The sequence below is a fragment of the Podarcis erhardii genome, assembly GCF_964252035.2.
Source record: "Podarcis erhardii genome assembly, chromosome: 8".
Classification (NCBI taxonomy): Eukaryota; Metazoa; Chordata; class Lepidosauria; order Squamata; family Lacertidae; genus Podarcis; species Podarcis erhardii.
In genome coordinates this window covers 35,558,857-35,610,146 of record NC_138499.1, presented here as the reverse complement: position 1 = coordinate 35,610,146, position 51,290 = coordinate 35,558,857, and the positions used below count along the sequence as shown (strand labels likewise).

The 51,290-nt window shown below is 41.5% G+C and overlaps 2 protein-coding genes across 5 annotated transcripts; one reads left to right on the top strand and one right to left on the bottom strand.

Annotated features, from left to right (window-relative positions):
* Positions 1-856: 856 nt before the first annotated feature.
* Positions 857-45,693, top strand: TRIM55 (tripartite motif containing 55). Of its 4 annotated transcripts, XM_081874369.1 has the most exons (12): positions 859-1,176; positions 1,770-1,942; positions 6,633-6,798; positions 8,736-8,831; positions 16,603-16,836; positions 18,226-18,248; positions 18,365-18,489; positions 20,010-20,230; positions 21,934-22,221; positions 26,118-26,208; positions 27,876-27,956; positions 44,960-45,179. In XM_081874369.1, exons 1-11 carry the CDS (start codon positions 1,009-1,011, stop codon positions 27,914-27,916), a joined length of 1,626 nt encoding a protein of 541 aa, XP_081730495.1. In that variant the 5' UTR covers positions 859-1,008; the 3' UTR covers positions 27,917-27,956; positions 44,960-45,179. The 4 variants fall into 4 exon arrangements, with proteins under 4 accessions (XP_081730498.1, XP_081730495.1, XP_081730497.1 ...); XM_081874371.1 differs by lacking the exon at positions 27,876-27,956 and having other exon boundaries at positions 44,960-45,693; XM_081874370.1 differs by lacking the exons at positions 26,118-26,208; positions 27,876-27,956 and having other exon boundaries at positions 861-1,176; positions 44,960-45,693.
* A 2,142-nt stretch (positions 45,694-47,835) lies between these two features.
* Positions 47,836-49,939, bottom strand: CRH (corticotropin releasing hormone). Its single transcript, XM_081873213.1, has 2 exons — positions 49,649-49,939; positions 47,836-48,969 (listed from the first exon to the last, which is right to left on the bottom strand). The coding sequence occupies exon 2, from the start codon at positions 48,951-48,953 to the stop codon at positions 48,411-48,413; it is 543 nt and encodes a 180-aa protein (XP_081729339.1). The 5' UTR covers positions 48,954-48,969; positions 49,649-49,939; the 3' UTR covers positions 47,836-48,410.
* Between the last annotated feature and the right edge of the window lie 1,351 nt (positions 49,940-51,290).

The window sequence follows — 51,290 nt, the reverse complement described above, 5'->3', positions numbered from 1 at the left end:
TTGTTTTTGTTAATGATGGATCATTTTGTTAGGTATCTTAATTTATAAGAAACAATGAGAAAAGAATAAGAAGGTGATGGCAAATTCAATCTGCGAGACAGCTAAATACTGTTTTAGGCCCAAAATGGTGGGAGGGAGTTGATCTGGGTCAAATGTAGACCTGATGATGATGGTACAGCTGTATTACCTGAGTACTCTGGCTTTCTTTTAGTTCACTTGACAGGACAGACTTTATTGGCTGTGTGCCCACGGAATAACTAAGAAACCCACTGAAGCCCTTTTTATTTGAAAATCCAGGAATCCTAGTTATGCCTTCATTTTCTCTTGAAATGTGCTCACAGCACTTTATAATAACTGCACATTGTTTATGAGTTGCTTCCATTGCCTGGGTCTCTTTCTTGGATGTTGCGTTTCTGTTGTTGTAGAGATGGCCATCTCCATATGTATAAACATACACACACATATTATTTATTGTGCTAATGCCACTTGATTGAGGATTTTGAGGATATTATCCTATGCATCAAAAGTGTGATGGTGGCAATTCTTTTTACCACGCCAAAAGTTTCCTATCACTTTCTTTTCTTCTGTCACCTTGCTTTCCGCTGCTGCAGTGAGGCCTTGAAGAACCAGGCTGCATTCTCCAGTCAGCTTAACATTTTAGTTTTTTCCAGAAGGATAAGTGCTGCATGTGTTGGTGGCAACTGTCTGTTTCTCCCCCTTCCTTCTTAAACGCAAGAATGTTGATCTCTCACCCCTGTGAGCCGTCACCTGTCTAAATCTGTCCTTGTGTCAGATGCATATATGGAGAAACTGAGTATGGCAACCAATGACGTTCTGCTTCTAAAATAGACCCAGCTCTCTTCACTCAGTTAAAACAATGTCCTCCAGGGAAAGATCCTCAAAGGACATTTGATCTCACAAGCTTTGGAATTCTTTTAAGGGACCTAACCCGGAAACCGCTCGGCAGCACCCTAACTCTGAGCCTATGCTCCTTGGAATCGCTAGGAGATGAGCACCTCTCTTAATTACAAGTCTTTTTCCAAAGAGCAGCAAACTATGGATAACTTGGAGAAGCAGCTGATTTGTCCCATATGTTTAGAGATGTTTACTAAGCCAGTGGTTATCCTCCCCTGTCAGCACAACCTCTGCAGAAAATGTGCCAACGATATCTTCCAGGTAGATCTATTAAACTTTTAAAAATTCCAATAAATGTTTATAATACTTTCATGTTACAAAGGGGGGAGGGGTATCATTTAATAAACAGGATTCTCTTTAAAAGCAAAAAAAGAGAGAGAGAATTAATTAGGTACATGGGTTCTTTGTTATTTATCTTAAGTGTGATTTTGAATCTGTTACATTTGTAAATGTCCCTTTTATTTATATAGGCTGAAATGTTATTTCAAGTATTTAGAGATATTAACACACATACCCATTCCTGTTGTTCCACAACACCTCTAAAAATGGCAAATTTCTCTCTAGCATAAGTTGTCATTATATTATTAGCTTCCAGGCTTGAGCAACATTATATTTGCAGCTATTTCTCTTTCTGTGTACTTTTTGGGCAGTATTTTTCCTGGTAGTTTGGCTTTGATGACCTGATCCAGGTCCCCTGAAGTCATCGGAGTGACTGCATCCAGGTATTAGATCATATCTTAAGCAGATAGTGTGAGATGGACCTTGTGATGTGGAAGTGAGAGCAGCTGTCAGAAATAACTGTGAAATATTGCATGCTTAGCTTTACAACTTTGTTTATTGTTTGGCAAGAACAGGCCTCGAACCCTTACCTGCCAACCAGAGGAGGCACAACTGTGGCATCAGGAGGTCGATTCCGCTGTCCATCTTGTAGACATGAAGTAGTTCTGGACAGGCATGGAGTGTATGGTCTTCAAAGGAACCTGTTGGTGGAAAATATAATTGATATTTACAAGCAGGAATCTACCAGGTAATGGACCGATTTTTGTCCTTGAAGGATTGCCTATGGATGCAGGTTCCTGACTTGGTTGTGTTTGCCACAGAAACGCATGGATTGGATTCCCCAAACCCCAAATCGAGACTTCTATTATAAAACTGAGCTATTGCTGCCAATTCCCTGTTAGAACTTCTTTCCTCTACCCCATTCTTATTTTAATTCCTCAGGTCAACCTGGAGCCTTTATCTCCAGATAGCTATAGAAAGAGAAAGCAATAGCAATGAGCAGTGCTTTTTTTCAGGGGGGTACTCAAAGGTATGCAGTAAGGCACTTTTTTTGTTGTTGTTATTAAAAAGTGTGGCACTTACTGTAACAACTTCATGGTAAAAAGGTAAAGGGATCCCTGACCATTAGGTCCAGTCGCGGACGACTCTGGGGTTGCGGTGCTCATCTTGCTTTATTGGCCGATGGAGGCGGCGTACAGCCTCCGGGTCATGTGGCCAGCATGACTAAGCTGCTTCTGGCAAACCAGAGCAGTGCACAGAAATGCCGTTTACCTTCCTGCTGGAGTGGTACCTATTTATCTACTTGCACTGTGTGCTTTTGAACTGCTAGGTTGGCAGGAGCAGGGACTGATCAACGGGAGCTCACCCTGTCTGGGGATTTGAACCACCGACCTTCTGATCGGCAAGTTCAGTGGTTTAGACCACAGCACCACCCATGTTTAGAAAAACAAGCACTGGCAATGAGCAGCATCTGCTAAAGGTAGTGAGGCCCCTACATCTCTGGTGGTTGCTCAGCTGCTCATACTGGTTAGGATTTGCTTTGTATAAGGAGAAAGGTTTGCTCACTTTACCCTTTGATTGGGAGCTTCATTTTACAGTATTGGATGCCACACAAGCATCTATTCTTATTGTATAATGCTAGCAGCTCTAATCTGTTGCTTTATGGGATTTCTTGCCATGAAGCAATATGTAGAAAGGTGTTTACTCCTTGCATCTGAGAAATGAGCCTACAAATAATTCATCATGTCAGCAGTCTTTGCTCATGTACACACTCAAGAAAGTCTGTCGGTGTGTAGCCACAGAACCAAACGATGATGCATGCTATGGATCACCCTTGCAAATCCCACCAAATTCCTGCGTCCATTTCAGTTTATTCCATATATCCACCATACGTTACAACATTCCAGCACTTTTAAAAATAAAACATCAAAATCTACTGCAATGAATTGCTGAATAAAATCCTTAAATATTTCCCCCAGTTATGTGTATTTTTCCACATGACTACCTAGTTGCCAGAGTCCTTCTGTAGACTGGCCCAGAGAGCAGCTCAGCTGCTTCTCCTCTCCAGGTGAAAAAGAGGTGAAATGCCCTTTTATACTGAAGGCATTTGAACAAGTGCCGCTTGCTTGACAAGCTATACTTGCTGATTTTGCTCTTCTACTTATGTAGCCACTGAAAGTGTGGAAGCTCTGCCCTGTTTTTTCACCAGGCCACCTTAGATGCAGGGGAGAGAAGAGCTTAGCAGCTCCTCTCTGGGTCAGTCTACAGGAGCTCTGAAAGGACTTGGGCAATCAAGTAGTCATCATAGTGGGATGCATAAATGCACCCATAGCTGGAAGAAATGGTTTGTTTGTTTATTTAGCTTTTTTAAAAAAAGACCATTCAACATGAAAAGAGCAAAGCTGAGTAGAGAAATAGAAAAGAAAAACACACCATATAAAAGCAATGTAATATCATTATCATCAAAACCAATATAAAACAAGATGTGTGACCTCATTGTTTCCCACACAGCCATACTAACACTAACCTGGGAATGCCTGTTTGAAGAGAGTTTTTTTCAGCATATGCAGAAAGACCAAAATCTGGCTTCAAATCACTGCCCATACATGCACTGAAACCAACAGTTTTCTGTTGATGATTTACTGCAAGGACACACTCAAATCACTTAAACCACTTGTCCACCTGCTTCCACAGCATCTTTCTCTAAGCTCTAGATCATGAGTAGGCAAACTAAGGCCTGGGGGCCAAATCCGGCCCAATTGCCTTCTAAATCCGGCCCGTGGACGGTCCGGAAATCAGTGTGTTTTTTAATCAGTAGAATGTGTCCTTTTATTTAAAATGCATCTCTGGGTTATTTGTGGGGCATAGGAATTCGTTCTTCTTCTTTTTTTCAAAATATGGTCTGGCCCCCCACAAAGTCTGAGGGGCAGTGGACCAGCCCCTGCTGAAAATGTTTGCTGACCCCTGCTCTAGATACTGGCCTTGCCAAATCCTATTTCTCTCTCTCTCTCTCTCTCTCTCTCTCTCTCTCTTTCTTTCATTGACATATTATGTGCATATTATGCCAATACCAAAACGATGTCAAACCAAATCTAGCAGCACAATTTTATACATGTCTACTTGGAAGTAAGCTAGTCCCTGCTAACTGTGCACAGGACTGTAGCTTTAATGACGCGGATATTTTCTGGCTGCCTCTTCATGGAGCGTTGCAGAAGAAGGGATGCTGTTTTGAAGAATAGAGAGCATCTCTTCAGCGACGTTTCTCTGGCTCTGTAGCACTGTAATTGAAATCTGAATAGGTTCCCAGATATTATTGTGCAAAAGTCTTCCCTTGGGAAAAGGCTGTATGCCAGAAACTGAAGAGCTATGTTATTTCATATAATTGAGCCCGTTCCTTCTAGGATGGCAAGATGAGAGAGAGAGAGAGAGAGAGAGAGAGAGAGAGAGAGAGAGAGAGAGAGAGAGATGGAGAGAGAACAGGTTTCTTGAACCTTTAACAGTTGTGTAGAAAAGGAAATTTCTGTCTTCTACAAAACTATTAAAAGTGCAGGAAGGAACTTTTTCTTTTCCCCCTTCGTTTGGTCTTCCTGGTTCCTTTTCCATCTTGGCAGCTGGGCTATTATAATCTAAGAGAGTCCATAAGTTCAATACTCTTCAATACTGATGTTTGGCTTGGAAGCCATGGAAAGGGTTAAGCACCTATCGGCTCCCTCTGCCATTTCTCTGCTCTGCATCTCCCCCTCCCCCTTGCAACACACCCTGCTATTTTGCTTGGTAATTTAGAACAATTATCAAGTTTACGTTTAGAACTCTTAAATTGCCCCCTTAAATTTTTCATACCTAATTTGATTACAGTACATATATGGAGCATATCTTACTGTGCAGGTCTCATTCATTTCCTTCAGTTCCATTTCACCTTTAAGTGCTAGAAACCAGAACATGGGAACTTCTCTCTCTGAGTGCAGGATCAGTGTAGTCTAGGGGGAACCTATTATTGTGTACATGTGTTGAAGACCAATATAGAGTAAAAATGGGCATATTGTGAGAGGATTATACATACTGGATCTCTGAAAAACAGCCTCTGTAAACTTGTGCAAGGACTAAGTTTTAATTTATATATTTTTTAACTGTTGCTATATCTGTATTGTCCCTGTTATACCTAATTGCAAATTCAAATGTATCCCTATCGTGTTTTATGACTTCCTTGATATTGTATGTGGGCTGGAACTGGTCTGTGACTGAAATAATAAATTCATCATCACTTGTGCAAGGAAACAGACAGGAATTCTTTGGGGGTGTTTATATTGCCATCTGAGAGTGCAAGGAAGGTTTTTTTGTGTGTGCATTTCACAGCTCCTTCCCCCCACCCAGCTGTTCACATCTGTATGGCTTCACCAATGTCAGATTGCATCCCTTCCAACATGAAGCTGCCCAAAACTGGGACACAGATTGCAGCCTCTCAAAAGTGCCTTTTTGGGACATGGCACCCCAAAATGCTTATTTTTAAGTAGCATGCCCCCAAAAAGTACAGCCTGAAATTACGCAAGATTCCAGCAGCCATTTTTTCGGGGCAGTTGACAGGCATGAGATTAGTGCAACACCAAGGGGCACTGGCGGGGTAGAGATGTTTCTGCCCTGTGCAAAGGTATTCCTCTTCCATGGATATGGTCTTAGTGGTGTGTCCATAGGCCAATTCTGGCTCCACATGTCCTTCCACAGTGAGGACATAGGTTTCTAGGCAGGAGTTGATCATGGTTAGGGTTTGCCAAATGTGCCTTCCTCTTAGCTCGTTTCTCCCTTTCGTCCTGAGTTCGAGTGTCTTCAAAGTCCATGACACCTTTGGTAAAGGCTGTTCTCCAACTGGAGCGCTCACAGGCCAGTGTTTCCCAATTGTCAATGTTAATACTACATTTTTAAAGATTTGCCTTGAGAGAGTTTTGTTGACCAGCAGCATTATGCTGATGTTCATACCTTGGCTAGATATGAATTAGGAATAACTCCAAGAAAGTTCAGGAATTTTAGATATGAATTTTGAATAATGTTGTGTAAACATGGGTTACAAACCCAGCACTGGAAAAACAGTAAGTGCCCAGCACTGGAAAAACAGTAAGTGCACAGTAAATGGAAGTGTGAACCCAGCATGTTTTCAGATTTCCCTTCTCTGTTCCCCGTGTCACTCTTTTGTATCGTATTCTTCTGTTGGGGAAAGACCATAGTTTGTAGTAAAGTGTATTACTTGCATACAGAAAGTCCCAGATTCAGTACTTGGCATCATGACCAGGATCAGGTATCAGGGAAAGCTACCATAAGTCAGAGGAGACAGTATCAGGCTAGATGAAATGGCATTTTGCCTATTTTATTTAATCATTTAACTTTTTAAAAAGTGATGCAGATTGGGATTTGGTTTTCTTATTCTTCTTGGTGAATTCCATTCACAGGCCTGAAAGAAAAACTGAACAGCCAATGTGTGAGGAACATGAAGATGAGAAAATTAATATTTATTGCCTGAATTGTGAAGTGCCGACATGCTCAATGTGCAAAGTTTTTGGTGCTCATAAAGATTGTGAGGTTGCTCCCCTCACAAATGTTTACCAAAGACAGAAGGTAATTTATTTATTTTTAAAAAGGCTTCCTCTTAATGCATTTTCATCAGTAGAATTCTAGTAGTTTTTGAAAACAAATAACCATAATAAAATTCTCTCCCTGGTGAGGTCCTCCACCAATGTTGCGGGATTGCAGTTTGATTGTCCCAGTTGAAAAACCCAGTCAGAACTGTATACTATTGATTATGTGTGATGTGAAACTCAAAATGGAAGGGCCCTACCAAGGTCATCTTGTTGAAGTCCTGTGCCCTGATAGGGTCTTTTTGACTTTTCTAAATCTATCCAGCCTTTTGTTAATACTGGTACATGCATTACAACCAACATGTTGATTAGCCTGTAACATGGAAACCTTCCTTACCAATGCAAATTGATAACACAACCAGGAATGTGAGGCGCTGACCAGTCCAAATGGTGACTTGGGCCGCTTTCATACACTATGGCCATGTGGCTATGTGGAAGAATTTATCAGCTTTCCCCCCAGAGCTGCCACAGTGTATGAAATAAACATGCCTTCTTTCTTTTTCTCATTTGTTCTGCCAAACAAAACTCCTTATTTTCAGACCTAGCTGTAGGCTTTAGGGGTTTCCCCGCAAAATGTACTTTTCTAAGACCCCTTCTACCTCTGAGCACCCTTTTCTTGGTGACATAGGCTTTTATTCATGGTCATGGCAGATAGCAGTGTTCCAATGAAACTGCCATTTTAATTTCCCACAATGCCCCTGAATGTAGCATTGCTCTGGTGCATTGGAGGAAATTTAACTGATCGATTCCAGATTCCCACTGTGGAAAGTGACCATTTTATATGCCCTGGAACAAAAAAGTGGTGTCTTAGTACCTTAGCAGCAGCCTGACGAAGTTGTGTGCTAACACCAGTCCCAATTATTAGCTTTATGATTATTGTTGTTGTTCTCCTCTCAAACCTTACCAGTTTGTCATTTTCTTTAAAATATAGTGACCAAATGTGCACAATATTTGACCAAAGACACATATCCTAGAGTCGAGAAAGAGAACATACTACTTTTTATGAATCAGTATATTTATGCATACTTTTCAATTAATAAGGAAATGTTTTGTTTTGCAAGTAATTTCTTGAGTATGGAACAGAAAGGCTGGGCTATGCTCCTAGAATCCTTTGCTGCCATCTGTACAATATCTCTTTATTTTTAACCCAGCATTCACTAAACAGCTGTTTATTTGGACTATCCTCTGGAGAAATGCAGCTCAATTTCTTGAGAGTCCTAGTGTGGCTGCCACTAGACAGAGCCAGTTTACAAGTACAGCCTTTGAATGGAACCCATAATTATATTTATTTGTGAACACTATGGCTGGGTAGATGCATTTGGGGGTGGGGACATCCAGTTGAATACACTGGAAGCTGTCCATGGCTTCCTCCTTTCTGAGATAATTAGAAAGAAATGATGTTTAACAAAGATATCTGTGAAATCCATGAATATGCATATCAATGATTATATATCTGCTAGAGATAATGTAAAACCTATATATGCGTCTCCTCCCAAATTGCAAAATTTAGGCGGTGGTTCAAATACTTTGTATTCAAAGCAAAAGTCCCTGCAAAACCAAGCAATTCAGATAGGCTGGAATAACCTTTCAAGAAGCAGTCTAGAAATAATTTCAGAAGGATAAAATAAAATCCTGCCAATCAAATTTTAATCCTATTCCTATAGGAACAAGATCCTTTAATGAAATAAGTTGTGGTGCAGATTAGCTTCATCTACTGCAAAAGTATATTTTGGAGTATTTTCATGTCTTTGGGGTTTTCAAAAGTAGAATTTATTGTATGTTCCTATAGTAAAGTATGTACATTTCCCAAAAAAAATATTTAAGTGGGAGGGAGGGGCAGATGTCGTTCCAAAAATGCAAGCAATAAGGCCACAGAGTTTTATGCTCTCCTTAAGTTATGTTTATTTTACATTATAGTCTGAACTCAGCGATGGCATTGCTGTATTAGTGGGAAGTAATGACAGGGTGCAAGGAATTGTAACTCAGTTGGAAGAAGCCTGCAGGACAGTTGAGGTAAGAAACACAATTTACCGGTAGATTCTACCAAACTAAATTCTGCTTTAGAATTCTAATTATTGCATACTTACATAGTCTGTGGTAAGAGCAAACAACTTCGATGATGGTGCAGTTTTAAATGTCTCATTTGAGACTTTTAATCTAATTTACTCTAAGAGGTGTGACTGGAGACACACTCAGTTTTCAAGATGCACAGAGCTCAAAAGCATGGTATGTTATACACTAGCACAATCTATACCATAAAGAGCACCGTCTTAACCATTTTTAAATGGATCATGTCTTCCCTTGGGGCCAACATGGTGAATGCTTCGTCCAGATTATGCTACCAGCAGAAGCCAGGAATAACAAAGGTGTCCCATGACAGAAGAGCCTGTCAACCTTACAGCGTAGGCAATGGATATGTTTAGTAAACAAACCCAGATGACTCAAGCAAGTGCACTGGGCCACACCCACTGTGAAGGGAATGAATAGTGCAGTCGCCAGCTAATGCACTGAAAGTTTCAATTCACTCACTTATTAAATTTCTAGCCCACAGTAAGGTTGCAGGGCAGGTTGCAACAATTTAAAATTCAAGTTTAAAACAAATGGTTGGCACCTGTCTGTCTCAAGAGACAATGGAATGTGCCTCTGGGGATGAAGTCAAACCATTGCGTTAGCAGCACTGAAGAGACCTCCCTGGGGTGCAGGTCTGAGCAGTGTGTATGGAAGTCCTGGGCTGCCCAGACGACAAGACCCACCTCCCTCAGCTTCGTTGACGTGGTGCAAAGGAAAGCAGAGCAATATGTTTGGCACCAGCTTGGCTGCAGGAATTGCTGGTGTCATCAGACTGTCTTAGGGACTCCATTCCAGATTTGTGTAGGGTTTACTCCTTGGTCTTTTCTTTTCCCAAACAGATCCCGCAAGGCAGTGGAGGTTTAGGTTCAGAGTTTTCCTTCTCCCAGATGGGCTGCATTCCCAGGTTGATGGGCCCCATCTGCTCCTCAGTTCCCTCTACAGCACGTGCAGAAACCACCTTCATAACTGTTGGACCCACTATGGGTCTTGTCTAGTCAATCCATTGGAGCCTGTCCTCACATGGAGGGGAAGTCCCTAATTCACCAAGGGTTTGAGACCCACTGGCTACCCTCATCTGGTTTAGCCAGCCAGCTGAGGCCATTTCCTATGCTGTAGCCATTGTTGCTTGCAGACAGCTTTTAGGAGCCACACGTAAGAGCTGAGTGCAGGGTGGGGACCAACGGTGGACAAGCTACCCAGAATAAACATGACGTGTCCACCACCAAAGTTACTACCCCTTCCCTAACACCCCATGTGCCCCTTCAAGCAAATTACAGCCACAGAAATAGGGTGGGTCATGGGAATATACATTTCAGATGTGAAAGGCCAGGGTAAAGAGCCAATTCATAGTAACTGATAGCTTTCTACAAGTAAAAAAGTTAAAGGGTCAGCTCCCCCTGTCAACAGTTGACATCCACTGGGAGAGAATGTGTTGACCGGGTAGGAAAGACTTACATCACCATTCTCACCCATGTGGTAACAATATTTACATGGAAGTAGTTTTCACGCAAAGGCCTACCTAGCCCTTATGGTGGATGAGGTGAGCAACAGTAACCTTGCACTCAGTCCCAGGTGGTTTGGAGCTACCAACTGTATTTCCAACAATGCTGCTAATGTAGTGTCTGTCTGGGACATTGTGAGAAATTATAAGGGTGGCCCCAGTGAGGGCTGACTCCAGGTTTGAAGGAGCAATAATCAATGCACTCAAGGCTAGCCTAATGCATTTTGTCACTTGAGGCAAAACAGAAAATGGGGCTCCCTGCCGCCACCTAAGGTGACCAGAGGCAGCTGAGGGAAGCCCTGGCACATGGAAGGTGACAGAGGAGAAGAAAGGAGGCGACAGAGGAGCAAGTGGCAGCAGCAGCAGCCCCATTCTTCCCAGGGCCAGGCAGTGGCTACAGGTGAGAAGTGCAGGAGGAGGTGAGTGGCACACTCCTCGGGGGCCTGGTTCTGCCACCCACCCAGCTGTCCCCTGCCTGCCACCTGAGGAGACTGTGTCGTTGAGGGCAGACAGGCCTCAGTTCACTAGTGGTTTTGCCAAGGGTGCTAAGGCTGCAGAGGTTTACTAGAGATGGCTGAGTGCTTGCTAAAAATAAACTAACAGGCAAACAAAAGCAAATTCTCAAGTCCAATTTCCAATTTGAAATTGGACGACAGAATGAAAACGTGTGTATGCTTTCCCATTGCAGAATGAAGCCTTTCTCAAAGGGTTACTTTCCTGCTGTTGCCAGACCTACATGACCTTGGTTAATGACCTGCCGCTTGCCGCCATTTTACTTCAGGATCCTTAACTCCCATGAGGGTCAATTAGAGAGTGTCAGTGCATAATTGGAACACCACGTGGTTCGCTGACTCTGCATACTTATTCCGGATAGGTCAGAAAGGGCATCTGAAACCTGCCACTCCTCTCATGACATTTTTCAGACACAAGAAGAGGCATTTATCTTTCAAGATACAATCTTAAGATCAAATGTAGGCCCTCCCCTCCCCATTTTCTTCCCCACCCAGTAAAGAAATGGTACAGGCTGCAGTCTCCAGCAGGAGATTGGAAAGAGGGAGGGTGCTTTTTAACTTCTTTTTTCTCCTTTGGCATCCCACCTCTAAATCAGCTATCCTCCAGATGATTATTGTCTTATGTGAGCAAAGCACCAAAAGTTACCGTACTTGGGGGACAAATTTGTAGGGAGAAGATTGGGGAGGAGACTGAAGTTGCTCCTTTCCCTGCCCCCATCAGTCCATCATGTGTCATATAAACCTCAGAAAGCAATGCTGACCATGTTCTAGACCAGAGCTTTCCAAACTATGTGTTGTGACACGTTAGTGTGTCGGCTGCAGTGTACAGGTGTGTTGTGCAATATGTGTCTGTATCTCTTATAAGGGGTTATTTGAGCTCCAGTTTGCTAGCAAAACTGAATTACTGGGTCAAAAAATGATGCATGTCTAAAAATTGTGTCACCAACATGAAAATTTTGGAAAGCTCTGTTATAGACCATGATACTTCTGCCTGTGAAAGTAGGCTGGACCGGCAAGTCCTGCTATCTTTAGCTATAAGGAGTTGACTTGTGACAAGTATAGAAAGCTAAAGATAGCAGGAATGCAAGGAATGGATACTGATAGTTAAGAGTGTGAAGCATGTAGACCAGGGATGGGGAACCGTAGCCCAGGTGTGAAAAGTGCCCCCCAGGCCTATTATCTGGTCTTCAGGACCTTCTGCAGGCCATGCCCCCTCTGGAGACCCCTCCATGCCATCCTCAAGTGCCTTTGCCTGACTGAAATGTGTTTTTGAATTGTCATAATGCCTCTTGCTTGCCTGGAGGGAGAGAAGAGTGTGTGTGTAGAAACCTCTGCTTTTCCATGTAGCCTACTATATAAAGCTAAGATTCACAGTTGTTACTTGTTACCCATTTGTCTTGCCTCTGGCCCCACCATCAGCTGGTGCCCATTGGGGCTGGTGGGATGGAAGGCAGGGAGCCAAAGCCAATAACAAGTAGAGCCAACTAATTTTGTCCCCATCCTTCTCCCTGCTGAGGACAACAGTGAAACTAGAGTAAAAGAAGCTGACAGTCAAGAGCCATTCTCCTGGACTGGATATAAGTTGGGGGGGGTTAAGTCCCACACAGACTGTGTATTGTCTATACTAGGGTGTGTGTGTGTGTAGGATTACATTTTCTCATGGACAACCCCAGTGGAGGTTGGCTAATTAGGGCCTATGTGGCACTGCCCCACCAGTCTGCCCTCAGCTTGCCTCCATGTAGGCTCACAAGATCATCATCATTTTCATTCATTTATTTTTCTGCCATTTGTTATGTGCCCAGAATGGCTCACAACAAATCAAATGAATAAATAAATATAATTTCTTTAAAAATGTTCCTGGATGTGCCTCTGGGAAAGTGCACAGACAGGGACTGAAGGCAACCAACCTCTTGTATTGTTGTACCCTGCACCTGAAATTCAGAAAGATTCTTCCTTTGAGCATAGTATTTCTGTATATCTAATATGATTAAATAAAACCACAGGAGAAATGGGCAGGAGAAACTGCAGCTGTCTCAGGGAAGAGAAAGATAGAGAACAGTTCTCTGGGTTGTAGCCCAGCAACTCTTTCCACAGGAAGCATTAGACAGGAGTTGTAGGACTTATGCCACAAATAATGCTGTGAATTTGTCTTGAAACCACAAGCGCCTTTCATGAAGTTCTTGCAAAATATTTGCATCATTAATGTTAACAAACCAACAAATAAAAACAAATGATGGGCAACTGGAGCTTGCAGAGAAACCCATCTTAGACTGAGGTCCAAACTAGGTGTGATGCAGAACATCTCAGAACATAATCTGCTTCATTAAAAAAAATGAAGGCCGCATGAGGCCTGAATGGGATCAGGACCATAGCATTGAGAGAGGAGGTAAATCCTTTCCTCCCATACTCTCTTTCCTTTAAAATTCCCTTCCCAAAGCTGCCATCTGTCCCTCAATTGGAAACGTATGATTATACTAAAGAAAATCTGATGATCTCCATATACCGTGGACACTCGGGTTGCGAACGTGATCTGTGCGGGATGTACGTTCGCAACCCACAGCTGCGAGTCTGCGCACATGCGGGTTGCAATTTAGCACTTCTGCGCATGCGCCACCGCTGAAACCCGGAAGTAACTCGTTCCTGTACTTCCGGGTTTTGGCGGTCCGTAACCCGAAAAAGCAACCTGAAGCGCCTGTAATCCGAGGTATGACTGTAGTGTTCAGGAGGACTCATCTTATTCTGCACTCCTCCTGAAAGCTATCCCGTCCCTACCATCTAGGACAGGAAAGGCAGAGGGACATGATACAGGAGTGGAGGAACAATCCAATTCAGTTCACATTTAAAGGTGAACCTCCCTGTTTTGTACTTTCCAAAACAAGAAGCAAGTCCACACACAGCCATCCTTCAAAATTTGCATTTCTCTGAATTTTGCAGTGCACTCATCAAGCCAAGTCGTGTATACATTAATGCATATACTAGTGGAAAGTGTGCACATAAATGCATACACTACTGAAAATAACACAGAGAATGCATTATATCACGGGAAATTGCTTGCAGAGTGGATCTCTCTCTCTATGCTATATTTGCGCCAGTTTGTCATTGCGGTGTTATCATTTGCTGATTTCCAAGATTCTAAAGGCAGGAATGGGGGGGGGGGGAGGAGGATAGGCAGGAAGGATAATAAATTAGTTGGCTGGTTGGGGAATTTAAGGGAAGGCCTTGGTTGGCAAAACAAGGGTTGTTATCTGTGCGACAGTTTTAGTTCTCTGATGATTGAGGGGGTGGGGATAAAGTACCGGTAAGAATTGAAGAAGGGGTTGGTGGACTTGGGTGGGGTTAAGGTGGCATGTGGAGGAATGAGGGAAATAGGTAAGTGTGTGAAACAGTTTTAGGGTTCTGGTGACAGGTGAATAAAGTTGGAGAGGAGGAGTAATTGGGGAAGAGACAGATGGAAGTGGATGGGGTGAATTGGGACATTTGCTGTAGAGCCGCCCTTTCCCATTAATCAAAACGACATACAAAAATGTGTTTCTTCAGAGCAATTCGCACTGAAATGTTCGTGAATTTTCATAAGGATTAGTTTAATTTAAATTCGCAAAGTGCTCCGGAAATGTGGAGAACTGAATTTAAGCATGGAAAATGAGAAACTGAGATGACCAACACTGACAGATTTGTCCATCCTTAACACAATATGAAACTGAATACTAGATGTCTCCCCAAGTTTCTTCCACCTGTTTCTTTGGGGAATTTTAATAAGGAAAGGAAAGTCAGAGGAAGGGAAGGGTTAAGCCTCCCTGCACTGTGGTCCTCAACCAATTTTAGAATGCTCTGTAGTACCTCGGGTTACAAACACTTCGGGTTACAAACACTTCGGGTTACAGACTCCGCTAACCCAGAAGTAGTACCTCAGGTTAAGAACTTTACTTCAGGATGAGAACGGAAATCATGCTGCGGAGGTGCCGCAGCAGTGGGAGGCCCCATTAGCTAAAGTGGTACCTCAGGTTAAGATTAAGTTCATAACCAGAGGTACCACTGTATTACTATTTCTTTTATGCAGGAGATCTTGATCACATTATCTTCCATGTCACATCTAGCTCTGCCCTCACTATGTCTTGTCAAAAGAACCCCAATCTCTCACGCATATACACCAAAAGACGAAATGATTGAACCTCCATCACCAAGTGAAAGGTTGTAAATAAAAAATACACAGGGCAATAATGTTTAAATTCAAGATACTGTGGCTCTAATTAGCAGGAAAATCCATTGTAGTTCTTTATGTAACCAAAGCAAAGGAGAAGAAATAATATACCAAAGGTGGTTCAAAGTCTCTAAAAACCCCAAGCCAAGGAAGGAAGGAAAGAAAAATATAAGCAGTTAAGTTAAAACTTTGTTGTCAGGAAGGCTTTGCACTGCAAGGATGAAATTGGTTGCTATCAGGGATTTGCAGACTGAAACAAGCCTTTCAAGTAAGTTAACTGTAGAAATTAGAATCACACCAAAGCAGAGGCTCCTTAACACTGATGTTTTAGCAAACTTAAACAAAAACCAAGACCTCAAAGGTTTATAGAGAACGATACATTTAAGAAACAGAAGCAATCTCCAAGACCAATGCTGTATCTTTCCAGCAATGACTCACTCACATGCAATGCTCTCTTTTTTCAACTATTTTCCAAACTGGAGAGATTGTGATACTCGTACAGCCTTTCACCTTCATAATGTTTATGAAGGCTTTGCATCCATAAATAATAATAAAATAAGCTGTTAAGATGTTTTCTATGAGGAGTGATTCCATAACCCAATGGTTCTTCCTCATTTCACATCATCTTCCTCTCTGATGGGCATCAGTTTGACCTTGAAATTTGTCAAGCTAAGAAAATCGCCTAGAGCTAAGAGACACAAACACTCACCTTCCTGTTCTGGTTTAAAATGTGGATTCCAATACATTGCACAGCTGGAATCAAATGATTTAAGCAACCTGGAAATGGGGTTCCTGATTCTTTATTACGATAAAATCTTTTATGACCTCTGCTTAAATTAGTTCACTGAAAGCTTTGAATAAGGCTAGGCTTCTAAAATAGAATGTCTGATTATTTACTTTTTGTTTCAAATGCAAAGTCAGATCCTGCTGAGCTACATTTAGCTTTTGTAATCTGCCAAAAGTTTTTGAGTATTCAAGTTATGTTAAGGAAAAACATGTTTCAGACTATTTTAAATAATTTTGATGTGTTTGAGAGTAATAATGTGTATAAAAGTCTACCTACTGGGAGAAAATACTTTAAAAGCTGATAAGTTTTTATATACCATAATTTTATATACCATAATTACGGTATATAGAATCTTTTTATTTCCTAGTCTTGTCTTTTAAAAATATTTGCCATATTCAACATAATCTGCATAGTTTTGATGTCTTTAGGATTAGTGCACATTATGAAGAAATTCCATGCCTCCCTCACTATTTTGGAATACTAAAAACTAGAGATTCTCCCTTCAGTTGTCTAATGTGGTACATTTTTGTTCAGACAGATTTTATTCAAAGAATCAGAGAAGCCCCTTGGCCCTTAATAGCCATTGTTCAGGATTATTTATTTTCACAAAAATACTTTGTTCAGAAATATTTATTTGAGAAAGCGATTTCCAGAATAGTAATGCAATAAAATGCAGGTGACATAACACTTTTTAACGTGAAGCCAATTATTCACAGGATTGCTGCAAAAGGCAGAAGGAGCAGCTATGTGAAAAATTTGATTATTTGTACTCAATACTGGAAGAAAGAAAAAGTGAGATGACACAAATAATCACGAGGAGCCAAGAAGAGAAACTGGAACATGTCCGGTCTCTGATAAAAAAGTATGCCGACCATTTGGAGACAGTGTCAAAACTAGTGGAATCAGGCATCCAGTTTATGGAAGAGCCAGAAATGGCCGTTTTCTTACAGGTATGGAGCTTCGAAAAAACCAGGAGGATGTAGGGTCTTGCTAACCTTTCCTGTGTTGTTATTTGTGCAATTCTAGTGACTGTTCATACACATAGGGCCCTCATCTTACCATTGACACGAAACAGTTGTTTTAGTATCTCTGGCACACAATGCATGCAGGAAAACAAGCTATTATGAAATGTAACGTAAGGCAGGGTATAGGGAATAATCTTGATAAAGTCTCCAGAAAGCAGCAACATGTTTTGGGCACTGTGACATCACAGTGAGTCTATGTAATTTGCACCTTTAAAAATATTTTGATAGCCCCACATATTATTAATGGAAGTCCTGGCCTAAAGCACAGGGTGAGGTCCAATGGACACTCCCCCCTTTTTTTAAAGAGAAAAATCACGGCTCCTACATCAGAAGATAATAATGACTGCCTTATTTCAGAAGATGACAGCTCTGCAAAGAGATGCAAGTACACTGTTTCATATGTTTGCGGTTTTGAGCTGGGAACTTCCACCTACACTATTCTATTCATAGATCTCATAGATGAAGTCAGGGCTGGGTTAGCCGTTATGTTAAGTTCCGCTTAAAGCTCAGAGCCCCGGGTAAATTGAGTCAGTTTATGTGGTATAATTATCTTGGAGTTCCCCAGTGTGAAAAGTGTACCTGTCCTGTTCCTTTATAATATCCCCCTTATCAGCTTATAACTGATGATTATCTCACTCATTACTTGACAGTGAAGCAGTGGCAATATTCACAGCTGCAGGGAAATTGAGAACATTAGTAGTCTGCTGCTGCTTAGCCTGAGGAACAGAATGACGATGCTTTCTGTATTGAGGAAAATGTTCAGTATGGCATGTAGCAGACAGATACAGCAGCCCATTGCCTCCATGTGTCTGCCTGTGTAAGTGCATGCATAGATATCTGCCTGTGCGCAAGTAGTTGTAAAGATGTGCCTTATGGGTCAAAACATGGGGGGTGGGAAACTCATCTTTTGTCAAGGCCCATGTGAAATTCCTAATCATGGTGAAAAGTCCGACTCCTGCATTTGTTAAGCATACATTCTAGAACTCCCTATAAAAATGAACTTGTAATGTGTATGGTACAACTCTGTTGCTCTTTGGTGGTCATGTTGAAGATGGGAGGGGGTGGTTTAGTGGCAGCTTTTAAAAGATTTTGCGAATTTAGTGCATGGCAGTTTTAAGCTATTGATCCTCACCGTTTGTTTCCTATGAAATTCAGATTGCATTTCAAATTCCTTTATTTTTCCTTGTTATATTCGCCTTGAGGCCGTTTTGGCCTAAGGCAATTAATAAATAAAGATATAATAAAAAATGTATCTTAAAGTAAGAAAAAATTAAGAAGTAACTCATTCCATTGGTTTTATCTTGTTTTTCACAGAATGCCAAAGCATTGCTACAAAAGTAAGTTCTTCCCTTTTGAACAAATCTGTGTATTTTTCACAAATATCACAAGACACCAATTTTAAAAATGTTCGTTTGCAATCTCTAATGCAAATGACACAATATTTCTGTTTTAGAATTACTGAAGCTTCTAGAGCATTTCAGATGGAAAAAATAGAGAATGGCTATGAAATTATGAGCCAATTCACTGTCAATCTCAACAGAGAAGAAAAGATAATAAGAGAAATTGACTTTTACAGAGGTATGTGCTTTCTTTTCTTTTCTTTGAACCCATTTGCTTTGTTTTTAAGCATGAAGGTGCACAATTTTTGTGAGGACATGCTGTCAGGAATATGGCAGTGAGGCCTGTTTGACATTTCACAAATGTAACAAGGCCATTTTCCATGCCTCATAATCGAAAGTAAACTCTCATGGAGACTAACACAGCATACTGAAAATATAATTTTTCTTTAATAGAATCTGGGGCTTTGGTCCTTCGTGATGTACATAACCATTTTTTTTTTGAGAGTCAAACATCCTCTCTGCCACTAATGTTATTAACCTCTCTCTGGCCTGTTTATATGACTAGACAGAACCACAGCTTACCAAATAGTGATGCACGGGAGAACATTTCCTTGAATACCAGTGCTCATATAACGTGACAAGAGAATGGGGGCTTACTGGTATGTACGTTCACATGCCAGAAGGACTTAATTGTCCACAGTGTTATTCTGCCAGTAATAGTAACTCACCAAGGTAATTGTGTAAATGCAAGAAAAATTAATGTGTGTTTCCATGACTGTTGCCAAGGAAATATACCAGTACTTATGGTATGCGTTTGTATACCGAAGGCTGGAAGATCCTATTATACACCTCTTGCCACTTCAATCAATATTTGCTGTTGTTGTTGCTTTCAGTCTGCCAATGATACATAATTGATTATGTCCTGTCCCCCTCCCCATTTGTATTGTGTTTCCTTTGCATCAAGATGAATGGGGTGGAATAATAGAATGTTGAAGCAATTTATGCTATTAATTACATATAGTGCGTATGTTATGTAACTTTGCCAAGGTGGACATTGAGATGCATAATGTAGTATTTGGTACAGCAGAATGGAAGCAGCCTTGCATGCGACAAACGCCAAGATGGTAAAACACCAAGATGGTAAAATGCCAAGATGGTTAACACTGCCTTCTTACATCCCTGGAATCCATAGCTTCGTTGTTCTCATCTTGAAATGTTTCTAGCATCATACATTTCCTTAGGTAGTTCTTTATAAACTGTGATCTTGAATTAAACATTCAGCAGCTTTTGCGCTTTTACTGGGATGATTACCAGAAATATGAAGTTGAATGCTATATCTGTGTTTGGATGATGAGTTAAGCCAGAAAATATACAATGAATGAGCAATGTGATAGTACAACACTGCTCTGACTGCACTCCTCCCCTACTGCAACCAACAGACTGGGAACCTTGGTTTACTGTGGTGGCCAAACCATTGTTCATGGATTGTTTTTCTGTAAACAAACCACAATTTGGAATCAAGCTTTCAACCAGGCTTCATAATCATAGTTTGCTTGAGAGCTGCTGCTGTTAGGATGTTAGCTGTTCTTCCCAGGTCCCGTATCAAACAGGAGTTGTACCAGTGTCACAGATAGTTCATGAAGGGTATCTTTTATATCAGACCTTATGCTATTTGCACTGATGCCATGATACAGAAAATAAATCATGTAACAAGTCCAGACTACCACCCATTGTTACATCCTCTTTGTGCTACATTAGAGGAGGAGGAGGACAATGAGGAGGAAGATGTGGCTGAAGCGGAAGAATTGGATGAAGTCCAAACAGAATCCTCTAGTGAGGAAGAAGCATCTGAGCAGGTATCTCAGCAACCTCAGCAGGCCACTGAGATGCCAAAGGATACACTCGCTGTCTCTCAGACTAATGCAGCACCATCATTAACACCTCCACCATCAGTTACTGCTGCCCCTCCTGTTAATCAGGTAACTATTTGGAGGAGTTATTGTCCTATCTACTGTGTGTTAGATGTTTTCTCCCTATTCTAGTCCCAGCCTGCTACTGATCAAAGTGTGAAGAAGTCGTTGGGATGTTTCCAATGGTGGCTTTGTGGTTTTCACTAGTAGAAAGAACTTCCTCTAGCACTCAGTTTTTGCCAATCTGCCCCATTCATTGCAATCTCCCGTGCCCCATGAAAATCTGTTCCTGAGTCCCGAGGGACGCCAGGAACAGAATGTGATATGGCACAGAGGTGTGCAGTAGGTTGTGGGGAGGGAATCAGCAAAGATTGGATGCTTCACCTTGTGTAAGCGGAATTGCTTTCTCCTAGCACAGAGCTGCCATTGAGTGCAACCTGTAGTTTCTTAGTTGCAGACTAAATATCAATTGTCATAAATAAATGAAAAGCAATAGTAAAGCCAATAATAATAATAATAATAATAATAATAATAATAATAATATGGCCCACTTTCCCCCTGCCAGTTCTGATGCTGAAAGCAAGCATAGCTAGGAGGAACTGTTGGGGGCGGGGATGTGGCAGGTGGAAAAGGGTTCTGACCCCCTCCCCATGTGCCCCTACAAATAAGCAAATGCAATTTAGTCAGATTTAGAAGCGATGGAGATTAGTGCTCTTTAAACTATATGTGTAGCACTTCCTTCCCCAACATGGTGCCCTCCAGATGTTCATCCAGATGTTCTGGATTACAATTTCCATCAGCCCCAGCCTGCATGGCCGATGGTCAAGGATGCTGGGAGTTGAAGTCCAAAACATTTAAAGGGCACCAGGTTGGAGAAGGCTGGTGCAGCAGAACAAACTCTTGAAACTAGTATTGGCAGCAAATATGCAATTTAAATGAATGAAAATTGCACCTACCTGAATATGTTTTGCAATACGCATTAATGTCTTATATAGGACATATAGAATATATAGGATGACCAATCCTAACACAAACCTAATGTATAGCCATGCAACCTTAAGATTGCAAGTCATAGAAAGACATCTCCAGATATCCCACGTACATACCTATACGATCACCTTCTTCTGGGCATTCCACATAGTTATTTCTGCACAGATATGGTTCTGTGGTTTTCAGTTTTATAAAGCTATCAGCACAAATCAAGACGATTGTTGGCATACTCCTGACAGTGTGATGTGGGTGCAATTAGCTAAGTGCTCAAATTACAGAGGGCTGAAAGAGTCAGGCCCCATTACCTTTGCTGACAGCTCCTGTATTTAGAAGACTATGGGGGCATGATTTCACTATAGTCGGGAGAAGTCAGGGAGAGGGGGGTTGTGGGTTTTATTAAGAGTCCTGCCCCAAGCTTTCCCTCCACAATTCAAGTACTGGATGAATGCAACCACTTAATCAGGTCATCGGAAGTACGTTCAAATATAGTTTCATATGGAAAGGAATGGCATCACTTGTTGCTCACGTTACCACTTTTTATGGGGATGAAATTAGAAAGGGTTGCTTGACTGCAACTGGCAAGCCTAAAATTTAATCACAAATGCAACAAATCGAAAGACTTATTTTAATGCCATTCTGAGGAAAGCTTGATGAGGCAAGCAGCACCCATTTCTGAGTGAGTGAGTGAGTGAGTGAGTGAGTGAGTGAGTGAGTGAAAGAGAGATTATGTAAAGTTCTGTTCTTTATTTTAACTTTATTTTCTTTAAATCTGCCTTGCTAAGGGTGGCGTTGTGCTGACAACTACCCAACAGTCCGGAGAACTAATAGAAGCTGAACCACAATCAAGTGGAGAGCCAACTGATCCCTTGTTTTATCCTAGCTGGTATAAAACTCAGCCACGGCAAACAACCAATTCAAATGCAGTCCCAGTGACTGAAATTAGGCAGGTAGGGCCTTCAGTTCCCGCAGAGGTGAATGTGAAGAAGGCAGAAGCTCCAGAACTAGCTATGGCAAATGGAAGTTCTGCTGCAAGTAGTAAGGAAGCTAACACACCCACTGATACTTCACAGGTTAGTATATAGTCTCAGAAAATGTTGCATTAGGATTTTACATGCAACATAATACGCAGGAGATGGGGGAATTCGTAGGAAAGTAGATTTCTCAATAAATCACTTTGCTAAATGAAACCCACAGTTAGGCACAAGTAGTATTGTAAATTAGTGCATCCTATATTCGGTGGGGGGAGAGTGGAAATGACTCAGAATACAATGTTTATTTTGTGCACTGTGTACTGGCTTTGAGACCTGGTTTAGTGGTAGCCAACACAGTGTCCTTCCAATATTGTTGGACAACTCCCAATGCTGGATGGAGCTGATGAGAGTTAGAGTCCAATGATGTCTGGAAGACACCTGGTTGCCTGCCCCTGACCTAATCAGTCACAATGGAATGGTTTGATGCATGTTAGTTTCCTCCCCCAAGATACACCTTCAGCAGACAAGTTGTAATTTTCTTCTGAATTTTGCTCTCACAAGGTGATTCACATCACAGAAACATAAATATAAACACCCACCAAACACCTGTCTAACAATCTGCTCCAGATTTTGGGAGGCTCTTGGCAGTATCTATCCTGTGTTTGCCTTCTTGCTGCTATCATGACTGCCCATGTGTGTGCCCTCCCTATGGGCCTAAGCTGCCCAGAAGTTAAGAGCAAACCCAACGGAGGCTGCTACTCTCGGTTCTTGTCACTGCTTGCATACTTGTAGAGGACATGTGAGCAAGCAGCAGCAAGAAGGAGCAAGGCCAAAGGCCTTTGGCTCAGCAATGTGCCTCCCGCTGGGTTGTTGGCCTTGGCAGATGCCCGATGGTGCTGCACCCTGAAACTGGCCCTGCTAGTTGCAGCCAACTTGAAACAGGTGTGCATATAATTACTCGAAAGTGACCTTGGAAGAGATGTTAGCACGTGGATATTAAGATACATGACTGCAATCCAAAGAATGTGCAAGTAGTTCTATGTGCTCAACAGGGCTCTGGACTTGGATTTCTTTAACATCAACGTCTCAGCCAGCCCTCTCCCTGTAAAAGGGGGGAAAATGCTGCACAGAAAATAAGTTTGAAAATGCAGAAGAATTTCAAAAGCAGTTTGGGATAAGACATGGGGTGCACTGCACACAACCTCATGTCAACAAAAACTAGTTTTGGAAACAGTTCTTAGTTGGTCATGTACAAGGTCAATTAAGAACTGAAAGCATTTAATTGACCAGAATTTCATGCATGCAAATTCCAAAATAGCAACAGACAACTCTGTTGGTCTTTGTCCCTCTGTGTACACATCAGGCTGATAATGTAATTTTGCAGCTGCTGAATATACAGCATTTGCTTCTAATTACAACCACATCAATCACACATCTGGAATATATTGTCATAGCTTAACCTCTTCTGTATGTACACTGTTTGATCTGCAACCACATCAGGTATCTTTTTTATCACTGTCATGAAAAGCATGGCGTGTTTAAAATTAATTTTGCATCGTCAATAACTTCTCCCGTGTATTTTTCCTATTGTGTCTGTGCTATGGTCAGAACACAGTGCAGAACAATACAATAAAGTTACTTCCATAGAGGCTGCAATCCTATATACATGCCTACCTGGGAGTAAGTCACATTGAACTCAGCATGGCTTGCACCTGATAGACTTTAATAGGATTGCCCTGTAAATCACCACTGTTTCAGTAAAATTTCAGTAAAATTGCAGGGTTGATGTCTGATATCTTTTACACTTATGATGTATTGAAATCCTTGTATATTAAAATAATTGGAAATTATGCTACAAAATCAAGATTTCATCCATTGTTGTGTTAAGATCTCCCCCACCCCCTCAAATTTGCTTGTGAAAATCTATCATGTTCTTCAATGAAAGGCTCAAGAAAATGGTATGAATGCACCACACACAAACAGTATGCCTAATGTATATGAACTCAACCTTGCATGTGTGAATGTCTTGAAACCTACAGTTTTAAAATATCCACTAACTTTTAACATGAGCATTTCAGAATACCTTTTGTCATTTTATCCATTATAAACACATTACAGAAAAGTACATAATATTCCTTTCTCTGAATCCCATGCATTTGTGTGTTGTGGATTGTGTTATGACTGAGCTGTGTAAGCAGCTGTCAGAGGTGAGCCAGGAGCTGAGAACCAGGAGTTGAGTCAGGTGTTTAGAGCTGAGGACCACCCAAAAACATGGCAGAGCCAGCTCAAACAGGAAGGTTTTTATTCTCCTTCCTGTCCAGTATGACCAATGACCAACTTGAGTGGGTGGGTTCAGCGCAGAGCCTAAAAACGTGCCTATGCACTGGGTATATTCTGGGGAATAGTCACACTTTAACTCATCTTTTGCAGGATATCGTCCTGTGGTCATGAAATAAACAATTTCTCCCCCAACTCCCTTTTCTCAGAAGATTCTGCTGTTTTTAATTCAGTGTCATACTTGTACAATCTCCCCTATCCCTCTGCTATTCTGACTGGTCATGGGCTGTATACATATTTTCTAGACTCTACTCATTGCATTCTCTATGGCTAGACTTATCTAGGAATTGATAACATTTCAACCCTTTCCTTTCCAGATAGTTTTGCCTTTATAGCCTTTTATCTTCTTCCCCTGCCCCTCCAAACTGCAGCAGGCAAGGGGTTCATGAAGTAAAGCGGGAGAGAGTATTTAACCCACTTAGCTACAGGGTGTTAGAAGCCGGATTGCTATTTCACTTCCCACTTAAAGCAGAGCAGCAATGATTGGGTGCTGCTAAATTGTCCACACTTTGAGGCACTGCCAGAATGATGCTCCAAGCTGCAGCTCTGATAGAACAACGTATGGGATGGACATACCAGAACTGAAGGCTCCTGGTTCTAGCCATGGCAGCTCCTGACAGATGGATGCCTTTAAACAACTGTTTTTTAAAGAGCGATAACAATAGGAATGTGTAAAGGAATAGGGGAAGGAATAAGAACAGGCAGTCAGGAGCAACAGCACTGCTCAGCTTTAACACTAAACGAAAGAAAAACTTACCTAAAGAGAATATGGGAGAAGACCTGGCATGACCATGGGGCTGTTTGGGAGAAAGAATACAAGGTGGGGCCAGGAAATGATAGAAGGGAAGTGTCACAGCAGTAACAGAAGACACAGCTATGCCACAGGTATAAACTGATTTGATTGCTATTCCTTCTCTTCAAGCAGGCATGAGATAGGCTTGGTTCCAAAGTTCGGTGAGTCCTCTGCTGGGCTCACTCCTGTGGATGCAGTCACTGCCAGGCAGCTGTGTCTGAGCTACCATTTTAATTTCTCAAAATGCCTAGATACAGTGTCAGTAATGGTAGTTCAGTTGTGTATGGAGCCCAATATTAGCCTCAACGCAATAGTGGGTCTGCCAGGGCTCCGGGGGCCCCAGCAGCAGCTGTCCAAAGCTGATGCTGGACCTGCCTTGAGATCTGTAGTTCAAAGGAGCAGGGAATTCTCCCAACCTTCACCAGACTGTAATTCCCAGGATGCTTTGGGGGAAGCCATGATGATTAAGCTGGTGTAGAATAATACATGTTTATGATGCCCTGTATTATTTTGTTTAATTGTTAATTAAACAAACTCTCCCAGCTTTCCTCTCAAAGGGGTAGTTCAGGCACCATAGGAGGAAAGTTTCTAGCAAGTGCATTAGTTGTGAATTATGCCTGCCTCATATTTTACTGGTGCATGTGCTTCTTATGAGGACCAATCTAGCACAAAGTTGAGTTTATGCGAATTTTGAACCTACCCTGGGTGTTCTCGTGATAACCACCCTTTTTTAAAAAAAAGAAACACACACAGACAACTGGGGGCGGGGGACAGAAAATGGAATGTCTTCTTCTTCACCAAGCTTCACCAAATGAGCAATTTTCTCTGATGACATTAGTGAAGTATTCTTCTTATTTCCTCACAGGGATTAGCATTCTGCCTCTCAGTTTTGGCTTTTCTTATCTTACTGCACCATCTCTGGAGTCAGATTCAGTACATGCTTTTTACTTTGAGGGGTAGGAACTGTTTTGTTTTATCCTTAACTAACAGCACAAGTCATTTCTGTAGTCATGCCTGCAGGTGGTTAGAACCAACCGTCCCATTCTTTTCATCCTAAAAGGACCATGCTGTCATGCCATACATGCTGCCTAAAGCTTTTCCTCTTTATCTCCCCTCCCTCTGAAATGTTACCCTGGAGTGTCATCCTGCATGGTGAAATATGAGACCTTTTTAGAAGAAGAGATAGATAGGAAATCCCCAATTAATGCCATGGATGGTGTCTTTCAGATATTAGGCATTCCTGACATCATTGAAAACTGTAGATGTAACAAGCCATGGTTTCTTTTGCTGTGCACATAAGTAGCCTTGAGGGTTCACCCCAAAGATGTGTATCACTTTGAGTGTGAGGGAAAGCCTGTGAGGGAGGAATGCTGTTTGTGCTTTTGTATAGTGCTGTGCTAAAAGATTCTTCTGTGGGGGTTTAAAAAAAAAACCATTGTCAAGTAAATAGAAAAGGAATTGCATTAAAAATAATCCAAGGGGAGAGAAAATTTCAGTGAAATTGTCAGGGGTGGGCTGCAGGGCTTTTGATCTGCTTATTTTCAAGGTAGCTGAAAGGTTTTGTGAGTGTCCTTCCTATCACTGCAAGTCTATTCTCTAGTGGTCTGCACTCTGCAACCCTCCCAAGAGCCCATGCTTCCTGAAAACCCCATTACATCCTTGGCCGTAAGTACAAAAAAAATGGAGATTACCTACTGGGCACCTGGCAGCTGGGTGTACAAAAAAAAAGTTGCTCCTTTTTTTAACCTGAAGGTTGTGGCCTTTTGCATTTAAAGAAATCAGTACAGATAGGTTTCTTTTTTAAAAGGTAAAAGGAAGCAGTTCCCTTAAAAACAAACTCAATGATTGTACTGCCGCAAGCACTTGGTATCCAGCTATCTCAACTTCTCATGCTTCAATTAAAGCCCAGGGAAGATGTTAGGTAGTAACCTCCTTTGTGGGCTTTTCAGATCAAGAAGTGCAGACAACTGGAGAAACTCTAGAGTGCTACACAGGTATTTAATGGGACACACACACACACACACACACACACACACACACACACACACGGTAAGTTCAGCCAAACACACACCACCTTTCTGAAGCCTGAAAAAGCAAAGCCCCTTTTCCAGAGAAAGAAGACTTTTGAGAAATTAGAGAACAGATTTTGGCACAGCGTAAAGCATGCGGGACAACTCCCATGGAATAGTGCCATTTCAGAATGCAAATCAGGGATTGCATGATTGAATCTCTGCTATGTCAGAAATTATTTACTTACGAATTTTAGCCAACCCTGTCCTTAGCTATTAATTTACTCTGTGCAGGATGTTTTATATTAGGTGGGGAATATTCAGACTTGTAATCCCCTGCCTACATTCTGCAATTCCATATGTTTACCATCAGCTTTTTCCATCAGCTTATGCTATGGTAAGCATGAAACAAATATTACATTCGTAATATTTCTTGGTCCTTCGTTAAAAATCTCAGAGCAGCTTACATAGGGTTTCCAAACATCCTCCCATTTAAATACTAACCATGCTGTGTCTTGTTTAGCTGTATAAATTGACCAGCATGTGGCCTCTGGCTGAACAATTAATGTGAGGAATTATTTTTATTTTTTATTATTTATTGAATTTATATACAGTACCATCCTATACGCAGAGATCCTATGTAAAAGAAATATAAGGTGCATAACTGATAGACATTTGGTACAGGTATCCAGAAGGTAACATTACCATGTGCAATCACTGAGATGCTTGTGTATTTATTAAATTTTTATCCCATCCTTCATCCCAAAGGATGTTTGCGAGGCTCCTGCCTTGTCAGATGTTGTCACAGATCAAATTAGTGTGTAATATATTTTGGAGACACTCACTGTAGAGATCTCTACAACTGAATTCTAATCTATCATTTGAAACTGGAAGGTAGATGAATTTGCCTAAACTACTGGTGAATGAAATGATAGTCATGAAAAAAGTAATGTTATTGCAGCTGCCACCCCCACCCCTGGTATCTGGCTGTAACTTTATTCATGGGATTTCTAGAGTCAGTCACATACCATAATAGAATGTACCTGCCACAATGCCCAAAGTATTTGGAATTAACATCTAAAAATACGTGTCTAAGAGATGGCATGCAGACTTCAAGGAAGTCTGTATTTTGCTAAAATCTCAGACAATTGCTAGTTATGCAAATGTACTTAAAGCACACAGTAGCTAATAAGATCATTAAAGAGATGGGACTAAAAGATCAGACTGTGAATTAATGTCATGCCTCATTTGAGTCTCAAGTGATAAACTGTGATTATATTTAAGTTGCTGTCTAAAGTGCAGTATTTCACTTTTGGAATGATCTAGAGTAATTTCAGCACTTTAAGGAAAATTTCAGGATTTAGTTTTGGAAAATAGCTTTTAAGATGTTAACCTTTCCAAACTCAGTCCACCAAAAAAACAAGAATGTTAATCATGTGCTGTGCTTAATATTTTTTTAACGCATGAATATCAGTGAGTCAGATGGGATTACTCATATACTTAGCAATAGAAATTTACTGAAGTCAAGGCTAGATTTTAATATCATAGAGGCCTTAATATTGAATCATATCCCAGGGATGAATATGTTCCTGATCAGTAGATTATGGTTTGTCCTTTACCAGCATTCACACATAGACATACATTCTTGTTCCCCCGAGCCAGTACTGCTCTTGAAATCTTCTGCATCACAAGCAAAATTCTGCAGTTGATGCTGTCTTGGCCAATAGGATACTGCTACTATTCTAACCTGCTGATTGCCAGGTATCAGTATTATGATAAGAGTTTCTAGTTTTATGATATGCTTTGAATGCTTGCTTATTCAACAATTTCCAAAGTGTTTTACCTACAGTGGTCAGGGAGAAAAATAAAACATTTTTTTCTGTTCAACTTAGAACCCTTGTTTTTCAAGCCTTACTCCATTTAAGAGTTGGATAAATTGGGGCTACTATCTAATAAATCACATAGGGAAGTCTTTCAAAAGAAACAGTAACATTAATTCCATGTTGCATCATTTTCAGACTAAGCTATAGGTTTTATAGAATCTTGAGCATAACAACTCTGAGTGTCCTGTTCTATTGCCAGATTTGGGGGGGGGGGTCCCACATTAAATATTCTCTCTTTGAGGACCATCATGGCTCCAGGTCTCAAATGGCCAACACACGTAAACTTCCCTGGAGATTCCCCAGTCTAGCACATAAGCCTGAGAAGACTAGGGATGTAAGAAATAGGGCTGTGCAACTGCTCTACCCAAATCCCAAACCAAATTGGGCCAATTTGGGTCTACTCAGGATTTGGCTGAAGTAGGTTGAGGCAGACCTGGGTAGATCAGGTCCACCCAGAGCAATTTAGGGCTGTCCAAAGGGGTTTGGTCAGGCAGTGAGGAGAGTTGAGGAGTTGGGGTTCTCCCCTCCTCCAATGACCATACGTTTAAGCAAGTTTTAAATCCTTAATTAAACACTATGCAACGACCCTGATTTGGTTTGGGGTCTGGATCCTGGTCAGGTTGGGGTCATTATGAATCACCAGATAGTGCCCTGAATTGGATCTATGGGGCCCTCTTACACAGCCTTAGTAAGAAGGCCTCCATTTCCATTCCACCCCATATTTGTCACGTGTAGTGCTGTTTCCATTCTGCTGCAGTTCAACTTCCAGCAAAAGCTATCCCATTTGTCTTGTTGCCCACTATGGTGAAAAGTTATGCAATTAATTACTTTACATCAACATTATGTTATTCCATGACATTCATTTCAATGCAAAGGAAACACAATGCAAATTGGGGGAAAGAACATCACCAATTACATACTGGGTAGGGAAGAGGGAAAGGATAATAGAAAAAGGATTCACCAACACATCCTTCCTTCTTCTTCAATTCTGGTTGCCCCTCCAAACATGGCTTTTCCTATAATAAAATAGCCAGTGGGCTACAATTACATGTGTTTGGCCCTAACAAACATAATTAATTGTATATTTAAAATCAAGTAGCTCACCCTTGATTTTTTTTCTTTTTAATCTTCCTTTCTTTTGTAGTTTCTGGAAATTGCTCTTGTGATTCAATCACACCAGTGTGGAGCTGTTGTAATGACAAAACATTTTTTGTAAGGTTCCCAGGCAATGCTTTTGCTATAATTAGTTTTGCCAGTGATGCCTTCCCCTAGCATTTAATAGTCACATCTACAAACTACATTGTGAGTCATGGGATACCTTCTGCTTTCTGAATTTAGACCTTTCCCAACAATCTTGCCTCAGAATGGTGGTGGGTACAGATATTTTCTCTATTTAGACAACAGTGCAACCAGGCTGACCTGGCCTACGCACTTTGCTTCACTGAAAACTGAAAAATACTTGTCTTGTCATCTCTACGTTAATTTAAAGGCATTGTTGTTGTTTTTAATGTAAGGAAACAACTGTTGTTTCTTTCAAAATATCATGGAATTTTTATCTTCTAGGTCCTGCCACATAGAACCATAGAATTGCAGAGTGGGAAAGGACCCCAAGGGTCATCTAGTCCAACCCCCTGCAATGCTGGAATCGTAGCTAAAATATTCTAGCCATGCCTTTAGCACAGGATCCCTTCTTCTAGCTATGGGTAGGTGGGAGGAAAGGAGGGATTGCAGGACGCAAAGTCAGCTTTGTGAGCTGTGCTGGCCCGTTGGTGGTACAGCGGTTAATTCATGGCAATCTCCCACAGCCACATCCCCTCTGAATAATAGACCCAGCAAAAATGAAGTCTGGCTTCAGCGCCAAGGCAGATTTATTCTTAACCCTCCCCTGCCTCCTTTGGTTCACCTTCTGTCTGATGAAGGGTTACACCGATCACTGTTCTGTGACATTAGAGGTTGGGTTCAACAAAATAGTTACACAAGTGCAAGGAGGAATGCTGGTGCAATATAATTTTGTCTTTCCCCCATCTGCATCTTGTGAGCCCCTGAATCTGCTCTGGAAAACAGGAGAACCCCAAAACAGATTTAGGAGTGGGCCTAGGGGAAAACATTCTGTCATGCAAAGAGAAATCCTTGTGTTGACAGGGTGTTCTCTTTAGCACTGCCCAATGACCAGGGGGAAATAAAAGGGATTTTTCAAAATAAGAGTGGCTGCCAAACCCTCCACGATCAACATTCTTGTACAGGAAATGCCTGTTTCCCCATTTGGTATATACAGTTTTTATGCTGTACTTCAAGCCAATGCTGATATCGTGGAGCCATTGCATTCAGACATTCACAGCACAGGGTTTTAGACCTGGGAAATGCAGTGCTAGCACATTTGCCCTGTGAAATGTGCCTTTGCACATATCCTGATTCAATAATAATAATAATAATAATAAATTTTATTTATATCCCGCCCTCCCCAGCCGAAGCCGGGCTCAGGGCGGCTAACAACAATCAACAATCAAACAATCAAATATTCACACATTCTAAAAATATTACATTATAAAAATCAATTAAAATCAAATTAATGGCAACTAATTAAGCAAGATTCTAAGCAGGTTGCCAGAGGAGGGAGTCAGGCTGCGCCCTGACCAAAGGCCTGGTGGAACAACTCTGTCTTGCAGGCCCTGCGGAAGGATGTCAGGTCCCGCAGGGCCCTAGTCTCTTGTGACAGAGCGTTCCACCAGATTGGAGCCGCAGCCGAGAAGGCCCTGGCTCTAGTTGAGGCCAGCCTAACCTCTCTGAGGCCTGGGACCTTGAGGATGTTATTATTTGCAGACCGTAGGTTTCTCTGTGGGGCATACCAGGAGAGGCGGTCCCGTAGGTACGAGGGTCCTAGGCCGTATAGGGCTTTAAAGGTTAAAACCAGCACCTTAAACCTGATCCTGTACTCCACCGGGAGCCAGTGCAGCTGGTATAGTACCGGTTGAATGTGATCTCGCAGCGAAGACCCCATAAGGAGTCTCGCCGCGGCATTCTGCACCCGCTGGAGTTTCTGGGTCAGTCTTAAGGGCAGCCCCACGTAGAGCGAGTTACAATAATCCAGTCTGGAGGTGACCGTCGCATGGATCACAGTGGCTAGGTCAGGGCGAGAGAGATCAAGAGCACCTGTTGGATATTGCATCATGAGTGGCAAGCGAAACAAATACCTCTCCCTTTCCTCGGTTGCCTCTTTTCATGAATATTACTTCTGGTTAGTTTTGCTATTTTATCAATTCTTTGGAGACTGTGCTACGCTCACTGTACAATTCTTGTATGGAAGCATGCATCTAGTTAGACTCATTTGTTTTTAAAAGAGGCTTAACAACTATTCCCCTTCGTGGCAAAACTATTATTACATCTATTATATGGAAAGGTTAAATTTATTATACCCATTTTTACTGAAAGGTCACTTGCAACGGAATATTGCACAATGGCTAATCGTTTTGTGATCCTGAAATTCCTATATTGTATCCAATTCTTTATAACGGCAGAACTGATCTGTATAGGGGAATGCAGGGCAATTCTCATCATTCACAGACTAATTCATAGGCTAATGGACTCACTGGTATACTAATTTATCTCTTCCTGCCTATACCTTTAACCTCCTACATATGCTCGAAAACTGTTCTTGCTCAAAACAGTTCAAGAGCAGGGCAGATTTTGCCAAATTTAGGAAATGCTTGGGAAGCATCATAGGGCATCTGTCAGCATGTAAAATGTCTTTCCTGTTCTTCCTGATGGTGCTCTTAATTTTCCTCTTAAAAGTTGTAACAGTAACAGAGTGAGAAAATGAGAAAATGAGATTGAGGCCATTGCACTTCCTGGCAATAGTGGAGAACCTGTGGCCTTCTGAATTCTTTTGGATTACAATTCTCATCATCCCAGTCAGCAGAGCCAATGGACAGGAATGATGGTAGCATCTGTAGGACAACTGTTTCCCTACTCATGGTATGAAGGAATGGCTAGAGCATTGTTACTTTTCATTTTGCTTAAAAAGTAGCCATCAACCATAACCCAGAGATGGTTATTTTATTGGGTTCATTAAGTTACCACCCTTCTGCTCTTTCTTCATTATACTAGAATAACACTGCTAGAACAGGGCCATCCTTTTCATACTTTGGCCAACCAAATGCCCACAAGCAAGACCTGAGCGCAACACCACTCTCCCCACTAGTGTTCTCCAAAAATTTGCATTAAAAAGTCATGCCACCTGCAGTACGTATGCAGCCATAATGACTAGTGGGCTTTGATTGCCTTATATATGTGGATTTGTCTAAACCTCTTTTAAAGTCATCAGCTTCCTAGTAATTAGTACATTTAGTAGTAACCAGGTCCTTGATGTAACTATGCACTATATGAAGAAGTACTCTCCTTCCTTGGTCCTGATTCTTCCTCGTTCATCTGCAGGTCCTTTATGAGCAACTTTAAAAAATCCATCTCAATATTGAGCATTGTGGGACCCTGCTTCATCTGCTCTGGTCGTATGAGCTGAACGAAGTTACATTTCTTGCCTTTCCCATCCATTAGTACTCAGTATGACTCTAAGAGTAAGAAGAAAACACACCACAGAGCCAACCAAATAAGATTTAAAGAAGAAAACATTCTAGAAATAACCAGAAATCAGAGTAAAGAAAGATGTTGACATTATACTATGGACTCTGTCCAACTGCTGAGTAACTTTGAGGAACTAGAATGTGTTGATGGTCTTGATGCATCAGCAAGATGGTCTATTTATGGAGCTCTTACTGAATGGAGCTGGCCTCTATAGCATGTGCAGTACGCCCATAGCTGTTCTTACATGCCCCTCCTGGCATATTTGCAATATCTCAGCTTAGTCATTCATTCATGATCAAGCGATATGTGTATCCAAACCTTACAAATTATTCAGGCTTTGTTACCTGATCCAACGGATCCATGGTACAAAGCTCTGCCATGAGTCATAATTTTAAATGGGTCTCATTCATCAGGTCCTTTCAAAGAACAATCTATATTTTAAAGTGCCGTCTGCTTCTTAAGTGGCATACTTAGACAATGCTCTGCGTCACTGCTAGAATAGCTGCCCTTCTCTCCCACAAGAAGGGAATGTTTCTTTTGGCAGTTTTTGAGGTCTACGTCTTGTAACACACAGCTTGAAAGATCTTGACCTTCATGATGTCTCTTCACAGTTTTCTTAAAGAGCAAACTAGTTGAGGATGAGAGAGTATAAAGTTAGCTTTCTAACATTAACACCCACAAGTTACTCTACATTATTTTTCAGGGCAAACTTGTATGCAAGCATTATGCTATCTCTAGTTAAGCAACTAAACAAAAAGTTGTGAGCAAGTGATTCAGAAAGATGGTTTGATCACAATCTATAAACCACACATTGATTTGGATGATACAATACAATGGATTAAGTTTTCTGTTGTTGTTGTTTTTACATGAAAGGGAGACAGACAATTGTTTTTATGTGAGTATGATAGATTTAGATTATTGCAGTCCTATTTTTTTAAAAAAATTGTCAGCATATGTTTAAAGAATTCTGGAAACAGTCATCTAATTTAATGGAGCACTAGAGTTTTCTGATAGAAGCTTCACTGGACCTCTCGAGAAAGGCAAGAAATAATGACAAAATTGGGTTTTCACTGCCTCTTTTTCATCTGCTGCAGTCAGTCCAGTGGCCCACAACTTATTTTTGTTAGATATGAATGGTGAACAGGGCTTAATAATTCCCTAATAGCAGGTGGTAATGTTTATCCTATCAGAAAGTGATCAGAGAACACACCAGACAACTGCTAGACCAAGTGTCTCCTCCCTGTTTCCCCTTGAGTTTGAAAAGCATCGGACAGCTGGCTTGGTGCACTGTTCAGTTGCAACATGCAAGATGCTTATGGAATCCATCTTGAGCCCTCTGCTGATGCTTGCCCAGTTCCCTCACCTGGGTGGAAGCCATCCCTGTGGGATAAGATGTCTGTGAGAGAGATTGCTGCTGCTATCATAAAACCACCCTGAGAATCATACACTACAGAGTAAGATGATAGGCAGAGTAAGATGTTTCAGGCTTAAATTTGTATTGATAGCTTTGTACAGAGCCACTGGGATAGATTAGAAGTGTAATGAAGTGCGGCATTTTCAGCTGAGTCCACTGGAACATTCACACTTTATGGAACAGGGCTTACTTAAGGGTCTCCTTCCCCTGAAAAGGTTTCACCATTAGTTTAAGCTCCCTAAAGTATGCTTGACATTACATCCTTCAGGGAACTTATCCAGCCTACACACAAAGAGGAACACTGCATTCATTTCTCAGGACTATTTTTGGAATTGTTAAGGTTGTGTGAAATAAACAGCATTACATTATCCTTTTGCCACATAGCTCTAATTGTAACAGAATGAAAATCTATTTTGGTGAGACATTCAGTCCCCATGGGCGCGAAAAGTTCACGGCCAACCACCTTTCTGAGAATTGAACAGCTAATCTCATGATGGATGGAGTTTGCTGGTGCATATTTTACCTGCCTACAGTTATGTAGTTGAACAATTTATTTTATAAGAAAAGAGTTTCACTTGGCTCCCAGAGAATTAAAAATAGGCATAAGAAAAGAAGTCTTTAAGCTTATAGCTGTATTGTTATGATAAAAGTTGACAGCTGTAGGAAATTCTGCTGAAGGGATTATATTACATTACCATGTAAACAGAAACTCTTTAGAGAAAGTTGAAATTATTTTAAAATAACCTATAGTTACGTCTTCCATTCTATTTAAATTTTCAGTGGACAAAAAATAGTTTCTGACCATGGAGAACAGCCTATGTTGTAAGTAATACATTATTAGCAGACAATGCATATCGTAGTGGTGGGAACATAAATTTGACAGACCACGGTTGAATTCAAATCAGTACAGCCCTGATGTGAAAATTTTGCAAATAATGAGTTTTTAAGACAATACTTTTAAAATTAATTGAAGTCAAATTCAGATTCTGGTTGTGAATTTTTGGATGCAGGCAGACAAATGGATGAAGCCCAGGTCAGTGGCAAAATTTGAACCACCTTTCATCCATTACATTCTTTTTCTAGAATGTAACTTTTATTAAGTGAAATTATAACATTTTTGATATATGCAAAGTGCCATTTCAGCAGGAGTTTAAGACTGGGTTTTCCTTTTCTCCTTTACTATTAACATGAAACACATAAATTATATTTTTTTATATAAATATTTATTAAAGTTTTTAAATATAAATGCACAAACAATAAACAATCTTACTTCTGTCACAAACATAATTTCATCACTTCTTTGGACTCCCTCGCGTCTCCCGCTCCCATTTACATCGTTAAAAGTTTTTTCAACTTGTTTACAATCTCATGTCCACTCATTCAAATATAATCTAGCACTTCTTCTAAAAAAAAATTTTATATTTTCTTTTAGTCTCACTTATCATCAAATTTAAATCTAATTTAGTGGTGGCCAATTTTTTATAATCTAGCATCCTTCTTAACATTCAACCAAATTACAATGTTTTTGTAGATACATCTTGAATTTCTCCCAGTCTTCCTCCATCTTCTCTTCTCCCAGATCACGGATTCTGCCAGTCATCTCGGCCAGTTGCATATAGTCCATCAGCTGCATCTGCCACTCTTCCAGTGTGGGTAGATCTTGAGTTTTCCAGTTTTTTGTGATGAGTATCCTTGCTGCCGTTGTTGCATACATAAAGAATGTTCGGTCCTTCTTTAGCACCTTCTGGCCGACAATACCCAGAAGGAAGGCCTCTGGTTTCTTAGTGAAGGTATACTTAAATACCTTTTTCAGCTCATTATATATCATTTCCCAGAAGGCCTTCACCTTAGGGCATGTCCACCAGAGGTGAAAGAATGTTCCTTCATTTTCTTTACATTTCCAACATTTATTATCAGACGAATGGTATATTTTGGCAAGTTTAACTGGGGTCATGTACCATCTATATATCATTTTCATTACATTTTCCTTCAGAGCATTACATGCGGTGAAGTTCAGCCCAGTGGTCCACAACCTTTCCCAGTCCTCAAACATAATGTTATGCCCAATGTCCTGTGCCCATTTTATCATAGCCGATTTAACCATTTCGTCTTGTGTATTCCATTTTAACAGCAAGTTATACATTCTGGATAGTACCTTAGTCTTTGGTTCTAACAATTCTGTTTCTAACTTCGATTTCTCCACCTGGAACCCTAACTTTTTGTCATTTTTAAAAACTTCTTTAATCTGAGCATAATGTAACCAGTCTCGCACCTTATCCTTCATTTTCTCCAAACTCTGCAATTTCCAATTGTCTCCATCTTTTTCTAATATTTCCCAATATTTTGGCCATTTGGCCTCCATATTGGGTCTTTTTCGGGCCTTATGAAACACATAAATTAAATTACCTACATTCAAATGCACTTCTTGTCCTTGGATAAGGAGAAGAAAAGAGGGGTGATATTATATATCAAAAATAAGATTGAAGCCAAAATAATATTTAAAGATGAAGAAGGCAGGATAATAGGGGTCCGTATTAACTGGCAAGGAGAAAATTTGGTTGTTATTGGGGTATATGCCCCAAATGACAATATGTCGGAATTTTTTAAAAAGTTGGAAGAGAAAATATGTGAGTACGCTGATCAAAAAATTGTTCTAATAGGTGATCTAAACGGGGTGGTTTCACTAGAAGCGGATAGGTGTAGGGAAGGAGGAAGTAAGATCTTTTTTCTCAATGGTTGAAAATGGTAATCTGATAGATATATGGCGTTTGAAACACCCACTAGATAAACAATTCACCTTCCACTCCGAACCAAATAAGTCGATGTCACGTATCGATCAGATATGGATCTCAAGCGAACTATGCCCAAGAACTAAACTAATAGAAATAAGACCAAGTGTAATTTCAGACCATAACCCGATAGAGTTAGAATTAAAAAGCCTGGAGCCAAGAACTTTTAGATGGAGATTAAAGGATTATCTTCTGGAAGACCAAAAATTGTTGAAACTGCGCAGGAAAAGTTAAAGCAATATTTTGCTGAAAATTGTGGTAAAGGAACAAAGATCAATGTAGTGTGGGATGCAAGTAAGGCAGTAATAAGAGGCTACTTTATCGAGCAGAACATAATTAAAAATAAGAATAGAGAGAAAGGAAGAGAGGAAATTCTGAAGCAGATAATGATAAATGAACAAAAATTGTCTCAGAAACCCAACTGTCAAAAAGCAAAAGAAAGAATTAAAATCCTGCAAGCACAATTTGCCACAATAATTAATAGAGAAGTGGAGTGGAACATTAAAAGATTAAGACAAAAAAATTTCGAGTTTTCAAATAAATCCGGCAAGTGGCTTGCATGGCAAATCAAAAAGAGAAAGGAACAGACTACAATAAACAAAATAAAAGTGGGAGACGAAGAGAAAACTGACCATAGGGAGATTAGGAGAGAGTTTCTTAACTATTACAGAAGTTTATATTCCAAAAAAGAGAGAGTTAGCTTAAGGAAAATAGAGAGATTTCTGAAGGACAAAGGAGTGCAGAAAATCTCAATGGAGGATAGACAACGATTAAATACTCCCATTGGAAGTGATGAAATAGAAGATGTAATTAAAGACCTAAAGAGGGGAAAAGCCCCGGGTCCCGATGGATTCACTGCAGGTTATTATAAAGAGATGAAACCCATTTTGGTGGGACCTTTAAAAGAAACTATAGACAATATTTTAAGGAAAGGAGAACTTCCTGAGACCTGGAAAGAGGCATTTATTACATTCATCCCTAAGCAAGATGCAGATTTAACCCAGGTCAAAAATTATAGACCAATCTCACTGTTGAATATAGACTATAAAATATTCGCAGGGATCCTGGCAAAAAGGTTGAAAAGGTTGTTATCAGAAATTATCCATAGGGACCAAGCGGGATTCCTGCCAGGTCGGCAGATGAGAGACAACACAAGAATTATAATCGACATGTTAGAGTACCTATCTGCCAGGATTGACAAACAGGTTATAATGATGTTTGTAGATGCCGAGAAGGCATTTGATAATGTTATTTGGGACTTCATGCTGAAAAATATGGAACATATGGAGGTGGGAAATGACTTCTTTAATGGAGTGAAAGCCATATATACAGATCAGAAAGCGAAGTTGATTATCAATAATATAGTAACAGAAGAGATAAAGATACAAAGAGGAACAAGACAGGGTTGTCCACTCTCCCCGCTTCTGTTTATAATGACCCTAGAAGTTTTATTAAATTCTATAAGACAGAACCAAAGAATAAAAGGAGTGCAAATTGGAAGGAACGAATATAAGATCAAAGCCTTCGCAGATGATGTAGTAATAATGACAGAAGAACCAACAATTGCGACAGGAGAAATACTAAAAGAATTAGACCAGTTTGGAGAGGTAGCAGGGTTCAAAATAAATAAGTGTAAAACAAAAATAATAGGTAAAAACTTGGATCAGAAATCAACAGAAACAATTCAACAGCGAACGCAAATAGAGGTGGTTAAAAAAGTGAAATATCTAGGTATCTGGATAACACCTAAGAATATAGACTTATTTAAAAACAATTATGAACCGGCGTGGAGGGAAATAAAAAGAGATCTGGAAATTTGGAGAAGGCTGAATTTGTCATTCTGGGGAAGGATCAACACGATCAAGATGAATGTGCTTCCAAGACTGATGTTTTTGTTTCAATCCATCCCTATAATTAAAGGTAGCCGAATCTTCAAAGAATGGCAACGAGTGCTCTCGAGATATATCTGGCAGGGAAAGAAACCTAGGATTCAGTTTAAATTATTAACAGATATAAAGGAAAGAGGGGGTTTCGCCTTGCCGGATATAAAGTTATACTATGAGGCGGTTTGCCTATGTTGGGTCAAAGATTGGGTAAAGTTAGAGAACAGGGAACTACTTGACCTGGAGGGCCACGACAACAACTTCGGCTGGCACGCCTATTTATGGTGGGATAAATGGAAAATATATAAGGGTTTTAGGAACCATATCTTTAGAGGGCCATTAATTGAAACATGGGAAAAATATAAAAATCTGCTGGAACCGAAAACACCACATTGGCTTTCGCCTCTGGAAGTCATGTGTGTGAAGACTACCAATATGAGAAGTAACTGGGCAACATATAATCAGTTAATAATCAAAGAGGAGGGGAATTGGAAGATACGACCATACGACCAGGTCAAAGAATATGTTTATGATTGGCTACACCATCTCCAGGTGAACCAAATGTTTAGAAAGGATTTTAAGGAAAGAGGTTATGAAGAGAAGGAATCCAAGTTTCAAACAGAGATTATAAATAAAGAAGAGAAAATTATATCGAAAATGTATAGGATATTGTTGGATTGGAATCTAGGAGATGAGGAAGTGAAGTGTGTGATGATCCGCTGGGCAAAGGATGTAGGACATAATATACTATTTGAAGATTGGGAGAAACTTTGGAAGGAAGGACTTAGTTTCACGGCATGTATAACGATAAAAGAAAACGTAATGAAGATGTTTTATAGGTGGTATTTAACACCTATGAAACTATCGAAAATGTACAAGGTGGATAACAAGTGTTGGAAATGTAAGGTTAGTGTGGGCTCCTACCATATGTGGTGGGAGTGTGGAAGAGTGAAACAGTTCTGGGAAAAGATTTACACGGAATTAAAGAAGATCCTAAAATATACGTTTTCAAAGAAAGCAGAAATCTTTTTATTAGGTATATTAGGTCATGAGATAAAAAAAGAAGACTGTAGATTAGTATATTATGCAGTTGCAGCGGCAAGAGTAATGCTGGCCCAGATGTGGAAAAAGCAGGAAACTCCAACGGTGGAGGAGTGGAGATCAAAGCTGTTAGATTACATGGAATTGGATAGACTCACAGGTAAAGTAAGATATACAAAAAACCAAAAGTTCACCAAGGATTGGGGAAAATATGTAGATTATCTGGAATTCATTAACCAAGGGAAAATAACGCTAAAGGGATACAGAGACGTACTGTGAAAAAATAAGAGTTATTGTCGAAAGATAATAGGAGACTAAATAATCTATGAGGATAATATAAACTAAGAAATGTATATGAAGAGATATAATGACAATATAGACTAAGAAATGTGTAACTTAAAGTATCACTTCGAATGATTCTGGGAGTAGCTAAAGGAAGTCTAGAAAGCAAAGATCAGGTTATGTGGTGGATGTAAATACTAAGTTTATGTATATATATACCTTTTTCTTTTTTATTTATTTTACTTTTACTTTGTCTCTTTATATTGTACTGTACTTTTATTTTTTTATTTTTTTCTGTTTGTATGTGTGTATATATATATTTTCCTTTTCTTTTTTATGAAGTAAAGCAATAAAAAACAAAAAAAAATCAAATGCACTTCTTGTTTTCTAAAATCATGTGTTATTATATAATGGAATATGTGATTTTCAAAAACAAGCAGTGTTGATATTATATAGCAACAAAGTCAAAGGACATTTAGACTGCAATTCTGTCCCTATTTATCTGAGATTAAGCCCCAGTGAATTAAGTGGGAGACTTATTTCTGAATAGACATGTGTGTTCTTATACTAGACACATACAAATCAATTTGCCTTGTGGAAGAGTTAAGGTGCACGATTCATGCCGTAAAGCTCTTGCAGGACTATATCACTTCAGACTGGAGGTGAGGAATTGCTTTTTTTTATGTGCTTGCATATAAAGAAGACCCTTAATGTGAAAAAAATAGCTAGAACATTCGTGCAATAGGTTCTGAGAGGGAAACTCTTAAACAAAAATTCCAAGTGCAAGTGTATATGATGTTTCTGGATCATGTCTGCTGAGTGCTGGAGTGATTGCAAAACATTGTCATTTTAAGTAGAAAACTTTAACAAAAGGAAGTGGTTTTTAAATTTTGTTAAATGTGAATAAGATGGAAAGTGTGGAAATGGAGAACAGGATGGGTGGTTTTAAGGAAAGATCAGCAATGTTTTCTTGATGGTTGCTTAAGGATTGCCTGCCACTCAGAATTTACTAAAAAGGGAAAGAGTGGAAGGGGATGATGGATAAAACCAGAATAGCCCATTGATAACATTGCTATGTTATCAATGTGGAGTGAAAGTTTGTATCTCCTGCACAGTAAAAGCCTCATACTCAGAGGTGCCAAATGCCTGCACTATAGAAACCAACTTAAACTAGTGCAGGAATTGTCAACAACTTCTGCATTCCTGGGACCTATTCTGTATTCGAGACTGGGATCCAGTGCCATTCTGCCACACAAACTCAGCTTGTTCCTGGGTGGTCCAACTATTAAAATTCTCGGTGCTATGCCCTCTAGCAATAAAGCTTTCATAGTGGAATGCACATGGCAGAATGAGCGGTGACTAGAGAACTGCATTTAAAGAATACAAAACCAGATAGAGAAGCAGTCTCCCCAGATAACTTTTTTCACTGCTCCCTGTTTTGCAGTGCCAGTCTTCCTTTGGTGTAGAGTGGCAGTCTTTCCAACACCTGGCAACCACATCCCCCCATCAGAATGACACAAAAATGTCACAGAGTGTCAGTTATAGGGTATTTTGATAGGGGGCATGGTGGTGGTTGGCTGCTGTTAGGAGGAGTGCAAATCCCACCACCTGTACATTCAGCCAGCTTTCATTCCTCTGAATTCGAAAATCACCCAAATGACCCCCCCCCCCAGTGAATGGTGGCAAAAGGGGCAGGGATTTTAGCACTATGGGGCCAACTCTGTTCTCTGTTCCTTACATAGGAAGATGCCTTATACTATCAGACCATTGGTCCACCTTGCTTGGTATTTTCTACGTCGACTTGCAGTAGCTCTCAGGATTTCAGACAGGTTTCTCTCCCAGTCTTACCTGAAGATGACAGGATTGAACCTTGGACCTTCTGCATGCAAACCAGATGCACTGAGTTATGGCCCTTCAAATAAGGGCATTAGCTAAAGCAGGAGTGCGAACCTTTGGCACTCCAGGTGTTGCTGAACTACTACTCGCATCAGCCTCAACAAGCATGCCTGATAGTGAGGGATTATGGGGGCTGTAGTTCAGCAATACCTGGAGGGCCAAAGGTTCGCCACACATTAGCCAAAAGGTGTCATCTTCCAAAGAGATATTTCCCAACAATCAAGGGACATAATTTTTAAACCCTTGATGTCCCATTAGTTCCATTCACAATAATCAACAGTTGTATTTGCTTAGTCTTGCTCAGCTACGCCACTGAAACAGAGGGTACAAGACTGAACTGTAGCAATAATGAAATTAAGATGTGCCCATTTAAAAACCTGTGTTGATAAGTGTACACAATTATGTGCCCACATATTGTACTTGCAACAGTATTACTTCAAAAGCATCATCCATATTAGGATGGTATTTTAGAGTTGGGGCCCTATAGAATGAATCTGCTTGGTGCAAAATCCATTTATGATGCTCCTTATTTACAACTAAGGATCTGGTCCTTGAAAGAAAATGCAAAACAGTTATTAGATAGAAAGAAGCAAACTACTTTTTTCACACCCACTAGGCAACAGGTCTTGTTTTGCAAACAGCATGACTCTAAGCCAACTAATACCTAACACGTCATCATTCCTCACTAACTTGGTTTAAAATTTAACACTGTATATTTACAAAATATGCTTGGGGCATTGCCAGACCATCTTTATCCCATATAGCAGTTCATCAGAAGCATCTGTGATAGAAACAGTATTTCAGGTATAGGGGTCCTATGGCTCTCCAGATGTTGCTGAATTGCAACTTCCATCATTCCTGGTTGTTGGCCATGCTTGCTGGGACTGATGGGAGCTGTAGTTCAGCAACACCTGGAGGACCAAAAGTTCCCCAGACCTGCTGCATAAGTTTCTGTTTTCTGATTAGCTATTTCAAGGTTCTCTACATCTTAGAGATATAGAGCCATGGTGAGGTGCAGCATGCTCTTTTAAGAGTAAGGAGGGAAGTGCCCTGTGTATTGAACATCTTTGTGTGTTCTGGGTTTAGTGAAAATTTGGAAGATGCTTCTGTTGAATTTTTCTTAAGATAAAAAAGGATGTCATGGTTGGCATCTCTATTAACCATCATGCTAGAGTACAAGCGCTATCTGAAGACTTTCTATGACCAACTTAAGAAGCAGAAAATCATAAGATCTGTTGATTTCATGGGACTTCGCGTTTACTTCCAGAAGTCCAAAGCAATTGATATAAGCTTATAATATTATTCTACAACAATGTTCAAAAGGTTCCAAATAACTTTGGATAGCCATTTCTTAATCTTTTAATGAACACATGGGCTTAGCAGAGTTCTCATCATCAAACCCTGTTGAAATGAATAGGAGCTGTGGAAGATTACATACTGCTCTCATTCATCTTAATGGGGTTTGTGCAAGGACATTTTCTGCTGGGTTATGTTTAAAAACAGCCTTCCTCAGCTTTGTATCCTCCAGATCAGGGTTTCCCAGATTTGGGACTTCAGCTGTTTTTGGACTACAATTTCCACCATCCCTAACCACTGGTCCTGCTAGCTGGGGATGATGGAAATTGTAGTCCAACAATGGCTAGAGACCCAAGTTTCTGAAACCCTGCTTCAGATGTTGGATTGCAACTCCTGTCTTCCCTGCTCATTGGCCAAACTGATCGGGGCTGATGAGAGCTGTATTTCCAAACACCTGGAGGGTACTAGGCTGAGGAAGGTTGTTCCAAAGATGTTGTGGTGTTTATGTATTTATTTTCCACAGCCATCAAATACTTCTAAATAATTGTTTTTGATGGAACTTAGTAGTCAATATGTGTAGGTGCAAGATGAGTTTTCAGATTTTCCCATTGTAAATCTTTATTCCTCCACCCCTAGACTGGGTCTGAACCATCCCCTCAAGGACACATGGAAGGACGTCCTGGGAGCAATGAGAGAGTTGATGAGCCGGCTCGTCATGTCTTCTCTTTCTCCTGGTTGAACTCATTGAATGAATGATGACTCTCCATCCAGCTGGCTTCTGGAAGGATTCATAGGAAGCATGTGACTTGGCTATAAGTGATAACAAATACTGAATTAAAAGGAATGGTGGATCACATTTTATCCAAAAGATTTTGTTTGAAAAAATTCTCATTGGATTTGACTTTATAATATTTGTGGAAGCAGCTGTACAATTTGGGAAAGGGGTGGGAGGGAAGAAGGAATGTAAGCTAATAGCTAATCATGAACCAATGGAGGATCAAGTTCCTACCAGCTTTGGAGGTAATGGCAGGTATCAAGTGGTGACTTTATTACTTGTCAAGGTCACCTCATTGGCTAGGTACTGAGTTTATGTGATAAGGCTTTATCTAAGAAAGGTGATATGTGATATAACAAGCTATTGCATGATTATTGCAATTGATCCTAAGTGTGCCGCAGCAAAATTAATGTCAAAAAATTATGCGAAGAAAAGAAAGCAGCACAATACTGTTTTTGCAAGTAAAGTGCTAAAGGCACACAAGACACATCTGTAAATTGTGGACTTCTATACGCAGTTTTACAGGAGTGATTTACCAATATTCTTGCATAGCTGTTTCCTCACTAAAGGCATTGTTAATAAACTTCACATTACATAGGTTGACTCTTTACCTTACCAGCAAGCTTTTCAGTGGATGTGCATTGGCAAAAGCCACACATTATAAGGCAGGCACAATCTCCACCAAGCCACACAATTAAGCTCTGCCTCATGAGGGTTTGGAAACAGTTTGATGGTGGTCCCCTACACTGCATGGCAAAACCACATCTGAAATCTGGAAGAAGGTTCTTAAGCAGTTTGTAATGTGCCAGATGGAGTAGTTGCTTTCCGAACAAATTATGTCTGAAATCCAGTGGTAGTAGAACCCTTTGATGTGTTTAATGAAATGCCCTGCATTGTGGTCTAAATGCTGACATCCTGTTGATCATTATGAATGCATACAGAGCGACATCATTCACATTTTGTACTCAACAACATCAGCACACTCTTCATGTACTGACATACCCTGCTATAGTAAGGTTAAAATTAAGTGACGGTTTATGGGTTTCCTCCACCACTACCATTTTATCCTCACAACATCCCTGCGAGATTGGTTAAACTGAGGAATAGTGGCCGGCTTCAAAGTCATCCAGGGAGCTTCGTGGCTGGGTGGCGATCTGAACCAGGGTCTCCCTTCCTATCCTAGCCATGGTCCACTCCTTACTGCTCCAGCACGCTGCTCAAATGAATAGAAGGAGTGGAAGGGTAGGGTGAGGTGGGCTGGAATAACTTTATCCCATTGTGAGACCACCAAAGATGGCTAAGGACTGTCTCAGGGAGCGAAGCATCCATTACTTCAGGGTTAGCTCATAAGATCACAAAACAGAGGCTGGAGATCTGCAAAAATGGGGACGTCAGATCTCTGCTTTTATCATGCTGTACTCTCTGTCCCCTTCGGGCTCCTTCGGCTATGAGTGGAAAAGTTGACCGGCCTCTCAATTGCCTAGTTGTGAGAGGACGTTGGGGAAGTCTAACTTGAAAAGTACCTAACAGCTCATTCAGAAATGTGCGTCTTCTTCATCGATCTCCATTGAAAGATTTGTCGGCAACAGATTCCTGTCCAAGTTGGCTCAGTTTCAACTTTTACAGCCACAGCTTCTTTCTTTAAAATAACTTTGTCATGGGCTCTTTCTCCCCCGCTGCCCCTCCAAAACACCCAAAATGTAGTAAGCTAAATTTCAGTGAGATGAAACCGGTTTTCGCATCAGGTTCGAAGATGCAAAGCAAAGGTGGAAAGAAGTTGTGTGTTAAATCGGAACGGATTTTTGTGCGTGGAAGGAATTGTGGATGCATATTGTGGATGCATAATGTCAGATCTGAGTATAAACGAAGCGATGTCAATCCCACTTGTGTTACTGAAAGGACTTAGGAAGGGGAGGAAGGATGAGGAGTAGAGGTCTGAAGAACAGATTTCAGCTGGAAATCGTTTTGTCTGAACTAACGAAGCTGGGTTTCTAAGGGAAACGTCGACTGGTCAGTGAAACATCCACTTCATCTACTCCACGGGTGGATTTTTAAACTTTGTGACAAAGCGGGCCAAGGGCAGTCCCCTGGGAGTGAGCCCTATTGATACCAGTGGATTTTACTTCCGTGTAAAGGTGCGCTCAACTGGAGTGTTAAGAAATGCTCCTATTCCTTGCAAAAAAGAGCAAGGACTCACCCCCACCCCACCCCACCCGGGCTAACATGAGCGCCCTGCAGCGTTTACTTTGGAAAACAAGGGTGAGGAATCTGTGGCCCTCCAGGCGTCGTAGAACTACAACTCCCTGGCCATGCTGGCTGGGAGTGTCCTAAAATGAGAGGAGCCCCAGGGCCTCAGCCTTGGCAAGGGGTCTCTTTCTCCCGGCTGGAAGCCTTGCCATTTAATCCTAGATGTGTGAGGATAAATTCGCAAGCATTCTGTATACGCCCAGAGGCGCTCTCTCAGGGGTAACTAAGATCTGGAGCTGATTTCCTAGTAAATTCTGAGTCAAATGTAGCACCGGAACTGCTGAACTTCCAAAACATTGTCCCGGCACCCCCCCCCCGCCCCGTTTCTTATACTGCACTATTTCCTAACCTCCCTTCACCTCTTTCCTATAGGTTACCTACGGTCGGATGCTGTTCCGCCTTAGCCCCACTCAGCCTCTACTTCTCTCTATGCTACGATCGATGCATTCCCCACTGACACGTCTCCGAGGCAAGGAAGTGTAGGAAGCCGTTGTTCCTTTGCAGCTTTTATTAAAAATATAAATATGAAACGTTCTCTTACACGACTAAATCGACCGAGCGCTGAAAAGATGTTTTATTTGTGGAAATGTTTACAAAGGAGAGAGAGAGAGAGAGAGAGAGAGAGAGAGAGAGAGAGAGAGAGAAAGGAGAGTGGCTTCCAAATAAAAAATAAAATAAAATAAATAAAGCTCGATACAGAGGAGGACGCCCCAACCCTCTCCCCCGCCCACCAACCCAAAAAGACAAGGCTCTCTCTCATTCGCCCAGCTTCCAGTGGCTGAGCCGCTGGACCCCACCCTCAAAGAGTTGCATTAATCGTAACAACGAGGGAAGAGGAAGGGGGGGGACAAAGAGTTAGGACAGCAAGTCACAAACGACACTTGGGTACAACGCTGGGCATGCTACTGACGCGCTAGGTTAGGCTGCGTGTCGACTGGACACTCTCTACGTCGATCAAGCTCTCGGTGAAAAGAAGAGGAGAACAGCACGAGGGAATCTGTGTAAATATCGTGTGCGAACTGGAGGATCTCTTTGGTAGGGGGCGGGCGGAGGGCAGAGAGCGCTTCATTTCCCGATGGTCTCCAGCATTTTCCTGTTGCTCTCGACCTGCTGCGACAGCTGCTCCGCTCGGGCCATTTCCAAGAGTTGCCGGAGGAGGTGGAAAGTCAGGTCTATGGAGATCGGCGAGTCCTTGGACGAGCGCTTCTCCTTCGGGGCGGCGTCGAGGGGAGCCCCGCTGTCGTCGTCGCTTGGCCAGGGCTCGGCGGCGCCCTCTAGCGAGCGCTCCCGCACGTTCTGCAGCTGCTGGACGGCCGCTCGGAAAAAGTTGCCGGCCGAAGCAGACGCGGCTAAGTGGCTGCCGCCCGAGGCGGAGGAGGAGAAGGAGAAGGCGGCGGGAGAGGGGGTCTTGTGCAGGTTGCCCAAGCGCACGAAATACTCTTCTCCCACGCGGAGCAAGATGGGCAGCGCCTGCGGCTGCTCTTGGAGGAGATCCGGCTGCTGCAGAGCGGGGTCGGCTGGGACGCTCTTGCCGAGGGCTCGGCACTCATGGCAGGGCAGCAGAGCGACCAGCAGGATCCCTGTAGAGACCAGCAGCTGGATCTTCATGATTCGGCGGCCAGATCTGGAAAAGTCACAAGAGGGGAAGGGAATGGGCATAGTTTGCTATCAGACGGACTCCCGCCCTTGGGTCGGCAAACCCTAGCGAGGGGTCCCCGCCGGCAGCTGCTGCTGCTGCGACGGTCGCTGTCCGCGGTGCTGAAGGTTTTCCATAGCTGTCCCCTGCCCTATCGCAACTGTGAATTCATCTGCACCATGGCCCAGTCAACCCAGTTAAATCCGCTCACAAGGGGAAAGTTTGCATCCTCCTCTTTGGGTCAAGGGCTGCCTCGACACCCGTCTTTATTAAATGCATCGAATAGAAAGAACACGATGCTTTAGCGCGCAGCATAGCAATTTATGGGGTAGGCTACTTACAGGTCAAAGCACTGGACAGGTGGTACTTTAATCAAAACCTTAGTATAGGAAACACAGGTGTCTCAATCATTCAGAGCAAGCGAAGTAACACATTCCTTCATTTCTTTTAAACGCTGCTTGACTACTTCCAGAAAACCTTCTGTTGCCCTTAAATAGCCCTTTCTAGCATGATCCCAGAATGACTTTTTCTTTAGACTACACACGCAAACCACACCACACCACCTGCGCTTTAATAACACACACTTATCCAAACTACCCAGCGGCAGTATCTTCTTAAGAGAAGTTTGCCTTTTGTGCATGTGAGGCTAACCTGGATATTTTCATACCTTGGAGATGCTGGTGAAGTTTAAGCCGGACAGGTGGAGTCGCTCAGCAGTTGGGTGCCCCCTTTCGTCTCCCTCTCAGGATGCGTATCTATTGGAGCCGTCTTCTGCCGTCCTTGTGATCAGTTTGCTTCCTAATCAGAGCTCGGGTGCGGGATTTTTATAGGTTAGACCCTCTTCTGGAATCACGCAGCCCTTGCTTAATAAGCTGACGCTTTCTTGACAGCTCGCTTGCGTGCCCCGATCCACTGCTGAATAAATCATGGGGGCCGTTTCAGAGCAGCAATGGGCAACGTCCTGCTATCACAACTCAGAATCTCACATCCAATTATATCAACAGATATTTATCGCCTCGTTAGTGACGTCAGCAAAGCCCGCGACCGGGGAGGGGGGATCAGCAGGACACACTTCCCATTGACAAAAACCCTTGAATGAAGAGTTCCCAAAACGCGTGGGGGGTGGGGTACAACAGCGAGGCCACCTTTTACTATCACAGGTCAAGGTGACCAAAAACTTTCCACTCTGGTCTCAGAGGAGAAAACCGTCTGTAACTGAATCCAGCTTGCCTAGTGCATACCTACAAAAGGCAGAATGCCTCTCCTAAATGCAATGGAAAGTTATAGGAAGAAGCAAATATAGAACATAAACTACCTTATGCTGTGTCAAATTACTGATCTATCTAGCTCAGAACTGCCTACACAGACTGGCAGCAGCTATCCAGGATTTCAGCCTGCAGTTTCCCCCCCAGCTCTACCTGGATATGCGGGGACTGAACCGTCTGCATGAGAAGCAAATGCGCCCCTCTCCAAAATAAGAGCTAGTCTAGCGGACAACCACCTCTCCTGATCTGCAAGAAAGGGAAACCAAGCATCTAATACTTAAGCATTGGGAAGCACCTGTCTGAAAGACAAGCTAGTGACAAAAACTGCCTTTTTAAAATGAGAGTTCTCTCTATCACCAACCTTAGAAGAGGGTATGTGGGTACCGGCAACATTCTAGCAAAACCTGGCAAGGAATTCTCGTCGAGCTGAGAGGTGAACCTGGCAGGCTTCTCGGTCAAGCACATTTATTTGTGGGTCCCATTAACTACATTAGAAGGTGCTTCGAAATAATTCCCATAGAAATGATTCGAAAGGCAACTTGGGGCAGGGGTGCCCAGCATATATTCTGTTATCTGGAAACACACAAGGAGTAGAGGAAGCAGGGTATCTGCTGTATTTTCGAGCTAGGTAGATAGATAGATACTTCCAATTTTCACTTGGCTGCTTTGTGATCTGAATGAAGTGGTTTCAGTATATGGGGAGCATCGTACCACTTTAAACATGGTGTCGGGGAAGACGCTAGATTTTGGAGTAAACCAAAAGATCATGAAATTGACCCCAGCTCTGACACATGACCCCAGCTGCATAATACCATACCGCTTTAAACAACCATGGCTTCTTCCAAATAATCCTGGGAACTGTGGTTTGTTAAGGCTGCTAAGAGTTGTTAGGAGAACCAGAGTCCACTCACAGAGCTACAGTTTCTCAGAGCGGTTTAACAAGCAATCCCCCTTCCCAGGGACCGCTGGGAATTGTAGCTCTCTGTGGGGAATAGGGGACTTCTAACAACTCTCAGCACCTTTAACAAACTACAATTCCCAGGA

Coding starts and splice junctions, on each gene's coding strand:
- TRIM55 (XM_081874369.1), top strand. CDS start 1,009: ATGAGCACCTCTCTTAATTACAAGTCTTTTTCCAAAGAGCAGCAAACT. Junction 1,943..6,632: donor TACAAGCAGGAATCTACCAG/GTAATGGACCGA, acceptor TTCCATTCACAG/GCCTGAAAGAAAAACTGAAC. Junction 18,249..18,364: donor GCCAAAGCATTGCTACAAAA/GTAAGTTCTTCC, acceptor TTTCTGTTTTAG/AATTACTGAAGCTTCTAGAG.
- CRH (XM_081873213.1), bottom strand. CDS start 48,953: ATGAAGATCCAGCTGCTGGTCTCTACAGGGATCCTGCTGGTCGCTCTG.